Source organism: Callospermophilus lateralis, chromosome 9 (assembly GCF_048772815.1).
Source record: "Callospermophilus lateralis isolate mCalLat2 chromosome 9, mCalLat2.hap1, whole genome shotgun sequence".
Taxonomy (NCBI): domain Eukaryota; kingdom Metazoa; phylum Chordata; class Mammalia; order Rodentia; family Sciuridae; genus Callospermophilus; species Callospermophilus lateralis.
The window spans coordinates 59,402,204-59,474,292 of NC_135313.1; the positions used below are offsets into that span (position 1 = coordinate 59,402,204).

At 35.8% G+C, this 72,089-nt stretch overlaps 1 protein-coding gene and 1 pseudogene across 1 annotated transcript; both read left to right on the top strand.

Moving 5' to 3' along the window:
* Positions 1 to 775: 775 nt before the first annotated feature.
* Positions 776 to 49,838, top strand: Mettl8 (methyltransferase 8, tRNA N3-cytidine). The gene is given in 11 exon segments (XM_076865650.2): positions 776 to 849; positions 7,144 to 7,298; positions 25,024 to 25,115; positions 35,952 to 36,307; positions 37,294 to 37,343; positions 41,442 to 41,505; positions 43,286 to 43,425; positions 47,729 to 47,769; positions 47,772 to 47,834; positions 47,968 to 48,033; positions 48,779 to 49,838. Coding segments are annotated over 11 exon segments (1,221 nt in total). The 5' UTR covers positions 776 to 846; the 3' UTR covers positions 48,970 to 49,838.
* Positions 49,839 to 56,908: 7,070 nt separating this feature from the next.
* Positions 56,909 to 58,204, top strand: LOC143407356 (tyrosine-protein phosphatase non-receptor type 1 pseudogene; annotated as a pseudogene).
* The last annotated feature ends 13,885 nt before the right edge of the window (positions 58,205 to 72,089 follow it).

Genomic DNA, 72,089 nt, shown 5'->3' on the forward strand with positions numbered 1-72,089 from the left:
AAATATTTGACACAGAGTAAATATTTAACTTTTTTAAAAAAATTGAGATTTACATGAAAGGTAAATTGAAGTTGGTACTTAAATTCTAAAAATTTTTTTTTCAGTTTACAAAATATATGGTGGACTTTTACCAAAGTCCTCCTTTTTATGAAATAAAAGTATTGAAAACTGCTGCTATACAAAATTAAAAATTACAGTTATTTAAGATTTTTTTCATGTGTGTAATATATATTTTACCTATTCCAGTAATATATGTCATAGTTTGTTGATATGGTAATATGTTGATATGGTGTGTAGGTTATTGTGAAAAGGTCTCCATTTTAATAGAAGGCAAGGAAGGCATCAGCCCAAAATTTAGAGTTGGGTTGCAAAGATATGTTCCCCAAAAGTTGTCCTTTTGATCAAGATCTCATGAAGCTATTAAGCTTGTTGTCGTGGTGGTGGTGGTGGCAGCTGACCCTGAAAACTTGTGTTAAAACCATCTTCTCCTTGGCTTGTCATACTGTCTACAAACACCAAGTCATTTTATGCTTTTGTTCTTTTGTTGCATTCTAAAATAGACACATACCTCCTTAGACCCTCAGCTGGTGGGAAGTCTGTCAGTTCTTCACAGCATACCTCTGTATACTTGATAGCATAAGAATTGCTACTGATAATGATACTCTGTCAATATGATACTTGTATGAGATCAGTTCCTTTCTGGGTCTATTCCTAAAGGACTTCTTCAGCCAATTGACTATTCATAGCTGAGTCTTGGCCTTGATCTGAGAGAGCCATGGCCCTAAAGTTATTCTCATTCTTTTCATTTTGGACTTTACAGGATTCAAAGGACAGAACCATCATAGAATGGTAAGCTGAAAGTGGGAACCTGTAGGCAAAGGAAGTAAAAGAAATGCCACTTGATTACACAGACTAGAATTTGATATGGCAGAATTAGTTTGAGCTAAGCAAAAGGTCAAAATCGTATTTTCAGATGCTTCCTAAAGTAAATAAAAATTCAAGCACTGCAGGATTTGTGGAGATTTTTTTGCCTTCTTAATATTTTTCTGTTCTGAACTGAAGTACAAAAATATAGCATGTCACTTAATGATAGAGATAATGTTCTAAGAAATGTGTCATTAGGCAATTTTGTCATTGTGTGAACATCATAGAGTATACTTACACAAATCTAAATGGTATAACCTACTTTACACCTAAACTATATGGTGTAACCTATTGCTCCTAGGCTATAATCTTGTATAGCATATTACTATACTGATATCATAGGCAATTATAACACAATAGTATTTGTGTATCTAAGCACAGAAAAGCAATGATAAAAAATACTAGGCAACAGGAATCTTCAACTCCACTCTAATCTTATGGATCAATTTCACCTTTAACCAAAACATTGCTATGCAGTTTGTGACCCTCAGCCTTAGCAATTAAAACTACACGAAGGCACACTTAGAAAACGCTTGTCTATGTTTATCCTCTTTAGAAATTTTCAAGTTTTATTTCTCACAGACACTTTATAACTTGAAACGTGAAGCCCTAGGTCTATGGAAAAACTGAAATGTAAGAATATGGCCAGTGTTCAAACCTTTACTTTACACAAGCGTGCTCTCTGACAATTGGGCTGGTCTCTTAAGACGAGTGGGGAAGTGTTCTCTCTTCTGTTTTAAGATTGTGTAAGATTGATATTGTTTCTTCTTGAAATATTTGATGTTCATTAATGAGGACATTAGGCCTTCGGTTTTCTTTCTTTATTTTTATGTTTTTATGATGCTGAGGATTGAGCTTAAGGCCTTGAACGTGCTAGGCGAGCACTCTACCGCTGAGCCACAACCCCTGCCCTCTATAGTTTTCTTTTTGGGAAGGTGTTTGCTTGTTTTTTTTTTTTTTTCATTGTTGTTGTTGTAAAATATACATAACATAAAACTCACCATTTTAATAATTGTTAAGTGTACAGTTCAGTGGTATGTTGTACATACAATCCATCCATCTCCAGAACTTTTTCATCTTTCCCTTCTAAAACTGTACCCTCTTTTAAAAACTTCTTTCTTTTTTGGTCTAGCTTCTTTTTTAAAAATTTATATATTGAAGTTATAAAATAAGATGTTTTAATATCACTGCATATGAACAGTGAAATGATTACTGTAGTCAAGCAAATGAGCATATGCATCATCTCAGAGTTACCTCTTTTTCTATGTGTATGTCAAGATAACTTATTTTTTAGCAAAAATCCCAAATGCAGTACAATATTATTGACAGTATCCCTCATGTCGTACATTACCTCTCTATATTTGTCTATCCTGCATATCTGCAGTTTTATATCCTTCAACCTACATCTTCCCCATTTCCTCTCCCCTACCCCGTACTTATTAAACTCTTCAACTTCCCATTTTCCTTCACAGGCAACCATCACTCTATACTTTTTTTCTATTGACTTCCCTAGAAACTTCATAAAAAGGAATCATACAGTATTTGTACTTTTATGACAGAGTTAGTATTGTCTTTAAGATTCATCCATATTATAACCTGTGTCAAAAATGTCTTCTTGGGCTAGGGGTATAGAGTGCTTATCTACCATGCACGAGGTCCTTGGTTTAGTCCTCAGCACTAAAATAATAATAATAATAATCTTTTTTGCGGGGAGGGGTTACTTGGGATTTAACCCAGGGGCATCTATCTCTGAGCTACATCCCCAATATTTTTTATTTTTAATTTTGAGACAGGGTTTCATTAATTTGCTGAAGGTCTTGCTACACTTATGAGGCTGGCTTCGAACTTGCATCTTCTTGCCTCAGCCTCCCCAGTCACAGGGATTACTGGTGTGAGCCACTGAGCCCAGCTAAAATCATTCTTTTTTAAGGTTGAATAATACTCTGTCGTAAGTTTATATTGCTTCATTTCTTAGTCATTTATCTTTCAATGGCCTCTTGAGTTTTCCTTCCATCTTTTTCTTTTATGACCAATGCTGTTCTGAATATGGATGTAAAATTAGTCAGTGCCCTTGCTTTGACTTCTTTTGGATATATACTCAGAAGTGAAATTGCTGGATCATATGGTGTTTCTATGTTTAATGTTTTGAGGGTTCCCCATATTATTTTCTATAACAGGTACGTTATTTTCATTCCATCAGCATTGTTTGAGTTCCATTTTATCCATATCCTTGCCAATACTTGTTATTTTCTGTTTTGTTGTTGTTAATTTTTAATAGCCATCTTGATGGATATGATATTTATTTTGCTTTAAATTACAAATTGAACTTATTTAATAAACTTAGTGCTATTTAAATTTTCTCTCGTGTTGTTTCAGTAAGTTGTGTTTTTCAAAGTGTTTGTCATGAATAAAGTAAAAATTATCCATAACAACCTTTAGCTTTTCAGTATTGCTGAGTCATTCCTATTATTGGAAATTTGTGTTTTCTGAAATACACATTTGAAATTAATCTTGCTAGAAATTTGTCAGTTTTATTATTGTTTTCAAAGAACTAATTTTAGGTTTTCATTGTCCCTGTTTTGTCTATTTTCTATTTCCTTGATTTCCTCTTTTTTATGATTTCATTTCTTTTACTTTGGATCTAGTTTACTTTTTATTTTCCATTTTTAAAGAAGAAGCTGAGATCATTGATTGGGATCTTTCTTCTAATAGAGGCATTAAAAATGATACATTTTCCTCTAACTACTGCTTTACTTGCACCCCATATACTTTGATATTTTGTGATTATAATTCAGTTCAACATATTTTTTAAGATTTTTTAATATGGACACAATATCTTTATTTAATTTCTTCATTTTTATGTGATGCTAAAGATCAAACAACATTTTTTAAGATTTTTAAAATATGGACACAATATCTTTTCTTTATTTATTTTCTTTGTTTTTATGCGGTGCTGAAGATCGAATCCAGTGCCTCACAAGTGCAAGTCATGTGCTCTGCTGCTGAGCTGTAACCCCAGCCCCAGTTCAGCATAATTTTTAAATTTTCCCTTAAGAGTTTGTCTTAACCCATAGGTTATTTAAAAGCATGTTGGTTATTCCAAGTGTTTGGGAATTTTTCTAGATATTGTTTATTTCAAACATGTCGGTTTTTTGGAATTTAATGAGATTATCTTATAGCCCAGCAAAAAGGGCCTATTTTGGTGAATGTTGCAGGTTCATATGAAGAAGAGATTGAGCATTCTGCTGTCATTAGGTATACTGTTCTTTCGATTATTGTTAGTTAGAATCCATTTACATTTAATATTGTTGCCATTTTGGGGCTGGGGCTGTAGCTCAGTGGTAGAGCACTTGCTTAGCATGTACGCAGTCATGGGTCCAGTCCCTAGCACTGCAATAAATAAATAAACCTTGGTAATTTTAAAAATTCCATTTGTTTCTTTACTGCCTTTTTTTGGGTCAATGAAATATTTTAAACTGTACTATTGTGTATCATTTCAAATAAAAATACTATTTAGGCACACGGTTTCATTATGTGAATAATATCTTAAACTTGTATTCAAATTAGAGTATGCCAAGAGAGTTTAAGGGAGGCACATAAAGTGGTCACTGTGGTGCTGCAAACCAACTTTCACTACCAGAACTATTTGGTGCTAGTTCTGCCTTTCTTTTCCCATCCCAGCATGGAACCATGACCTGGTAAACCTTACGTTTAACATATCATAAAACATGTTTGTAGAATATTTTAGTCAATATAACATGATCATTGCCTGTATACTGTCACTCTTTTTATGAGTGAGAATATGAATTTCCTTCCAATTAAATGTCAGACAAGTATCATTTTTATGTAATCACTCAAACATTTAATTCATGAGCAGCTTTGTGTTGCCTCCAGAAGCTTTCGATTTAGATGAGAAGGCATTTTCATGATTTTATTATGTATTAATCTATGTTGTATTTTATATTATATAAATTTATTGTATATTTGTATAATTTAAAAGATAAATAGCAACACAATACTGTGTGTGACTGTTACAGATAAATGAAGTAGATAAAGATGTTTGGTTAATGAGAGAAACAGTTGCCTAAGCAAGGAAATTACCATGTTAGGCCCTGGCCACAAAGGATTCTCTCTACAGACTAGCAGCCTGCAAGGCATACATTTCTCTGACATTTTCTTGAATTTCCTAATAAACAGTATGGTTTTATTTACTTATCTATTTAGCCTCTGACTGTCTACAGAGGTTCTTGATCATTTATAATGAGGAAAAACTCTTATCTTTTTTTCTTCTCTTTTCTTTTTCTATATATAGTTATAGATAAGTATCACATGATTATTTGGATTAAAATTTCATTTCAGTTTGACTTTCCTGGTGAGAAACATTTACATCATTTTAGCCTTGTGAGCATGAATTGCCTCTCTTTCTAGGTGTAATCAGTTTCTACTCTTCAGCATACACAACATTTTGTGAATAATATTCAGTGCAGAAAGAGATCTAAAAATAATTTTGTAGGCAGCGTTTTGTGAGTAGAACACTGGCTAGCAAAAAGAACAAAGGCGCTTCAGGGTAAAGGTATAGTAGGTGGAGCATTTTATTTCATTTGCTCCACCAGAGAACTTGCATTTAGTGGAGAAGAAAAATAAACAAGAAACAGACTTCTGCACCAGCTGAATGCTTCATTTCTCATCACTGTTAGTCACATGTGAACAGAACTATTGCAGTCCTTTTGGTGTGTATGACTAAGCTTACTCCCTCCTTTCCCCCCCCCCCCAAAAGGCAAAATCCTGAATTTTATGTTTAAAAGCACAATGAAATGTTTTTTTATTTTTTTTTTTTATTTTCTGCAGTTCATTTTAGAATTCACAGTCTTAAATTCCATTCATTTTCAGTAAGGTGGCAAAGGATGTATAATACATTGCATTTTTAAGCCTAATAGCACTTCCAGTAGCCCTTAATGCATATTATGTATACACACCTTTCAGCATCTGTTTCTACTTGACAGCTTACAGCACCAGGCTGAATCTTGTGATGAACAACTTGAAATGCTGAACAGCATTACAATAGATTCTTATTGGGAAAAGAAAGCTCTTCTAGAGTTCCTTACTACCATCATCTGCTTGCTGGGGATTGAACCCAGGAATGCTATACCACTGAGCTACATCTCCAGCTTTTTTTTTTTTTTTTTTTTTGCTTTTTTTGGAGACAGAGTCTTGGAAAGTTGTCCATGCCTGCCTCAAACTTGCCATCCTGCTGCTTCAGCCTCCAGAGTCATTGTGCCACTGTGCCACGCTCTTTATAATGTCTTTATTTTCCTTAAAAACAAAACACTTTTCCATAAAGATTTTAAAGTGATATATTTGCCAGTACATAAAAGATGTCATGCTATTTTTAAAAAATATATTTTTAGTTACAGATGGATACAATACCTTTATTTATTTACTTATTTTTATGTGGTCCTAAGGATCAAGCCCATTACCTTACACATGGTAGGCAAGCGCTGTACCACTAAGCTAACCCCAGCCCAAGTTGTCATACTCTTTCAATTAGTCTTCCAAAATAGGGATCAATTTGGGCTAATCAACTAAGCAGTTCTCTTGGGCAAGGATTAAAGCTTGTATTTTATATAGGGCAATCCATTATGCAACCATATTACTGACTATTCTTCAAAAAATATATGTATATAGAATTGTTAATATTAAGAATTGCTAGGATCCTGTCTTAATATGGTATTTATTTATTTGAATAATTTTTTGTATTAGTTCAGTATGAAGAACGAGATTTAATAAAGGCTTGTTTTCTTATTTTGCCACTACTCTTGGGGTTTTTGGTCTTGAACTATCTCCTAGAAATATATTTCCTAGAATTCCCAAAACAAAATAATAGAATCTTTTTTAAAAAACTGTCTTTTGTATGCAAAATTCAGATTTTGGGCTTGTGTAATTTGGCCACATGCTAAAAATTAAGTAAGCACATACCCAACAAAGCACAGTTGGTGGAGGCTGTAGTTTATGAAAAATTCCAGCCAATGTTACCCACCCTAAACTTTCCTTTCTTTTGGCCTGAGAATAATTCAGAAGAGGCACTATCATATCCATCTTTCATTTTTAAATGTTTGGTTTCCATGTCCTTTCTGAGCTTGTAAACCTGTAGGAACCAGTTTTGACTATTAAGCAATATACCATTTAGTCCATACTGACTAATTATTTGTGACTTTGCAGGTACTGCTGAGGATGAATGTGATTTGGAGAAATTATATTTGCTGCCTAAGACTAAGAAAGGTGCCACACAGATGCCACAGTGGTTCCCACCCAGTGGCCCCTCTGGGATCAAGAATTTTAACTGACCCAACCAAAGTTTTTGAGCACAATATGTGGTGAGTTCTCTTTTTTAGGTCTGATATTATGTATGTTTATTAAGTATCGCCAGTGATATTATTTAAATTTAGTACCAAGAAAGGATTTTTAAAACTATTGTTTTTATTTAGGTTGTAGAGAAAAGCAAAGGTAACCAGTCCTGACTTAATGTGTTTCTAGTTCTAAATTGTTTTGCTAATGAAATTGGAAAAGTGGAACTTCCCTAGTGCTTTAAGCCAGCCCTCCCTCCTTGCCTCTGATCCTGACTTGCCAGTGTATTACTGAGTAGAGACTGGGTGGGAGGCTCTTTCCTAGGCAGGGTCCTCCTCTCACCCCACTGGCCCTTCATCTTTACAAATTGTTGTCAATCAGCAAATTGTATATATAGCACCTGCTGCTTCCTAAGCATCAGGGGAAGTCCCTGCTTTCAGAGAATCCAACACTATTTGGGAAGATAGGTAAATAGGTATGTATAGGAAAAGCTGATAATCAACAATACCAAACAGTAAATTATAAGGGCCCAGTGAGTGTTATAGAGGACATAAGCCTTATGAAGAACAAATAAGTAATGTAAAACAACTTGTGTATGGGCATAGTCAGGAAGGCTTCTTAGAGTGAGCAGAACTAAAATTAGGATTATTTATTCTGCCTCCTGTTCCTGGAACAAAGCCTGACACAGAAATATTTGTTGACTAATGATTTGGATAGGTAGAGCTGGATTAAGGGCATTCTGAATGAGAAGAAAGTCATAAAACAGAGATGAGGAAGTACAAGGCATTTTTAGGAGACAATAAACAGGGTAGTTTGGCTTAAAAAAAGAAAAAGCACATCTAGGAGACTATTGAGAGATAAGATTGGAATGATATAGGCCATAGATTATGCATGGTCCTAAATTCATAGCTGAAGTACAAGATGCTATAGAGCCACCAAGGAGAAATGATTATATACATATTTGGTAACAATATGCTGGACAGATCAGCAGGGATAACTTGAAGCAGGAGAGAGCTAGTGAGAGAGCTCGTGAAGGAAGAATAAATAGAACTTGGTACTTGTACAAAATAAAGGAGAAGGAAGAATTTGAAGTTTTGAACTTAGGTCACTGCTAAGAAAATTAAGAAGTTAACTGATTTTTTATTTTGGAAAAAAAGATGATGAATTTAGATGTAAACATTTAAATAGGCTTTGAGAAAAGGATAATCTGGTAAAAAATGTCCAGAATACAGAGACTGCTGCTGGGAAGAGGGAGACAAAGTATCTGGGCTAGAAATGTAAAGTGGGATTTGATAGCTCCAGACAAAACTTGTTATCAGACTACCTCTGGGGCTGGTCTATAAGACTGGGAAAGTGATTTGGGGACTTTTTTAATGTTTTTATTCCAACAGAATATCAGATTAAAAAGTAAGTTTACTGATCTTTTATTAATTAGTCGTATAGTGTGCAGTATGGTAGCCACTAACCACGTATGGGTTATAGAGCACTCTAAAATGTAGTTTGTCTGAGTTAAGGTGGGCTGAAAGATTTTGAAAATTTAGTATTAAAAAAAGGTAAATTATTCAATTTTTATATCGAATTTCATGTTGAAAAGAATGAAATTTTGGATACATTGAGTTAAATAAAATATATTATTAAAATCCATTTTACCTCTTTACTTTTTTAACATGGCTACTAGAAATTTAAATTATATATGTGGCTCGCATATATAATTTACTTTTTTGAAATTAAAAAGAGTAAATTAAATCATTTTGACTACCATTACCAGTATGGACAATTACTGTGAGAGAAAATAGGCCCTTTTCCAGGCAAAGAGATCTCCAGAGGAACTTCTAGTCCTAGACAAGATCCTCATTTACAAGGTTGGTTTTGTTTTTGTTTTTGTTTTTTCTCCATCATTAAACCCTAGTGATTTAGTTATCTATGTTCTATTTTCCTATCTGCTGCTACCTCCAGCTCTTTTGCCTGAAATTTTTGCTTACCTATTTAAATTTCTGTCTTGTCATCAACTCTTGGAAAAGCAAGGGTTCATTAGTTCAGTGCTTCTCAAACACTGAGGGTTAGTTTTGGGATGACTACACAAGAATCCCTGGGAGAGTACCTTTGTATTCGGCCTAGAGATGTGGCCTAGGGATTTTTAATTTGAAAAGCTTTTGGTAATTGTTGAGCAGCCAGGTTTAAGATTCCTTGATCCAGTCCAATGACTTTCAGATTTTTTCTCTCTGCCTTTCTTCCTTCCTTCCTTTCCTTTTTAGTGCTGGGATTGAACCCAGGGCCACTCACTGAGCTACATCCTCACCCCTTTTTATTTTTATTTCCATACATGGTTTTACCAAGTGGCCCAGATTGGCCTCAAACTTGTGATCCTCCTGTTTCAGCCTGAGTAACTGGGATGCACCACTGTGCCTGGCTCAGACTTTTCTTTAGCAGGAGAACTTTTTTCTAGTGAAGTTTTTATATGACATCTCAATATTTAAAAGGTAAAAATCAACCTGTTCTGAATGAAGCACATGGAGACCTGGGACATAAGCAGCTCCACTTTTTTCCTTTCCCACATTCCATTACTCTACCAGCCTGGAAGACCTTCAGAGCTCTGCTCTCACAGTTTGAAAACCTCAAACTAGTCCAGACAGCCATTCTTCTCCATAGCTTGCTCTCCAATGGGTTATCCAGCCTGCACTGGGATACCACTAGTAACCCCCTCCTCCAATAGATATATACTATAATAACAACAGTAAAAACTATTTCCTTCAAGAGAAAAGGAAGTAGCAGCTTCACTTCATCTCCCCATACATCCTTATTTCCACCTCCTATATTTTTTTTGCATGAAGATTTGTTATATATATTTGTTTGTTTTCTCCTTCCTTCAAGTCCAAAGTTCTGTCTAAGTTTTCATTTTCTTCCTTATTTTTTTTCTTCATATTTAAGAATATTTCCACTCTTGCTGAATTTGACTTTTTACGGAATGTTTCTATGAAAGTACATGTCAATTTTCTCTTACAGATGTTGCTCTGAATTATCTATAGTTCATTTTTTCCTCTAGCCTCTACTTTGTATGGATGAATTACTCTTTCTATGATCCTTTTAAAACTTTTTCTTAACAAAAATATATTCCATTTTATTCAGCTTCTAATATTCTGAGACAAATCTGTCTTCCAGATTTTAGATATTTGTATCACTATTTATGTCAGCCTATAGTCTTGATTTTAAATAATTTAGTGAAGTGAAATTCACATAACATAAAATTAACCATTTTAGAGTGAACAATTCCATGGTGTTAGTTACATTCACAACTTTATACAACCAGCGCCTCTATCTAGTTCCCAAACATTCCCGTAATTCCAAAGTGAAACCCCTTGTCCATAAAGCACTTATTCCCACCCCCTTACTCCCAGCTTTTGGCAACCACTAATCTATGTTCTATCTTTGTAGATTTGACCATTCTGTATAATGGAATCATACAATATGTGACCTTTTCTGTCTGGCTTTTTTCACATTGCATAATATGTTGGAGCTTCTTCTACCTTGTAGCATATTCTTTATTTTTTTAAGGCCAAACAATGTTTTATTATTTATATATACAACAATTGTCTTATTCATTCAACTTTTAAAGAACATTTATGCAGTTTCTACCTTTTGGATCTTGTGAATAGTACTATCCACACATGTATACAAGTTTGGATCCCTGCTTTCAATTTGAGGAGGTGTATACCTAGGTCTAGAATTGTGGGGGTCACATGGTAATTCTATGTTTAAGGTTTTGAGCCATTGTCAGGCTTTTTTTCCACAGCAGCTAGAAACAGCTGGACTATTTATTTTACATTCTATCTTTACTCTTTTAATTACACTTACTGTATCTAAATCATTACTGGGGAAATACTGACCAGAAATGATATTCAAAATGCTTTTGAGACATGACCCAAAGGTCTATCTTTATTAAGCAACTTACACTGTTACTTGGGAAAATCATTCCCCATTCCACATTATTCCTAGTTTTATTGTGTGGGAACTTTTCAAGAGATCCCTGAAATTTGTAAGGAAGCAAAAAGCATTTGTGTTTATCTTACGACTAAAGTAGCTAAGCCTGTGGGATGATCCAGGGTTAAAAAAAAATACAGCTTACTTCATGAACCAGTGTTTAGAGACATACTTCATTACACATTCATAAAATAGGAACAGAAGTTGCCTGTACAGTTTTTACCATGTGAGATGTGTACCTGGGTTCCCATTTGTTCTATTCTACTGTGTTTCCATTTCATTCTCTTTTTAAGTATTGGGTAGACTAAGTTGATTTCATGACTCATGGAAAGGTTATAACCTTTAGTTTAAAAAACACTGAGCTAAGCCATTCTCTGTAGACCCAAGGTAAGACCTGGATGTTGCAACATTATTTCTGTTGTATAAGCCATTTAAATAATAGGATGTTTTTCTGATCTCAATAAGGTTCAGATTCTAAGAATTCTTTAATATTACATAATTTTCCTTATATAATCATTGTATGATCATCTGACTGCTCTTGCCCTATTTCATTCATCGTAAATATTTTCTTTGACTTCCTCCATCATCACATTTATTTTGAGAGCCAGTAGAGTACAAATGTTGACAGTACAGACTTAATGGTTACCCAGCCTTGGGAAGCTACTTAATCTTTCTCTCTCTCTCTCTCTTTTCTTTTTTTATAATTCAGTGAAGTGAAATTCACATAACATAAAATGAACAATTCTGTGGTATTAATTACATTCCCAAAGTTAACCTAATTCTGGGAAGATACTCAATCCCTCTGTGACTTAGTTTCCTTTTTCTAAGATAGGATAATAATAGTAGTATCTACATCATAGCATGTTATTAGGTTTAAAATGATCACATTTAACATAAAGTATCTTTACATTGTAAATAAGCAACATACTATGTAATAATTAGCTATCTTATTATGATTACTATTTTCTAATGTGTTCTTTATTTATGTTTTTTCTTAATTATTTGACTGTATGATTATATAGAGAAGAGCTTAGCTTGCATTTATTTCTTAGCTATATTCTCCATAATATTAGCACACAATAAATATGTTTGAGTAAATTAATCTATATAGAGAAATATAAGAACTAGCTCCTGTCTACTGGAAGTTTACAATTAGACTGAAAATGAATACAGTGGCAAAACATGGACTTTAAATCCAAAATACCTGAATTTGAATCCTGCATCTATCCCTGTCCATCTATATGAACGAGCAAGTTCCTTCCTGGTGTGAGTATAAAGGAGATAATACATGTAAAGCTTGTCATAGTAATAAGTGCTTACTAAAAGTCATAATTCATATTATTATTAGATGAAGAACTGAGATATATACTTATGAATAAATAAACAGCATAGAGCAATATGCAGGATCATAATAAATGATAAAGACAGCAAAGACCCTAGGAATTCAAAATAGGAGATTCCTAAGATGGAAATGAAAGAGCAGGTAGAATTTAACCTGAGCCTTGAAGAATGAGGAATACTTAAAGAGTAAATCTTTTTTTTGTTGTTGCTGTTCAAGTGGTTGCATGAACATCTGGATTTGAGAATAAATACATGAGGTATATTGTAAAGCATGCAAATAGACCTGCTCAATTGGATAGTTGAGTTTAATGTTTTGAAACTAGATGAGTGATATGATGAAAGTATTTAGGAAAATTAATTAGCACTGTTGTTCAGGATACTTAAAGTTAGCTATTATGGAACATGTAGTGATATCCTTTATCTCCAGCATTTTCTGAATATTGATAGGTGCCCAGCCCTGGGCTAGGATATGTGGAGTATGCAAGAAAAGACTGAAAAATAATCACTGCTCTGATCTATTTAAAAAATAAGCCAGAGCCTTCCAGGTAAAGAAGATGGGATGAACTGAAAAGCAGAATATTCCTCCTCCAACAAAATGAAAAGAATTAGTAAAAGCAAGCAAAACAATGCCAACAGCAACCCCCTGAAAAAGACCATACACATGGAAACTAGTCACCAAGGAAAGAAATTATAGATTCTTATGTGGTTCCTAACCCCATCTGCATCCATCAGAAGTAGTAACTAGAGAAAGAGGGTCAGCAGGTAAATTATGAGACTCCTTCCTAAAACTCATTAGGCAGCCATGGCAAAAGTTGAAAATGAACTCTTGGAAATAAATACTCTTACCTATCGTCACAGAATTTGAAGTCTCAGCAAAGCAGGGAAAACTAGAGCATTCCTTATTTTCTAGGGCTCCATGTTGAATTGAGAGAACTATCTGAAGCCCAAGACAAACTTATTTAGGAATAGGACACATCCTAACTAGGTAAATGAAGCTTAGCACAGGACTTAATCATCCTTAGAAAAAAGAAGGGAAAAAAGGAAGACGTGAAAAAGAAAAAGCAGACTCAGCTTTTTGGCTCTCAGAAGGCCAAGGTGCAACTTTCTGCAGTTATCATGCATCCAGGCACAATTGACCTTAGCTGCATTTGCTGGGCCTTTCAAGTTTAATCCCAGAGATTAAAGTGGAATACCTAGGTGCACCTGTGGGAAGCTGGTGCCTCATTTGCCCTGGTTCTCCAGATCAAACCCCTTGTTTAAAAAAAAAAAAAAAAAGATATCACCAAGGCATCTGGTGACTTGAAGTATCTAAGGACTACAGTAAAACTGCCATTAAGGGGACAGGCCAACCCAGATTAAGGTGGTATCCTCTGCCTCTGCCCTGATCATCAAAACCCTCCACAAACCACTCAGAAACACAAAGGGGGAAAAAAAACAGAAAAACATTAAGCACAATGGAAATATCACTTCTAACGAGTTTGATAGTATTGCCTGCTAGATATGTCATTAGTTTTTAGCCAGAGAGCTCCCTGAAACCATTAAAGAGGTTCTAGAGACTGCCCGGTCTTGGGCTGCAGTGTTGAATGCTGCTGCCTTCATGACTTTATAAGTGGCATTAACAGTGGTGCAGTAGAATGTCCAGCTAGTGAAGAATTACAAAGAAAAATATTCCAATAAAGAATCATTTGGCAAAACAAGGTAAAATGCAGATTCAGACTCTCATAAAGGCTACCTATTACTCAGCAAAGTCCATCAGTAACCCCCATCCCCCATTAGGCTACAAAAACATGGATAAAATACATAATGCCCAGCCTTTGAAATAGAGCTTACAGGGACAAATAAAAAGTTATCTGGAAAAAGTAGAATGTCAAGCCAGGTGCAATGGTGCACGCCTGTAGTCCCAGAGGCTCAAGAGGCTGAGGCAGGAGGATCATGAGTTCAAAGCCAGCTTCAGCAACTTAGTGAGGCACTAAGCAACTCAGTGAGATCCTGTCTCTATATAAAATACAAAATAGGGCTGGGGATGTGGCTCAGTGGTTGAGTGCTCCTGAATTCAATTCCCAGTATCAAAAAAAAAAAAAAAGAAAGAAAGAAAAAAAAGTAGAATGTTGAGGGAAATTTACCTGTAAAACAAGAGAAAAGACAGAAGAAAGGAGGGAGAGGAACATATAGTGCCTTATGGAATATAGTGCCTTGTGTATTAGTTTGCATTTTTCTAATAGTCTTTATAAAGGGAATCATATAATATGTTCTCTTTTTGCCTAGCCTCTTTTACTCAGAATAATTATTTTGAGGTTTATTCATGTTGTAGCATGTATCAATATTTTTTTCCTTTTCATTGCTGATAAAAGATTCAGTCAGAATATATTTTAAAAAGCTCTCAAAAATCTTTGGGCACAATGGCGCACACCTGTAAATCCCAGTGGTTCTGGAGGCTGAGAGGAGGATTGCAAGCTCAAAGCCATCCTCAGCAACTTAGCAAGATCCTAAGCAACTCAGTGAGACCTTGTCTCTAAAAAAATACAAAAAAGGGCTAGGGATGATGCTCAGTGGTTAAGAGCCCTTGGGTTTAATCCCTGGTACAAAAAAAAAAAAAAAAAAAAAACAGAAAAACATTAATAATAAGAATTAATAATAAGAATTAATTATTAATTAATAATAAGAATCTGGGACATAGCTCAGTGGCAGAGCAATAGCCCAGCTTGTGCAAAGCTCTTAGTTCTCGTCCCCTAAAAAAAAAAAAAAAAAAATTCAGTAATAACAAAACAACCCAATAAAAATGAAAAAAAGATTTTAACAGACAGTTCACCAAAGAAGTTACACAGATGGTAAATAAGCACATGAAAAAATGCTCAACATCATTAGTCATTAGAGAAATGCAAATTAAAGTCACAATGATATACCACTTCACACTAATTGGAATACATAAAATTCAAAATACTGAGCATACCGGTGCGAGTGAGAATGTGGAGGAAATGGAATTTTATACATTGTTAGTGTATAAAATTGTTAGTGAGAATATAAAAATGGTATAACCACTTTGGAATACAGCTTGGAAGTTTCTTCTTTCCTTCCTTCCTTCCTTCCTTCTTTCATCGGAGTGCTGAACTCAGGCCTTGTACCCTGCCACTGAGCTACATCCCCAGTGCAGCTTGGCAGTTTCTTTAAAAGTTAATCATATACCTACTATTAATAGACACAAAAAGATGAATGAATTTCAAATTATTATGCTGAGTAAACAGAGCTAGGAATAAAGAGTATAGTAGTCTCCTCTTATCCACAATTTCAGTTACCCAAGGTTAACTGTCATCCATATGTGTGTGTGTGTGTGTGTGTGTGTGTGTGTGTTGTGTGTGTCCTTCACACAGGCTAGGCTCTACCATTTAGTTACATCCCCAGCCCTGGTCCAAAATATTAAATGGAAAATTTAAATATTGAAATTAAAATATTAAATGGAAAACTTCCGAAATTAACAATTCATAAGTTTTAAACACAGTGTATTGTTTATTATTCTGTTTTATTATTAGTTGTTGTTAATCTCCTATTTTGCCTAATTTATCAATTAAACTTTATTATATGTGTGCATATAGAAGAAAATACCCATAGTATATCTAGGGTTAGATTCTACCCACCATTGGAGACATCCACTGTGGGGCCTTAGACTATACCCTCCATAGGTAAGATGGGACTGTTATACATACTATGTTTTCTTGTATTGTTCTAGAAAATGCAAATCATTCTGGGCTGGGGTTGTAGCTCAGTGGTAGAGGGCTTGCCTGGCAAGTGTGAGGCCCTGGTTTGATCCTCAGCACCACATAAAAGATAAATAAATAAAATAAAGGTATTGTATCCATCTAAACTACAAAAAAATATTAAAAAAGAAAATGCAAATCATTCTTTACAGACAGAAGGTGGAACAGAGGACTGCTGAGAAGGAAAGAAGTAGAAGGGAGGAAGAGAGGAATTACCAAGGGCACAAGGAATCTTTTTTTTTTTTTTTTTTTTTTTTTTGCAGTACTGGGGATTGAATCCAGGGCTTCACACATACTGGACAAGTGCTCTCCCACTGAGCTACATCCCCAGCTCTCCAGGAAACTTGAAGTTTGGGGCATATGTTTGTTATCTTCACTGTAGTGATGATTTTACCAGAGTTTACATATATCAAAACTTATCAAGTTATACAACTTAAATATGTGCATTTTAGTATATTTCAGTTATACCTCAAAAACTATAATCATATAAAGTGTGGTTATAGCCATGCATTGGAAAATAATGTAGCAGTTAGTAAAAATAAGAGATCTTTGTATACTGATACAAAGAGATAGTTACAATGCATCATTAAATAAAAAGACCAAGTTTAGAAGAGGTATCTCTAGTATAGCCTCATTTTTTAAATGAATTTCTGTGCTACAAATATTTATATATCTTTGTTTTTATTATTTTTAAAAAAATATTTATTTTTTAGTTGTAACTGGACACAATATCTTTATTGTATTTATTTTATTTTTTTGTGGTGCTGAGGATCGAACCCAGGGCTTCACATGTGCTAGACGAGTGATCTATTGCTGAGCCACAATCCCAGCCCCAATATATTTTTGTTTTTAAATACATAGAAAAATTCTGAAAAAGTCCACATTATCCTGAAAACAGTGCTTATCTCATGGATAGGAATAATAATAGAGATGAAAAACTATTTTAAAATGCATCAGTATTGTTTAAAGTTTAATTAAAAGAAAAAGAATGACTTCCTTCAAGAGATGAATGGATAAAGAAAATGTGATACACACACACACACACACACACACACAATGGAATATTACTCAGCCACAAAGAAGAGTAACTTTATGACATTTGCAAATAAACAGTTGGATCTGAAGACTATCACACTAAGTGAAATAAGCCAGTCCCAAAAAGTCAAAGGTCAAGTATTTTCACTAATATGTGGAAGTTAACCCACAATAAGGAGGGTGAGGGGAGGTATAGGTATTCAGTAGATTAGACAAAGGGGAATGAAGGGAAGGGGGATTGGAAAAGGAAAGACAGTGGAATGAATCTGAAATAATTTTCCTATGTACATATATGAATACACCATAGTGAAAATCATTCTGGGGTGGGGTTGTAGCTCAGTGGTAGAGCGTACATCCATAAGAATGGGGTCTTAATTAGAATAAGATACATTTCATGCTTGTATAATTATAGCAGAATGAATTCTACTGTCATGTATAACTAAAAAAGAACCAAAAAAAAGTGCCCCTTTTACTCATCCAATCCCTATCTTGTTATCTAACTGATGATAAAGTGTGTATTCTTTAGTATAGATTACAATTCCTCAAAAATTTTGAATTCTACCAAATCTTCTTCATCTTTGTGTCCCCAATTGACAGCTCGGTGCCTGATATATATTATAGGTTCCCAATAAATATTTAATGAGGGAAGTGGACATTGGTTTCTCCCAGCAGCTGTGACACCCATTGCATTGTATGTAGAAGTGGGAAGGCATTATTTTCAGTATTTATGTCTTCTCCTTCCTAAGTAAGAAACTTATTGCTAACAGCAACAGTCAACTGAAATATTCATTATTGCCAAAGAGAAAAGTAGGTAGCCAGAGTCAAAGTATACCTTAGAATAAATAGAGGAAAAGAAGGTTTAACTGGAGCTAGTTCAGTTATTAGCTGATAGGCCTATAATAGCTATATTTTATCCATTCTGAGACTCACAATTTCTCACCAATTAACATCTCTGAAATCATGACACTTCTTGTAATTGATGACATCTTAAAATTGTACTTGGAAATGGCTTTTTTTTCCTTACTAGTACAGAAAATTATGCCATTGTAGATTTGATGAAATCGGATAATTATAACCCCAGAGTACTTAAGCTTAACTTGAACACTGTTTTGAGAACTATTACTCTTATTTGACTAATACAAAAGCAGAGAGAGACATAAAATTTAAATGATTTTTTCCATTGCCATACATCAAGGCTAAGAAAGTGTTTGTTATATTCTTAGAAAAACATTAAAACCTTTTGCTCTATGGATAAGTGTGCCATGGATATAGATATAAGTTCAACCAGGAGGAAGTATGTGTGAATATAGGGGGAAACACTCAGTAATAAAAGCAATAAAAATTAAAACTATGAAGTAACCTTTTAGATCTATTAAATTAACACCAGAAAAGAAAGGGAGGGAGGGAGTCAGGAAAAGAGGAAAGAAGGAAGGAGGAAAGAGAAGGGAAGGGAAAAGGAAGAGAAGGGAAAGAAAGATAGATAATATCCAGCCCTATCCTGACAATGTTGTAAATTCATAGAACTTTATTTAGGTATCTTTTTTTTTTCAGTCTCATCTTTTCCTTATGTTCCCTTTTTTCCTGTCTTCTTTTGGATAAATTGAATACTTTTTTTCTTTTACTCTGTTCTATTTTTTCTACTGGCTTTTTGACTATGTATCTTTGCATTATTTTTTAGGGGTTATTCTAGGATTATAGTTTCAAATATCTTTGCCTCAGGACCCCTTTATACTCTTAAATCACTAAGGACCCCAAAGGTCTTTTATTTATATGGATTAGGTCTGTTGATATTTTCTATATTAGAAATTAAAACTGAGACATTAAAAATATTCATTATTTTAAAGATAAAAATAAAACTATTATGTATTAATATAAATGACATTTTAATGAAAATATCTTTATGTTCCCAAAAATGTAGTGCAAAGAGTGGCATTATTTTAAATGTCCGTAAGTCTCTATAATGTCTGGCTCAATGGATGATGCTGGATTCTCATAATTGCTTCTGCATCCAATTTTTATAACATGTTTATGTTGAATTACATGAAGGAAATTTGGCCTTACACAGATATGTACTTGTAAAGGAATTTTTAACAACCTTTATCAGTTAATTGTGGAAAAATTTTTTGATATTACATTAAATATCAATAGTGGCAGTTTCTTTGTTGTAATTTCTAATATAAAACCATAAGAATGAGCTTTTCATATTCTGCTACATTATAATCCCTTGGTGCACCTTGCATTTTGGGTGGATTCTTTACCTATGTAGCATCACGCATGGGTAATTTGGAAAAGACTGGCTCTGTTTTGTGTAGATCTTCCAAATATTGACACGTTTTATTATGCAATATTTAAAAATCAATTTATTAATACCACCATCAATCTTATCAGGAAGATTTGATAGCTATGATTAATATTATTTATTATTAATAATATTTTAATGTATGATTAATATTATTGATAATATCTTGTACAGAGTCTAAGATTATGTTGTCTTCCTTTAAAGATGTTGAGTTTTTGTTTTGTATTGTTTGATTTTTTTCCTGGTAAATGACTAATTTACTGACTGATTTGTTTGGGGTTATGTTGATTTTAGGTTGTTAGGATGGGATATTTTGATGTCCCAGAGTCTATAATGGTTCCTAATCCTGTGGCTGAGATTTCTAGGGTTTTAACTGAATACCTGAGGTGTTCAAAGAGGTCTCTCCATTCTAACTTAGCTGGAAGTCCAGAGAAGCACAGTACTTCCTATCTCCAGTGATTTTCTTCGCCCCCACCCCCATAGGTTTTTCTGGAGCCTCACCTTGTGGATGAGCAGCTAGCAATAGCTAAAAACTCTGGGGAAATTCTCTTGTAGGCTTAGGGGCCTCCTCTGAATCTACTACTCTCTCAGTATTCTGCTACACAAACCCTTACTACCTCAGCCACTCTGAGCCCTGATCTCTCCCTTTTTAGCTCATGAAACTATCATTCAGTAAAACAACTACTCTCTTCTTGGGGAGCTTCACCTATTTATACCAGTCTAGAATTGTCTCCCCAAACAGAATGTCTGGTTAACTGGGGGGACTCACCTTTTGTGTTTTTCCTATCTTATGGATCATAGTATTGTCTGATGTAGTCCAATGCCTGAAAAAAGTTGCTTCATATATTTTATCCAGGTTTATATTTTATAGAAGGAGACTGAGCCCATTACCAGATATTCCATCATGGCCCAAACTAAGTCCTATACAATATTAGTCATAATTATGATGAAGATTTTGGAGCTGTATAGAAAAATATGTATATAATAAATATGAATTTGTTATAGAAGTAAGAATTATTCAAATACTTTTAGGCTGAAACTAGTAAACCCTGTTTTTTTTTAACTTAAAAATAAATATTTTATTTAAAATTCCCTAGCCACCTCATATTTGTCTTTAAATTATGTTCTGGACTAGAGGTATACCTCAGTGGGAAGGTGCTTGCCCAGCATGCACAAGGCCTTACCTAGGTTCAATCCCCAGCACTGAAGAAATAAATAAGTAAGTAAGTAAATAAATAAATACTATACTATACTGAGACCTTTATATAGACGGTAAATAACAAAGACAGGAAAACAGTCTTATTTATGTAGTTTATACTGGGTGCTTTCTTCATTAATATCTGAATATTAAGAGTTACAATATGAAGCATCCCCACATTTATAAGAATTTTCTATAGGTATAATCTTCAAAAACTTTAGTATACAAGCTAAACAAGTATGGTATGAATGTGTGTCTTTTAACTTCTTCAAACCAAAACAAATGCAATTATTTAGACTGCTGCCACCATCAGCTTAAAGTTAAAACAGAGAATCATCATGTAATTATACCATAGATATAAAAGGAATGGGAAATGTATATATGTATAATATATATGTATATATTAACTGAGATCACAGGACAGATAAATACTACAAAATCCTGAGGCCAATTTTACCAGTTATATTATGAATATTTGTCTTACTAAAAAAAAAATTTAAAAAAAAATTTCCCTTTTATTTTCTTTTTTGAGTGTTCTTTTTTCTAAATTTTCATGAAAAGTATTGAGTATATTTTGCATTTTCTGCTCAATTCCTTTTTTTTAGTTTTTTTCTTTTTCTAAGGAAACATAAGTTCCCTTTTATAATAAGAATTACTGTTCCCCCATGAACAGTGATATAAAAGTCTTAATGACCATCATTATATGTCTTAAACATATAGTATAGTATTTATATAAATATAGCTTTTAAAAATTATTTTTAGTTGAAATAGCTTTACAATATTAGGGAAATTTTAAGATAGTTCTCTCTTAATCCTGCTACTCTAATGTAATTGTTATTATTTCACCATTTAGCATCTTTATTCAATGTGTATATAATTTTAAACAGTTTTAATTTTAACACAAACACAATTTGGAATCTGCCTTTTTAACCTAGTTTAATTTCACAAATACTTTTTGACATTATCACATGGTAGTGAAATTTTTTTTGGAAATGTCTGTATAATATTCCTTTTAGTTAACTTATTTTTTCATTCCCCTATGACTGAGTTTGTTTCCAATTTTTTGCTATTTTATTTAATGTTCAATGAACGTCTTTGTGCAGATATTTTCTCTATAGAACTTTATTATTCTTTTGTTACAATAAATCCCAAGTTGTACATTTCATAAGCCAAAACAGTGTAACCATTTCTGTCTTTGGTTTTCGTTTTAGTTGTTAGCCTAATTATTTCAGTTTTATTATTAGTTATTTGTCTCTGTGCTTAAATTCTATTGTTGTATTTATTACTTGTAAAAATATTTGAGTGATTCTTATTGCTGGCTGTTGGATTTTGGTTTGTATGAATCAGACTTACAATATAAAGAACTGCCATAAAGCAGCAGGTCTGGAGGAAGTCCCCATAAATAGAGTGGGAACATTTTGTAGGTTTCTGAGCGGATTCTGTAACTATATAGTGGGAAAATCTGTTCTGCAGGAACTTGGGGTATAATATTCCCTTAACAGTTAAGAAAATGAAACAACATAAAAAACAGTATAAGGATGTTAGGACAATTTAAGAAATAACCAAATCTATTAAATACTTAAGAAGTAGGAAGTTAAACCTGCAGATTAAAACACGTGCTTAATCAAGCTGAAGACTCCATATACTCTTGTTAGCTCACCACTTGGTTCTCTATAGAGAAAGCAATTGTTCTGTTTTCTTCCTATGTTTTATAAAAATTTATAGGTGAGAAACTCATCCCCAGCCTTAGTAACACTATTTTTTAAGCAGATGACTTGTTGCCTTTAATGTCATAACAGTCATGCTATAGCCTCTAAGTTTACATATACAAAATGTATAGTTCCCAGCCTCAATTCATTTATAATTACTTACATTTATTAAAAGGAATCATAACAAAAATCCATTCTAATTTCATTTATTAAAGCAAGTGACAAGCTTCTTAATGATTGGTTTATAACTGGGTTTTTTTAAAAAAAAATACTGGTGGTTATCTGTGAAACTCTGATTTTTACATTCTCACTCGCTTTTCCTAGAGATCCAGTGTACCATTTTTGATCCTTTTAAAAAGATAATAGATTCTTATCTTTCCATAGTGGATTTTAGTTTGGTCACCTGACTCTATCCTCTGATATCTGATTGCATAAACATGAGTTAAAATAGAACCAAGCTTCTCATCATTCTACCCAAAGCAACTCTACTCTGTCATCATTATTCCTGCTTTCCTAGATACTAAGGGTTAAAACCTTGGAATCATTCCTGACTCTTACTCTTCTTCTCCTTTAATATTGAGTTCATCTTTAGGTCATAACTATGATTTTTTTCAGTGTCTCCCACTCCACTGTCTTTTTGTGTTTTCCGTTATCTCCACCTTAGTCCTGGTACTCATTACTCCTAGACCACTGCAACAGTCTAATTGGTCTGCCTCCAGTTCCCCACTCCATTGCATCTTGCACATAACTTAAAATCCTCTGAAATCTGACCATTACTCAGATCTCAACTTCATCTGCAGTTGCCCAAGAGAACCAATCAAAATGGAATTTTTCATTATTTCCTGTAATATTCTGTCCATATTGCCAGCTTCTTAATGGCAAAAGTAATTGCCCCACTGCCCAATACCCAGCCTGATCCCAAACCAACCTTCCCCTTAAGCCTTCCTCTTTGCCCTAGCCAGCATTAATTGACTATACTCCCATTCATTAGGTGCTAACCATGTCTGTTCCATTGTAGTATTTACGTTTTGTTTGTCTGCCTGCAATAGGAGAGTATATGCCTTTGATGGACAAGATTAAGTCTTAAAATCTCTCAGTATCCCCTACTGTGTTGGCAGATAATAATAGATGAATGAATGAGAAGGTGGACTTTGATATGACATAAAGCTGGGTTTGAATTCTGGTTTTGCCACCTTTTGACTATAGGACCTTGAGTGAGTTACTACACTTTTATTTCTTCATATGCAAAATGAACATGATTAAAACCCTGTCACAGGATTTTTGAAAGCATTAGATAGGACAAATATGTATGAAATGTGCTTAACAGTGCCTGACATATAATAAATAATAAATGGTTGCAATTATGATTATTCTAACTGCTTAGTTACTGTTTGTCAGTCACCATTAATGATGCATCTTCAAGAACTTTATAATTTTTCCTTTTTCATCAGATGACTACAAATATATAGTTACAGTGTGAAGGTATAGATATCAGTAGGCTATATGGACTTGAATGTAGGGTGTGTTGTTGTTTTGTTTTTCTTATGTAGAAAAATGATTTGTTTCAAGAAATTGTTTCACTCACTTATAAACTAACCTCTTGTAAAAAAAGAAACACAGCTTTGTAAAAAATGAAACCAAAACCAAATCATCTTTTTTGTATATAGATATTGCTTCTGTTCTACGAAAGACCCCACCTCCACCACTACCTCTGTGGTGCTGGGGATTAAATCAGGGTCTCACACATGGTAGGCGACAAGAGACATTTTTACAGCACAAAGGAGTATTTTCTCATATAGAGAAAATAATTATGAAACTAAAATATACTTATAAAAAAGGGCTAGATCTTAGAAAAATGACCCTTTTATATGCTGTATCAGTTTACTTTTACCATTTAAATGTTAAATGAATTCATTTTCAGAAACTAAGGTAGCTAATAAAAAAATCTAAAGTTACTTTTTAAATTGCAGGGTAAGTACCAAACATTTTAAAACTTGAATCTGATGGTAAAGTAACAAAATGCAAGTGTTATAAAAATAATGCTAAAATATTATTAAAGAATGCTCTGCTCATAAATAAACAAAAAGTCGAATAAATTAGCCTTGCAGTAAAAAAATAGCAAACTGTACCAGTATACAGGTAATAATTCACCAGAGTGTTCTGGGGACATTACTTTAGCAGCCATTTCTCACAAGTTTCTGGGGGGGACTGGCAGCATGGCCAGATAAAAATAGAAGAACCATAGGAGTTGCAGGGTCACTCCAACACCATTAGGAGGGATATCTGATACAAAGTATATTCATTCAACATGGAATTTGTTATCACTTGTGTTTGCCTAATCTAGAATAAAAGATGGAATCCCTGGTCACTTTTTTTCTGCCTTCTTCAATTATAAAGCACATTTTACAATCTTTTTATTTCTTTTTTTTTTTTACCCCCTAGGGATCACATGCAGTGGTCTAAAGAAGAAGAAGCAGCAGCCAGAAAAAAAGTAGAAGAAAATTCAGCTGTGCAAGTCATTCCAGAAGAGCAAGGTAACCAATGACATTGTGGCTCCTAGAGCCAGACTTCTCTTACCTTCCACTGGTTCAGTTCATAGCTAGCTGGTGTCATTGCTTCTGAGAGTTCATAGCTTCTTTCTAAGCCAGTCAGTCCACTTGTTCCCTTTGGTAGAATTCCTAGTTCTTCCAGGGTAGTAGGACCAAAATTAATGAAATAAATTATGTATTCACCCTATAATTGGTCTTTTGGTAGTCATAGTGCTTTTTCTGGAAGATACACATATGGATGGCATTTTAAACAAGATATGAAAATATAACTTTAAATTTTTCTTCTTGCTATGCTACTTTCAGTATGCTATTGTGCGTTTCACTTGCTAGGAACTTTGAACATATTCATGAACTTTGAGTGAAGAAGATAAAGTCATATCAAAGTTTCAATAAAGATCAAAAGTATTTTTCTTGGAGGCCTATGTATTTAGAGTTTAATTTAGGTAAAGTCTTGTCAGCCTTCACAAATGGCTTTTTAAAAAATTGGCCTGTGCTACTGTCAAAAAAATAGAAAATGAAAAGTGTTGACAAGGATATAGAGAAATAGGAGCCCTTGTGCACTATTGGTGGGATTGTAAAATGGTGCAGCCACTATGGAAACCAGTAAAGAAGTTTCTCAAAAAATTAAAAATAGAATTCCTATTATGATCCAGCAAATCATTTCGGGGTTACATAAAAAAAATTAAAAGCAGGATCTCAAAGTGAGATTGCATTCCCATGTTCATAGCTGCACTATTTATGATGGCCTGCTGTGAAGACACAGAACAAAAGATACCATTTCAAAATGACTCAAAGAGGTAGAAATTTCCACTACATCCCTTCTGCATCCTCCCTGCAACACTACTCAGTGCAGTGGGCTTCATGTGTATGTCAAAGGACCACAGCAGTGAGAGGAATACATTATGAAGTGACCATCTTATCACACTTTAAAGCAAGGTTGCACAGAGCAGTAGCTAAAGCTGCTAGGAGGCTGCCAAAGGAAGAAGACTAGTGTTCTAAGGACAAAAGGTGGAAGCAACAAAACCATGTTGGATGAATGTTATAAACAAAATGTAGTATATACATAAGATGGATGTTATCCCACCTTAGAAAGAAAGAAATCCTGTCACATACCACTGAATAAGCCTTTAGGATATCATGCTAAGTGAAATAAGCCAATCACAAAACAGAAAAATACTGTATGATCCACTTACATGATGTATCTAAAGTAGTCAAATTCATAGAAACAGCTGAATGGTTGTTGCCAAGGGTTGGGGGGGGGGAGGGGGAAAAGGACAGTTATTTGGTAGATTGAGAGTTAATGTTTGGCAAGATGGAGACATTCCAGAGATCTGTTTCCCAACAATGTGAATATACTTAACACTACTGAACTTAAAAATGGTGAAGATGTTAAGTTTTATCTTGTGCATGCTTTTCACAATGTTTTTTAAAAAGCACAGGAAGGAAAGGATGGAGGGATGAAGAAAAGAGAAGAGAAAAGAAAAGAAGTTGGCCTATGTCCTCACTGCATAACTGGGAACCCACAGATCCTCTGCCCAACTCCTACCCTGTCCATATGGGATTTTCCACCTTATTTTTCTTAAAATGATATCTTCTTTAGAACACGTTGGTTCTTTTTTTCTTTCTTTTTTAAAAAATAGTTTATTGAAGTATCAAATAGATACAGAAATTTATGCAATTTATAAATGGATTTTCACAAAGTTCAGTGAATTTTCAGAAAATGAATATATCTATGTAAAAAGTACCCACATCAAGAAATAGAATATTACCAGTAACCTAGCAGCTTTCTCATGCTCCTTCCCAATTATAGTACTCCCACAGACCTCTCACACATAAAAGAATAGCCCCCATTCTGGCCTCTAATACTATGGATTAGTTGCCAGAACACTTGGTTCTGGTCATCATATTCTGATCACTCTTATAGCAACGTAAGTATAACCTAATGATAAAGTGAGAGTCAGCAAACTATTGCTTATGGGCCGTATCCAGCCTGCTTCCTATTTTTATAAATTTTTATTAGAAAACAGACTTACTCATCTCTTGACATACTGTCTATGGCTGCTTTTGAGCTATAAGTACAGAGTTAAATAACAACAGAAACTGAATGTGTTCAACAAAGACCAAAGAACTTACTACCTGGTCCTTACAGAAAATATTCTACAAGTTCTAAGGTAATTTTTTTTTTCATAGATTGATAGCTGTCCTGAAACTCCCAGAGAAAAGTGTTTGCTTCCTGTGTAAGCCAAACAGCAAAAATCATCAATTCCATTGGTGGTTAACTATTATTCTAGTAACTTTAGTCTACAGTTGAGGCTGAAGTTCTTTGAAACAAAGGTAGTTGTAGAGACTGAACTAGTGAGACAGCCCTCATTAGCTCTGCCCTTAATCAGTGAAGATATAGCAATGCTAACCTAGCCTCTCTTGGTATCATGGATAACCTATCTTAACCTCTGTCATTGTTTGCTATGCCTTATAGGTAGTTCTTCTTCCTCCTCCTAGACATTAATGTGTCTTTGGGGATGGACAGTAAAGAAGAGCACCTGATTCACGGTGGAATCATTCTGTTTTTATAAGTTCCAACCGTGCAGTCCCACGATGGAATATGGCCAGGGAGTGTTGGGGCTGGATTTGAGGGTGCATACCAGTGGCGACACTGCCTACAGATCAGCCAACATTGCATTCCTTTGCAGGACTCTGTCACACTGTTTTTGAGGAAGTATAACTTTGCTTCTTTTCCAGCAGCTGCACAGACATATTTTCCACATTACTCAAACTTCTGCTAGTGGCCACCTGGATTTGACAGAGAGAGTCAAGCCTAAACTGAATTAAAAGTTATCAGTCATTTTAATTCACTTCCAGGAAGCTGAAAATGATCCACAGTGTATTTCCTGATAATGCAAAAAAAAAAAAAAAAAACAAGTTTTTTTTTTTTAACCCTCTTTTGAATATATCTGTTCAGATCATAGATAGATGAGCATGGCTGATACTGTTCCTTTAAAGTGCTCTGTACACGGCTGCCTATTTTGTCCTATTTATGTTAACAATGAACTTGAGTGAAGCTAATGAGAAGGTTATTTTAGGGCCTCGGAAACCGCAGTAAAGGAAAATGACAGTTCCCACAGAACCATAGTGTGACCAAAATAGAAAGGTGGTGACTGGCCTTTCTCTATAGAAACAGGAAAAGCAGGCAAGAGAAGGCTTATGGTGCCACGTTGAGGCATTTGATTTGCTTATTAGTATGTCCATTCTTTTCTGTGGAAGTTTTCTAGCTGCTCCGAAGAAGCGGAGCAAAAGATTCCATTTCAAAATGACTCAAAGGTGTACAGGTTTCTGCTGGGTCCCCTCTGTTTTCCCCCATAACACAATTTGGTGCAGTGGGCTTCTTGTGTGTCAGGGAACCACTGTAGGGGAAGGAGTGCGTTATGAAGTGGCCATCTTATCACACTTAAAGCAAGGTGGCACAGAGAAGTAGCTGAGGCTGCAGGGAGACTTGTGTTCTGAGGAACTATGTCAAATGATAGGACATTGTAATGAGAGCCATATAGTGCAGTTTCTGCTAGTGCTCATAAACCTACCACTCTGCCGAAACCATGGGTGAGGCTTCCAATTTGATATTCTCTGATGAATATGGGTCAGGGTGAATAGACTGTTGAAAAGCTTTGCTCCCAAATTTTGTGAGAACCCCAAGGAAGCCTTGATCTGGCTCTTTCACCACTGCCTCTGTTAACCATCTTTTCTTACCTAGAAGAGTTTTTAAAGTTTTTAAAGAGCCAAGCTCTCCCATCACAAAGTATTCTGTGTACAGATCATTATACAGTAGGTGTTGGGAGTCGCCCCAGTTCCAAAGACTAACTTCCCCATCCCCGGAGAAGAGCTGTTCAATGTTGAGCCCTGCTGGCTCACATGATCCTTACCCATCAATCAGACTAGCCCTGCTGGCTCACATGATCCTTACCCACCAATCAGACTAGCCCTGCTGACTCACATGATCCTTACCCACAATCAGAAAACACCCCATGCCAACTGTCAAACCCTTCAACTGTTTAACTGTCAAACCACCCCCAGCTCTATAAATATGCAGAGCTGTTCCTCAACGATGAGCCTTGTTCGTTCTTTCAGTAGGAGCACTGTTTATTGATCTTATCTCACTTTATTAATGCCACTGGGAGGAAATACTGGTTGTTCTCCCATGCTGGCTATTCTGGCCCATTTCTCTTAGTCTCTCTCTGTTATACTCTCCTGTCACTCCCGTCTCCCACTTCTCACCTATTGTCTCATCTGTTGGTGAGAACCAATGCCAGGAAACACCCCCGTAACCTGAAAATAAGAAGTTATGCGTCACAAATAATAATCTTTTATTATTATTGACAATCTTGTTTCTATGGTTAAAATGCATAGCATTCAGGCTCTCCTTAGTAATATTTCATTCAATTAGATTGCCAGATTAAAGATTTTTGATTCCACATTTACTTTTTGTAATTACTTTTAAATTTTATTATAGCTCATATTTCTTTTAAATGAAGGTTAACTCAGAAATGAGAAAGATATATTTGGCAGTTTTGATTTTACATGGTTATATTTTATAGTTTTCTAAGAAGATCTCCAGTGTGTTATATCTCAGCTGGTTACATAGCTAATATAATAGGTATTTTAAACTTTTTTTAAAAAAGTATTTTTAGTTGTAGATAGACACAATACCTTTATTTTGTTTATTATTTTATGTGGTGCTGAGGATTGAACCCAGGGCCTCACATGTGCTAGGCAAGTGGTCTACCACTGAGCCATAACCGCAGCCCAGGCTTTTTAAACTTAATAACAAAAGCAGATGCTATTTCCACTTTAAAATATCTTTGTAAATAACTACCTACCTAGGATGGGTCATCTCTATCAAGTAAAATAATAAGAGTCTTATTGTACCCTGCCTTGTGAATACCTTACCACTTAAGAGAATGTTCTATATGAAAAAAAGAAAATGAATGGCAAAGTTCTTTGAAGCAAAGGTAGTTGCAGAGACTGAACTCGTGAGATAGCCCTCATTAGCTTCCCTTAATCAGTGAAGGTGGCAATGCTAACCTAGCCTGTCTTGCTATCATGGATAACCTATCTTAAAAGTTGTGTGCTGATAAATATAGACTACTTGTTTCTAAGATGGCTTTGACTGTTTAAAGTTTCATGCAGCACTCTCAGAAATACACTTCTAATTTAGAAAATTTAAAAGTTCTCTTTTATTAGACAATGAACTTCATCAGTGACATGTGGAAATTTCCAACTTTGAGAGCTCAGGTATTTGCGTAATTGATGTGCAAAAATAACTTCAAATTGCTTTTTGTTACATGGCAACTTAGAATAAATTTTCATAATTCATATTAATCATATCATATATGCCAGATACATAAATGGTTTAATTCAGTTTTTTAGTTATGATGTTCGGGGTGATTCAGAATGAATCTGAATATTTAAGTATAGTTAGTATGCCATATTCCTTCTTCAGCAGTATTGAATTTAGTAAGTGAATAATTGAGAAGTTGCTTCATCTGGCTTTGTTAAAAAGATCACTACACCCGTTTTACTGCCACTGGCACGGAGCAGTTACCCCTGAATTGGCAACTTAGGAATGCAAAAAGAAAAAAAAAATGTTTCTCCAAGAAAAATTAATGATTCATACACCTGTTAGGAGGTCACTTAGACAAGATCAAATTGATATAAATTTTTCAAAACTATACTCTTTTTTTTATCATTATTGACCTGAACTTGTGGCGGGGTTAACAGCAGGTTGAAACCATTTTTCACTCATGGTCAGAGAGTAACTCCTCCACTTCTACTGTTATCACAGATACTCATGCAGTTCAGGAAATTAAATCATGCATCAAAGGTGTTTGTTGTCTCGTGCTCATCATTATGATGAGTTTGATTAAGCTTCCGTGGGGCCTCAAAAGCTGTCACACATCACTGGGAACTATGGATTTGCCAGCATTGATTTGAAATATTGCTTAAAGCACAGCTGTAAGAGACCCATTGGTGCCGCTTCTTTTTTTTCTTTCTGTCTCACACTTCTATTCTTACAGAGTATTTTATATTACTGTTGTTCATCATAATTTCATCATATAACCTAGCACAGTTTATATTTCATACAATATGAAAATAAGATTTAATTAATTCTGTACATCTGATCTATTTAAGGAAGGTTAAATATAATCAATGTTATTTTTTACAATTTACTTATACTGACTAGAAGTCATACTGAAGTTTTAATTTTCATCTTTATGTTTCATAATTGAGAGGAAAGAAAAACATCATTTTCAGAGATATTTTGGGGGTTGATCATGACTTTGTGTTAGGAAGATGGAGTTAATATAATGGTTAAGAGCACAATTTTCAGAATTTGACAGACTTAGGATCTAAGTTGTAACTCTGCTCCTTCTAGCAAGGTGACCTTAGGGAATTTTTTTATCCCCTCTGACCTTGGATTTTTTTATGAATTGGAATAGCAATGTCTATATAGGAGATATTATTAGGATTAAATGGGGAGGGGGTAGTCCAAGTAAAGCATTTGACATACTACTTGACATACCATAAATATCTAATATGTGATTATTGTAATTTTTTGTATATTCATCTTTATTTCAGTTCATAAATGTATTAGTTTGACCCCAGAGATTTAAGGTACATTACAGATATCTACAGTAGAAAGCCCAAACTAACACAGATATCTCTAAGGACATCTAGCTAGGTGCATCTGTAATCCATTCAAAAACATGACTGGTTGTTTGAATACTCCACTGTCTACTTAGGAATAGTGGGGAAAGCAAGTAATTTGTTAGTGTCATATGGTAAATTTTTATTCCATAGACTTCCTGGCAATCTATGGTATATCTTTGGGTAGGGGGTGGTACCAGTTAAACCCAGTGGCCTCTGAGTTACACCCCTAGCCCTTATTTGTTTTAATACTTACCCATATTCAGGGCCTTCCTGAATTCCTTATAAGTTTAAATGGGCACCTGGCCAGGTGAGTAGTCTGATACATCATGGGTTAAGGTGTGAATACAGGGATCATGTAAGAATTTGCATTCCTAACCAATTCTCAGGTGAGTCCAAAATTTCTAATACTGAAATAGATTTTTCTGTTTAAATGACCATTTTTTAAAAGGAGACAAATATGCCCAAATAATTACCAGAGATTTTCAAACCCTTTGTTTAAAAAAAAATTTTTTTTTGATCACTTTACTGGCCAGGCATAATGGCATACACCTATAATCTCAGTGACATGAGAAGCTGAGGCAGGAGGATCACACGTTCAAGGCCAGTCTTAGCAATTTAGTGAGGCCCTAATCAACTTAGGGAGACCCTTTCTCAAAATTAAAAGAAAAAGAGGCTTGGAATGCCTGGGTTCAATTCTCAGTACCAAAAAGAGAAAGGAAAAAGAAAAAGAATCACTTTACCAATTCTTTCTAATTAAAGGACCCCAAGTCAAGTATTAGGCCAGTAGCTAACTCTTCTCTCCTCAAATAAACATTATTTGGAATTGAGTGTGATTTCAAAATGAAGTAGAGATGAGTGGCAGTCTTTCTCTAAAAGCTATTGATATTTTTAATTGTTGTTATTGGTATAATGGTTCATGTAATTGTTTGATTTTTTTCTCGTAATTTTTGAGAGGAAAAGACTTGAAAAACAGCTTGAAAGTATAGATATATTAGCAAACATTAACCATTGTTTTCTAATAGTAATTGAGTTCTTTTTAAAAATTGCATACACTGGGGTTCAATTTAGATTCCTCAGATATTTGTTATCTAAAACAGATTGCAATCACATTATTACAGGTTAATTTTCTTTATAAACTTTAAAAAACAAAAGCAACAGGCTCGTGTTTAGACCAGCAGTCCAATTCAAGATTGTGCTGTTTGTAAAACTAAAAATGTTTGTTTTTTTAAGAATTCATGGGGCTTAATAGAAAAATACACAGAATTGTTAGAGCCTAAGCAGACTAATTTGGAGAACTGTAATTCAACTTTCTCATTAAATGAGGAAACTGTAGGCTAGGTGAATGAAGAATTCAGCTAAGATTCTTCATCTTTGTGTCAGATGTAGAGATACTATTTTACAAAAGATAGAACAGTATACCTAATAATTATGAAATTCTTATCATTGCTTCAAATTTTCATCTGTGATGAATGAATATAAATTTTAAACTTACCATCAGTGTGCTTACTGTGATGTGATTTTTTTCTCTTAGTAAATTATCCTTTATTTTTGAATTACTATGTAAAAAGTTGCCCTGTTTGACTTGCATGGTTTATTTGCTCCCATGTTGTTGGGCACTTGAATTCTTTCCCACTTTTTTCTATTACAAACAGGACTGCTATGCACATACGTTTGCCAGGATATTCCCCTGTACTCTCTACTTCACCGCCATTAATTCCTAGGGGAATATATGCAAACTTAATCAAGGTATAGTATTCTAGTTACTGGTAATTAGGCTCAAATTTACCTCTCAAGTAACTTGACTTTGGAAACCTAAATACTAGAGCTATGACTAAATGTAGGTCTTCTTATCTTTAAATATAGGTCTTCTAGCTGCTTTTTATTAGGCAGAAAATCTTCCTGCGTGGAATGAGTTACAAAGAGAGTGTTTCTAAGGCAAAGGAAGAGAAAGAGGTTCAAAAAGACCCTTGGGAAATTTGGCAGTTTTTTAATTTCTCCTGAGTCTAATTTTTAGAAGGTTGTTTTGTTTCTTACACAGTATATCAAGTACCCTCCAGTTGTTGAAAGTGGAGATAGAACTATTTTCAAGATAAATATACATTTTTAGATAAACCATACATAGACTTGCTTCTATTTGTGCAGATGTGAGCATGTTTTGGACTTAACATCCCATAATTCTTTTGTTATAAAGATTCACTTTCATTTCTCAGATCTTAAGTACAAATTGGAGTTCCTGACTTCATAGCAGTGTTGCTGCTGCTGGATACAATTGTCTTGATGAGAAGGAAGTCTTGTGGTTAGATGGGTGGAGATCTATAATGGGAGGCCATAAAGATAAAAAAAGAAAGAAAGAAAAGGAAAACTGTAAGCTTCAGGACAGGGCTATATAACAATGATGAGCCTGACCATAGGCAACTGCTTGTTCTGAGAACAGGGGCTTCTTTATAATGATGAAGAATATGAATCTTTTAGTTTTAATTTATTTTTTTAATTAGGAAATTCACATGGATCAAATTCAAATGAAAATTCTCCACATCATGATCCCTACTAGCTCCTCCATTCATATCCTGAGAGAGATCCAAGGTTACTAATATGTGCTTACCCTTCCAGAGGTATTTGGTACCTATACAAGTAAATGTGTATATACACACACATGAATGGTTCTGTGTGTACATGCACATTTATTTTTCCTCCTCCTTTGCCCCCCCTCTCTCTTAATGAATGGTTGCATAATATATATGATGTTTTACAACTTGCTTTTCCCCACCAAAACTAAATCTTGGAAATACTCCATATCCATTAAAAAGCTTTTGTATCATCTGCATCCATTTTTAAAATGTTATGTGTCTATATTGGGTGAAAGTAATTATTTTTTTAATTATTTTTTTAATTTTTTGTAGTTGTGTATGGACAGAATGCCTTTATTTTGTTTATTTATTTTTTTAATGTGGTGCTGAAGATCGAACCCAGTGCCCAGGCAAGTGCTCTGCCACTGAGCTACAGCCCCAGCCCTGAAAGTAATTCTTAATTCATGGATTAAGTCTGGGGATTGATTAGCCTGTTATCTCATAGGAGTCAAGAAATGTTTGTTGGATGAATAAGATTGGGAGTAAATTTTAATGTAAGGTACATATTGGAAGAATCAGGAGGCTAAGAATTGCCTGAAGCTTTGAGACATTTGACCTAACCCTGGCCCCATGGCCCCTTTGTATTTTTTTTTTTATTTTGAGAGAGGGTCTTGCTAGGTTGCTTAGGGCCTTGAAAGTTGCAGAGGCTGGCCTTGAACTTGCCATCCTCTTGCCTCAGCCTCCCCAGTTGCAGGGATTACAGCATGTACTACCATACCTAATTTATCATTTGAATTATGCAATTTCTGTTTTGATCATGAATTTTCACATTTGTCAAATGGAAACTTATAAAACAAGGTATTCTGCCGCAGTCCGGCTGCAGCAAACTAGGGGGTGACGAACAACTTGTGTACCTTGATACAGCAGGAATGGGAGCCGTTTATTGTAGGACAGGAGTGATATTTATACATTCCACACAGCTTATCTTAATTAGCATAAAATAGATACAGCAGTCAACCAATAAGGAATCTCCACACTTAATGGCTTGCTGGCATTACTTCACAAACCACTCCCTCTGGCATTTTGCCAGGCGCCATCCAGACTTGTTTACAGACTCTAACATTTCTCTGGCAAAATGCCAGCGCCATCCTGACTTGTTTATAGACTCTTAACAGTATCCTTTCTGTAAGATAGTAAAAATCCACAAAGATTATTAGTAAAATATGTGATTGTTAAGATTCCAATATTAGACTATAGAAAGTAATTCTCAATGATTATACTCATAAAACTGACCATACTGTTAAAGATAAAAGCAGAATTATGGGGGTAGAACTACTAATTCACTTATTGATAATTTGAGGAGAAGTAAGCAAACCTCTAATTTTAATTTTTTATCAGATAAATAAATTATTATAAGACTAAAGATATTCAATCATAAATGTAATTATTGACAATGTATATTTTTAACAGTATTTATTAAAAATAGTCACCAAAACAGTAGCTAATAGTAAATATGATTCATAGTTAAATAACTTTCTTTTTTCCTCTCTTTTAGATAAGTATGAAAGTGAAGCTAGTAAATACTGGGATGTATTTTACAAGATTCATAAGAATAAGTTTTTCAAGAATCGTAATTGGCTATTAAGGGAATTTCCTGAAATTCTTCCAATTGATCTAAAAACTAAAGAGAATGCAAGAGAATCATCATGGGATCATATAAAACCTAATGCCACAAATTGTTTCTCAAGAATACAAGAAGAAAAAAACCATTTTAAGAAAAGTTCTGGCTCATCAGATGACCCAAGCAAAGCAGGATCTGATTTTTCCAACCTAGACCCTAAAAAACTTGGAAAAGGACCCCTGAAGACTGAATTGTTTCCTGGTAGCAGGGCCAATTTCAGAATACTAGAGGTACTATTCTTAAGGGACAATAATGGGAAGTGACAACATTTTCAAATTCATGTTTCATATGTTTTATTAATGTTCCAGATGTTTTAGGTGGAAAATGATCAAATCTAAGTGCTCAGTGTACTTTTATGCATAAATAATACTTAAGGGACTCACATCTTTAATCAGTCAAGTTTTAATTTGTGACTTTCAGTTTCATTTCTATTACCCCCTTTTTAAAAAAATTTGACTGTTTTCATTTCTACTGTGAGTGCAGTTTTGCCTATTTATAACGTTTTGGTCTTCATATTTACTCTCTCTGTTGTTACTTCTTTAGGTGAAATAGAAATAAGTGAAATATGTAATATGCTCTATCTAGTGTAGACCTTTGTTTTCTATTTTTTAAAACTAAGACCTGTCTTTCTGATTAAAAGAGTAATATATGTTGATTACAGAGAATTTGCTAAGAAGCATATAAGAGAAATTATCTATAGTCCCCAAAGGATTTAAACACTGTTAAAATTTTATTGATTTTTTTCTCCTTTTGCTTATATTGTACACACATTTTGGGGTTCTGCTTTGGTTTTGTTTAACATAAGCAGTTTTACCTATCTTTAAAAGTTCTCTCTAAACATTTTCCTCAATGCAAATTATTTTACTATGTGGAAAACTATAATTTTTACATATCTATTTATATACTACTGGACATTTAAATTGTTTTCTGTAGCAGAATGTCTTTGGGTATAGGTTTAATTAGCCCTAGCCTTTATCATATTTATTGCAAAAGTTTTAATGTGGTTTATTTTGGGGGTTGGTGTATACAAATTTAAGATATTTTCATAGTCAAATTTTCAGTGTTATTCTTGTGATTTATTTCATTGTTTTTGAATATAGAAAGCCCTACTATATCCAGAGATCTAGTAAACTTCTTGTTTTTAAAAAACAGAAAATTTGACATTGTGTGGAAAATGTAATGCATTCATGGTATTTGTTTATTCTCTTCATTTTAGGTTGGCTGTGGTGCTGGAAATAGTGTTTTTCCAATACTGAACACCTTGCAGTGAGTTTTATTTAGAGTTTTCTCCTACAGAAGTTTGCATATTTATGAGATGTTGAGAAATTTTGAAAAAATGTTGTCATGTATATGCCAGTGGTGTTCTTAATTCCCACATAAACAATAACTAAAACATCTTCCAAAAGAATCTCAGTGACTAATTTACATGAAGTTGGAATCACTCTGAAAATGGTATTTCACAGACACGGGTTATCCACCATGTGTTTGAAGCCTGCGTTTATGAGGATAAGAAGACAAGAAAAGAGCAAGAGGTTTTTTTTGTTTTGTTTTGTTTTGTTTTGTTTTGTTTTGTTTTGTTTTTGTGTGTGTGTGTGTGTGTTTTAACTGTTATGAATTGTTCAACTTCAGAGATAGCTTGTTCCTCCTGAATACTTAGATGTCATTTTACACATAGAAAATTGAGTTTAAAGTTTACACCTTAGTCCTCATTTTATTTTGTTGTATTTTCTGAAGCAACACCCTATATAAGACTTTTGCACATCAGATCATTGTGTCTAGGCTTGAGATTGTTTGGAAGTGGCAGCAACTAATCATAAATCTTAAAAAAGAAGAGCAGCTGATGGAGACAGTGATATTCTCCTGACCTTCCACCTTGTTCACCATCTCACCTCTGTGTGTTAGTATTTCCATAAAGAAGAAGATATACCTTATAAAACTCGCCATACATCTTTTACTATGCTGCTTTGTCAAGTTGTTTTCTTTTTCAAAGTTTATACAATAGTTTTCACATAATTTTTTCTCTATAAAACCAGCCATAAGCACATTACAGTACATTTCCATTAGAGGAAAGAGGATGGAAATCACCCATCATCCTAACATAACCACTGATATAATTTTCATTTATTGTGCATAATTTTTAATTTAACAATGTGATCTTTTAAACTTTCTATTATGAAAATTTAAAAGCACTGGAAAATCAAAGACAAGGACCGTGAATTTCCATAAACCCATTGCCTCGTTCAATAATTATTAACATAATGCCAACATCATGACACTTTATGTTGATTATTCAGATGTGTCACCAAAAAAATCAGAACATTCTCCAACACTTCTATAAACCAAACATAATGAATAGTAATTCCCTAGTGTTATCTAATTCATGACTAGTTAAAAGTGGCCAGGCACAGGTGAATCTGGTAAATTTACAGTTTTGAATGGCCTTTCTTTTTTTTTTTTGTAATTTTTTACCTTTTTTTTTTTGTATTCTCTTTTCCATTTTCCAGTTTCAGGGCTGAAACATTGCCAGGTTCCTTCACCCCAATAATATCTGAACTTTTAATACACTTAAATTCACTTTATTGGCAATTAGATTGCATTTTATTTTACGGCTGTTCTCAAGGTATTATTTGTCATCTCATTTCTTTATTCCTTATCGTTCCAGCTACTCTTTTTATATTTCTTGAGGTAAAGAGCATATTTTGTCCCAATATGATTTTTCAGGTTGTCCCACAGTACGATATAGAGCTCAGTGTGTATTGACTGCTCAATCTCCAATTCCCCACGTGTTAGTTGTAATAATTCCCTGCTTGTTAGTTGCATTTTTCCCTCTGTACTTCTCCCTCCAGCTAATAATTACAAGTTCTTTTCCCCTCACTTCTGACTCTTAGCTTCTTGGCTGTGTCTTTCTTTCTTCATATGTTTTAGAAATCATGGTAGCTCAATAATTTGAGATAATTCATTCATCTTTAAAAGACAACCAGTGACTAGTTTTCCAAAAGATGGACTTAGTCATCCCCCAAAATCAACTAAGAAATTATATTCGTCACTTTTGGAGAGTATAGGATTAATATTTTACCCTTTCAGAATACCTTACCATAATTAGACCTCTGGAATTGGAGGTTAGGTCATTCTCCAAGGATCATTTGATTCTTAAACCCCCTGCCAAGAGAATGCTTGGTGGTGTGGTAGTAGTAGTGATATTTGCACCTGCTTGCTTGGATAAGGGCCAGGGCAGTCAACTGATTTTACAGAAAGTCATTGGGTGGTCACAAGACTTCAACTTGGGCTGCTGATGTAGTGGGAATTCTGTCTCAGAGGTCATGCTGCCGTCCTAGTAGGATATGTGCAAGTAGCACATGCTTTCTTTTAGTTCCTAGACTGTTCTATATCTTGTGGGTATTCAGTAAATATTCAAAGGTAGATTGCAGAACTTTTATTAATAAGCTAAGTAAACCAGGGTTCAAAAAAGCATTTTTAGTTATTTTGAAGTTTTTAGAGGACCATGTTAGTTTTTTAGTTCCTGAAAGGCCAAGGCAGATATCCTTTAATAATAGTGGAAATGGTAATATTAGCAACAACAATATAATAATGACTAACATTTATTGGGTGCTTACTCTGTACCTTTCCAGAAACTTTACTATGTAAGTTCATTCAGTCCTCATAACCACTTTAGATGACATATTTATCTCTCTTTTAAAGATGAGGGGACAGAGCTACTGCAAATTTAAGTCACATCCTCAGTCATACAATTATCCCTTAAGTCACTAACTATCCCTTGGTCACACAATTAAATGGTAGAATCAAGACTCAAACCTTCAGCTGTCTGGTTCCATAATCCTCATCCTTAGTCATTATACCACATGTGCAGTTTGTATCTGAGTGGTAATTGAGACCATTTCAAACACATGTGACCGCCTAGAAAATTACAAATCACATTTATATGTATTTCACAGGAAACAACAGGGGTAAATGGTGGAATGAAGTATATTGATGAGATGGATGAAAAAAAATCAAGCAGTTCAGGTTTTACCTTTGGTTCAGTACCAGTTAACTTTTCAAAACCAAGTCTTATTTATTATACTTCAACTTTGACAGATTTTAAATTGAATGCAAATTCCTAGTGCCACAGAATAAATGAATTATATGTGAACATAGTATTCATCAGTGAGTAGCATTTAAGAGTATAATCTGAGCCTGGATGAGATTTTGCTAAATTCATATTTGTGCTTATGAATTGCCTCTTGAATCAAATTAGAGGTTCTAATTTTGTGCTTCCAGGCCTGCCTTTATGTCTTGCCACATACCAGCTTGGGCTCTCCAGGATCAGCTCTGCTTCTAATTCCTGACATGTGATTTCCACCTCTAAACTGTCATACCATTGCTTCTTCTCCTTACTTAGCAATGCTATCATCCCCCTTCAGAACTTTAATGCTGGCCCTCTCTGCATATCCCAGCTAGACCATCAATGCACAAGAGCCAGGACCATACATATATACACAGTATTTAAAAAGTGTGTGGGTCAGTGCAATGGCACATTCCTGTAGTACCAGCTCCTTGGGAGGCTAAAGAGGATCGCTTGAGCCCAGGTTTCAAGGCCAGCATAGGCAACATAGTAAGGCCCTGTCTAAAATAAAATAAATGTGCATATGTGTTTCTGCCCATTCGAGCTTCTGTGAGAAGCCCAAGAGACAAATGAGTAATACAGAAAGGAAGAGGAATGAAGGAAGAGTCTGGGAGTCTTTGGAAAAGCGTAGGACTGACCAAGCTAAGGAACTACAGTACATGCTGGGGGGAAAAAGGAGGAAGATGGAGCAATGTTGGATGTTGGCCTTGGAGATTTCCCATGTTGGGAATATGATGACTGCCAGGACCATACTTAAAATTACTCTCTAAAGACATGGTGACCTCCTTCTGTGATTCAGACATGTTTCTGTATAACATGACTCAAGAATTATTTGATACCAGCCTGCAGAGGCTGATCATGAAGGGTACTGGCCCACAAACTTCATAGTACATTCCTGCCCATGATTAACCAGTCATTGCTACTATATTTAAAATTAAAATCAAACAGAATGTATTTAGATCCAAAAGAAGACAATTGAAATGAGTTAAGACTTTTTATGAAGCAAATAGGCCCAACTAATGGGTGGCCTTAAAACCGGAACAGGAGCTTGAAAGTTACCCTGTAATTAATAAGTCTCAATCAGTACAGGAAGTGATATTCAAAAAGGAGAAATGACAAGCCAAGTGTCATCCAAAATTTTATTAAAGAAGTAGTTACCAATAAATCAAATCTATAGTTTGTTTTCTTCTAACCTGACCATGTTTGGACTCTAGATTTAAATCCTTCTTCCTTTTTCATAGGAACACCCCAGAATCCTTTCTTTATTGTTGTGATTTTGCCTCTGGAGCTATAGAGCTTGTAAAGGTACACTTTATATTTTCTTTAAGGAGTCCATTTAATAAGGTCAAATTTATTTGCTTTTGAGGAATTCTTTTGAAATGTTTCTAAATCAAATATTATCTGTAACCATTTTTAACTGAATTTTTATGACTTCTGAGAATCATGTCATGACTGCCTAAGATATTAATTATCCTAAAGCAATAAAACTTGTCTTAAATTTTTTTAATAACTTTTTTAAAAATTTATGATTTCTTTTATGTGGTGCTGAGGATCGAACCCAGGGCCTCACACATGCTAGGCAAGTGCTCTACCATTGAGCCACAATCCCAGCCCCAAACTTGTCTTAAATTTAAGATAGATTTCAAGGAACTGGTAGACCTAGAAAAGCCAACAGCACACAGAGATGACCAAAATGGTACTGACCTACAAAATTCATGTCTATGAATGTGACTGTACTCCAAACAACTTGTTTAAGTTCAAAGGAGATCAGTTAAAATTAGTTATAATTTTCATATGGATAAACAAGTTCCCACCCCCAAAATTGAAATTTTCTGTTAAATCCTACAAGATCATCTTATTCATATCTGTCTCTAAAGCTATAAGACTGTCCTAGACTATAAGAAAAACAGTGGAAAACCTAAGATTATTGCACAAATCCCTGAATGGTAGTGAGTACTACCTTAGAATGAAGAGACAATTTTAACAAAAAGGAAAGGAAATTTTACTAACAAAAATGTACAGTAAACACATAGTTGAGTAAAACTTTTAAAAAGTAAGTAAAAGCCAAGTGCAGTGGCCCATATAATCCTAGCTACTCTGGATGCTCAGACAGGAGAATCACAAATTTGAAGCTAGCTTAAGCAACCTTGTCTCAAAAAATTAAATACTGTAGCTAGGTGGCACACCACTTGCCTAGCAAGCATGAGGTCGTGGGTTCAATCCTCAGTATTGCAGAAAAAAAGAAAATTAAGTAAAAATTAGATTTCTGATAATAAGAGTAATTCTTATTCATTGCAAACATTTTCCATAGTAAAAAAATAAAAAACAGGGGCTGGGGTTATGTGAGGCACTGGGTTTGATCCTCAGCACCACATAAAAATAAGTAAAGATAAGATATTGTGTCCATCTTTAAAAAAAATCTTAAAAAAAAAAAAAGCCTAATGGAAAAGAAATAAATACACCAGAATCACTTCCTAGGGTGAATCAACATGATGTGTTCCTGTATTTACATCTGGTGATATTTCTGTAGACAAATTGTGTGTGTGTGTGTGTGTGTGTGTGTGTGTGTGTGTGTGACTAATGCATTTTTTTTAAATTATAGCTTTATTGAAATATAGTTCACATACTATTCCCATTTTGAAGTATACAATTCAATGGCTTTTAGTGTATTTAGAAATGTGCAACCATTACCATTATCTAATTTTTATTATGTGCTATAGGATATTTGTATTTTAAGCCAAAAGAGATATGGAAAAAGCAGTAGGAGAGTTGAGGAACATCTTAGTGCCTCTAAACAACACAGGTTAGGCCTCTAACAACTGCCTACTGACTCATAAGACCTGCCCTACTCCTAAATTCAAAGAGGGATTACAAAAAATATTTGTTATTAGATCTAGGTACTAGACTTGATTTTTTAGGGCAGCCTGAACTAAGCTAATAGAAAAATGAACTGGCAATAAAGTGTATTCAAATTTACAGAGAGAAGACTCTTGGGAGAAAAAGTAAAAATTTGACCTTTTTATTTTTTAAAAATCAGCTAACTCCTTTTTTTTTTCTTTTTCTTTTTATTCCTTTATCATGACAGTCACACTCATCCTACAGAGCAGCCCAGTGTTCTGCCTTTGTTCATGATGTGTGCAATGATGGCTTACCCTACCCTTTTCCAGATGGGATCCTGGATGTCATTCTCCTTGTCTTTGTGCTCTCTTCTATTCATCCTGACAGGTAAATGAAGACGAAAGGGCAAATCAAATGTGTAAAGCTTCTTTATCACTAGTGGTTTTTGAAACTATCAAAGCAAAAATGACAATTCTTGAGTTTATCATTTAGTGAACTACATTATGTATAATATGCAGCCTTTTAAATGCAGTTTTTTCTTTTTTCAGACTTTAAGAAAGAAACTGGTCAAACTACTTCATTAGCGAGCTTTCTGTCACTGTCAGAATGAAGTGAACATATTCTGGCAAGACACATACCTATTAAAAGTGACAGTGCTTCAAGGAAATTACAAATTCAGAACAGCCTAATAGACTCCCAAGAGGGAAATTGTACTTGGTGATCAGAAACAAACATCTTTGATTTAGCATCCTCCTAAATGTTTGTGAAGAGGTGGGCTGTGGATCTGTTTGGCTTAACACAGGTCTGTTGATGGGCTTTTGAACTTTTGTTTTAAAGAAGCCCACTAAGAAATTAGAGGTCATAGCAATTTGTTGGATTATCCGTAGACCTTTATGATTTAAGGTGAGCCCAGTGCCATTATTCAACTATATCTGCATATATAAATATAGATAAAGTTGTTTTGTTTTTGTTTGTTTGTTTTTTCCACAGTGCTAGGGATTGAACCCAGGGCCTTGTGCATGCTGGGCAAGCACTCTACCACTGAGCTATATCCCCAGCCCCCTAAATATTTATGACTGAGATTTTATGTTTGCACAATATTTTAAAGCTGTAAATGCAGCTTTTCTCTGGAAACATAAAGAGAATATTATTACCAATTATAATGATCACCTCTTTTAAAATTGTGCCACCTTCTGTGTATTAAATCATATGTGTGGCTGGTGGCAGGACTTGTTCTTATATAAGGTTTCTTAAAACTGTTTTTTTTTTTTTTTGCAGTATACAGGCCCAGATCACATCAAGCACTTTATGTTTGATGACTGTGACCCTCTCCCAAAGAATCTGAGTTACTGCGTGCTTCTTTCTGTGCAATTATGAGATCACTAGGATGCTTTAAAGTTGTTTTACTTCCCAGAGATAAGCACTTTGATTATTTTGGAGAATGAATTAGATTTCCAAATAAATCTGAAAGAAGATTCTACCTGATATATGTACCTGGTTCCATGAAGCTAACTTTTCTTCAGTTTCTATACCTTATTTCATTTCTGCTAATTTGTTAATCTGTTGGCATTGTTCAGGAACTAGTAGAAAATGTCATATATGTTTTTTGTTTCTTTATATGAATAGTTAAAAGTATGGTGTAGGTGGGTAAAAAATAATATTTCCTATTTGGTACCTATAACAGGAAATGTATAAATTCAAAATAAGACTACATAAAAACTATTTGAAATTAGTTTAGATCAAGTATTTTCTCATTATTTGAATTGAATGTTAAAGAAAAGGGGAAGTAGATGTCTTAGGAATGATTGTTTTTATAGTACAGTATTTCATTATGTTTTTTTTTTAGAAAATAAATTCAGATATATCATGTCAGTACCACTTTCTAACCTACATGGAAATGATCTAAAAATTAAGTGGATGAGCTGAGTGTGATGGCACATACCTGTAGTCCCAGTTATTTGGGAGGCTGAGGTGGAAGGAATACTTGAGCCAGGAATTCAAGAATAGCCTTGGCAACATAGTAAGACTGTGTCTCAAAATAAATCAAATCAAAGTAAATTTATTAAAAGAGGGACAATGGTACGTGAAAAGGCAAGGCAGTATCTTTAGAATCATTTAGGATCATAATCATGGATTTGCCCCTAGGAAAGTTCTAAAAGAGTAGTTTGGCAGCTTGGAAAATTCAGACACAAATAAATAGCCAGCAGTTCAGCTAGACCCTGAGTCTGGAGGTTCCAGCTGAAATGAAAAAAAAAAAAAAAAAAAAAAAAACGTAGGATGCTACAGGGGGGAAAAAAAAAAGCTAGTTGTCCTGGTTTATTGAAATGAAAGTATAAGATACTTCCTGTAGATCCAAGCATAGAGCAGATAATCTACAAATACTCATGTTTTAAATCTCTTCTTTTCAATTGTCCTGTCCCATCCTTCCCTCTCATCATCTCCCTCCAGCAGAGAAGAAGATAGCAGAGTCAGCCCAAGCAGGAAAAAGAAAGAAAAAGGGCTTTCTCCCATTTTTGTCTTGTTCACCTCTTCTCCAGCCTGGTCCCATCTGCGGTTCTCAGGAAGCAGCTCTGGAACTGCAGTCTGACCCAAAACCAGGATGCTCAAGAAGAACAGTGCCCTGCTCCTTACCTTTATCCATGAGCCCAGACATTAGAGGATAGTTGGAGGAAAGGATGTGCAGACGGAGGTGGCTGTATTTTGAAGTCCATGGTTTTTATTTTTTTGCATTTTAGTTTCATCTTTGTTTTATTAACAATTACAGAACTTTTGCTATATACATAAAACATTTATCCTGAAAGCGAATATTTTAAGGGTTAGGTATGGTTTTCTTTCATTGACAAAGCCCAAGGATATAAGCACAATATGAAAATGATTTATAATAAACAAGGAAAAAATATATTTCTTTTTCCATTTTGTGTACTTATGTTCCCATTTTTTTAAAGGACTTTTCACCTAATCTACAATCTCTGTCATATTTTTCTTGTTTTCATAGTAGCTTTCATTTTCTCATCATCTACTTCCTTCATAACATGATATAATATGGCTTACACCCCTCTATTCCACTGAACAGTGTTTTAATTTACATATTAAAGTAATTGGAAGTAATTTACATATTAACAAATCTAAACTCCTCGTTTTCAAAGTAGAAAACCTCAGCAACTTTAAGTAGCTTGGATAAAGCAGAGACAACAAGGACAACACAGGCTGCCATTTACCATTCTCTGCCCATGGCAGACATTGATAATCAGTTTTGTACTTTGATTGTCATTCCCAGTGGGCTCTGTGAGTCCTGAACAGAACTCCATAGGCAACTAATGCCACTCACTCAATATTGACATGAGATATGAATCTGCCATCCCTGGCGCATAACACATGCACCATGAACAAGTAACCCCAAACACAAAGTTAAGCAATTGTAAGGAGTCATATTTGACTGCAAGTCATAGGAGTAGAATAAAAGGAAGAAAGCATAAGGCTTTCCAGTATTGAGGTAGGAATTGGGATTAAGGAGAAAAGATTTTTTTTGAGAGAGAAAACCATTTAAGCATTGGTTTCAATGAGGAATAGGTGCTCAGAACCAAGCATGTAACAGTGTGGCTAGAGGAGGGGCTTCAGATTGGGAATAGTAGAAAGGATGTTGGAGGGATTCATTGGGGTCATTAGTAAGAGATCTTAAGAACTCTGCTAAGAAATAAAAATTTGCCCTATGGGTTAAAAATCACAAAAATTTGTAAACAAGGAGATTGATGGTCAAAACAACCATTTTAAGCAGAATAATTCACTAATAATGTGCAGAGAGAATTGATGGGAGAATAAAAAGCATGTTAGGAAGTGAGGGGTCTGTACTAAGGGAGTTCCAATGGGGGGGGGGAAAGAGAGAAAACAACAAAGATGTCATTAAAAAAAGAAAAAAGAAAAAGCACAAGAGAGAGAGGATGTAGAATTTAATGCCCACATAGATAGGATAGAAGAAGAGAAAAATTACCTCTCCTTCATGAAGTGAATGAGAGTACCTTTGAACAAAAAATTAATCAGAAGAATGAACTAATTTTAGGGAAAGATAATCCCTGTCTGGATAATGTACAATTTGGAATGACTGTGGCGTAGTTTTTATTTTGCAAGGAAAATGAAGTATCTTCACTTTTTGTCTCCCTCAGAACAACCTTGCTTTGCTTAAATATTAAGAGACATCTAAACATTTTGTAGTTCAGCTTTCGGCATCATATATCAAACTGTATGAAGGGTCATTTGGGTGATTTCTTGAAACTGTAGGGCTTTTGAATCTGGTCATTTAGCAAGTCAATGGTGCTTTTTTTGGGGTGGCGAAGGGTACCAGGGATTGAACTCAGGGGCACTCAACCACTGAGCACACATCCCCAGTCCTATTTTATATTTCATTTAGAGACAGGGTATTGCTGAGTTACTTAGTGCCTCACCAATACTGAGGCTGGCTTTGAACTTGGGAATCCTCCTGCCTCAGCCTCCTGATCCCCTAGGCCTGTGTCACCACACCTGGCTCTTTTTTTTTTTTTTAATTCCTTCTTCACACAATATGTTTGTTTTTGTTGCCTTTACACTGATGATTTAAATTTCTTTGGCATTATTGAGCTTCTCTGACTTTGTTTTTAAGAAGGTTAAATCTGGCAGAAGATTTCCACAAACAGGGTATCTTGCTTTGTTTTCAAAGGATGCAAGGTGTTGTCAACCGGCTGTCGAAGTTGCTGAAGCCTGGGGAATGCTGTTATTTCGGGACTATGGGAGATACGATAATACCCAGCTTCGTTTTAAAAAGGGTAATGATATATTCAGTTTGGGGTTATTTGTATGTGTTTTAAAGAATGTTCTGTTTATCTATTTCATGTCAGGTTGTTTGAGGTTTTTGTTTTTTAAGAAATACCAAGTGTTTCTTTTCTTTTCTTTTTTTAGGGCATTGTTTATCTGAAAATTTTTATGTTCGAGGAGATGGTACCAGAGCGTATTTCTTTACAAAAGGTATGCTAACCTACAAGAGGAAATAATTATCTTGAAAAACTCTTTTTGGTTATTATTTGCATGGAGAAACTCAAAAGCTATAAATTTGAGGCTTTAGTCATGATTAAATATTGGATAGCTTCATAGTTTGGTGCTTGTAATCTACATAAAAACTTGAAAATGGCCTTTTTGCCTCTTAATCTTCTTCCAGTTAAAACTACTTTAAAGAATCACCTGCTATACTCTCAACTCAAGTAAAGGTGCAATATGTAATTTTGGAGATATTGTTAGCCTGGATATGAAAAATTGATAATATTCCACAGCCAAAAGAGGGAATTTTATAAGTCTATAGAAAATTACTTACCTCTAGTCAATTTCTCATTTTAAAAAAGCATTTCTGACAGTACCAAATGAATTCTGCATTTAAAGACTTCCCCAAACTTATGTAAGTACTCTTATAACGTATCATTTAGGGTCTCTGTAAACCAACAAAAAAGCTCAGAAAGGTAGCACTTTTCAAATATTGAAAGAAGCAACCAATAGTTTTGTGTATCCATTTATGCCTGCTGTGTTAGTCTGTTCATGCTTGGTATATTTTTCTAAGGTAGAAGAAACCTGTTTGGTTTCACAGATTCTTTTACCTAGTTGTATTGGACAGTGTTTCTTGGTATAAATTAATTTGAATGTCAAACATTTCACTAATATTCCATTGTTCATTACCTCCTCCTTAGTCATATGTCCTGTCTTTGCCATTTTTGTCTCACAGGGGAAGTCCACCGTTTGTTCTGCAAGGCTGGGCTAGATGAAAAGCAAAATCTGGTTGATCATCGCTTACAAGTTAATAGGAAAAAACAAGTGAAAATGCACCGTGTGTGGGTTCAAGGAAAATTCCAGAAACCATTACACCCAAGCCAAAATAACTCCAAATTGATATTTTCATTCTTTTCTCACCACTGAACTATGTACCATGATGAAGTACAAAGCCAGAAGACTACACTATCCAAAGGCTCCTGCAAATCTTTCATTTCTCAAAAGACAATAAGAAGAAGAGAATTTGTTTCCTTCTGTCTTATCATGGGTGAGCTCTTCGCGCATTTGAAGCACAATTAAGTGATTTGGAAGAGTGTACCACTTTCTGTGTTTTCAAAACTTGATACCCAAGCTTGTTTGGGTTTATTACATCTAACAATTTTGCTTTTCCCTGAGTTTTAAAAACATTCAATTAAATTACTAAAATAAATCAGATAATTTTGAGAAACCATAACCTGCCATTTTTTAAGAAGCAGAAAAATCATCTTCTATATTTATGTATATAGGCTTAGTAAAGCATTTTTCCCAGTCAAGCCCTCCTCTGTTGTCATCTCGTGGCAGATAGGCAGTATGTCATGTTTCTAGGGAAAGCTACAAGCCCAAGATCAAGATATATTATTATTTTTCCCCCAAAGCTTTCTTTGTTTGTATGTTTGGTTTGGTTTGGTATTTTTGTTTTTTGATTCAAAAACTATTATGTCTGAAATGCAATTTTAGTTTCTCTTTCTTTTCTAAAATTGGGGAAGTATGGCCAAGCTAACATTACTTTTAGGCTATTCTTAGATGTACAAGTTGTTGTAGATTCTCTTTAGGACAACTGTCATAACCAAGAAAATTCCTATAGCAATTAAAGATTTATTTACTCCACTGCCTCAAAGGACACATGTTGGTTTACAAACTTCACTTTGTAAAAATGGAGTTTCTAAGATTGGTCTTTCATTACATAATATTTACTGAGTACTTTATGTTGTGCTGAATTATGTAAAATAATATAATCAATAAAGATCCAGCCCTGTCTTTGGGAAGCATAAGTAGAATCTAGCTGGCAAAGCAAAATGTGCATATCCTAAACCTCTAAATCATGTATAAGATAATATATGAACAAATACTCACATGGAGAACTCATTAGCTAGTGAACTTTGATTGTGAGTCCCAGCATCTGGAAGAAATGGGCAATTTCTTGAAAGGGCCATCATTGGAATAATTAAGTTCCATCTGTTTTTCCTTTTCAAATTATTTGAAATTCAGTTTTCTAGAGGAATAGAATCGGTCCAGCTTAGGTCTTGGGTTCATCTCTTATTGAACTGGGGCAGGGCAGCTTAATTGATTTACCACCAGAATGTATGAGTGGAAGAAAGTTCCTCAAAGGAAAATCAAAACCCTGTTATCAAAAAGAGGAGGATGGATGTTGGTCGGTCACCATCAACACATCACCTAGTAGTGGTAATACTTGTCATAGTTTTAAAAAGAATCAGGCTTCTGTGAGGAGGTGGGCTTCAGGCTAGTCCTTGGACTTTCTGTCCTCAGAATAAGACAAGTCTTTTGGTGTGAAATGTTAATGATGAGGAATAGCAGAGAGAAGATGGGCAAGAACGAGTCAGTTCGGAAACAGAATATCAGTATGTTGACTTCTAGTTTCAACTGGAGCCATCTGAAGTTGATTTCTGTTTCATACTTGCTATAGTGTTTTATAAAAGTGTTAGAGAGATTTGTTGAAGAGTTGTCTATACAGTGGAATGGAGTGAGTCAGAAATCAGTGGCAAAGAAGACCACAGAAAAGTTTTTGCATAAACTTGCCTTGGTGGGAAGTCCTTAGAAGTATAGTTATCAATTTCTGTTTAAATGTGCATACATCAGTAAATGTAAGAGTAAAAATTTACCTGAGACTCTTAACTCATGTATTTCATAATTAAAGTGTACATTTAAAAGCCAAACTAGTCAGGAAAGTATTACATACAACAAGGGCAGTTTAGATAAGTTAATGTTGCTATGGGAACCCCAGCAGATCTTCTCTTGTCTCCGTTTAAAAATCATGGCCCAAGGTGGTTTTAAAAACAACAGAAGGTAAAATTATTCTCACATTCTCACACATGTAAATTGTACTGTCTCTCTCAGTTCTAAATAGCAGATTCAAGCCAGGCTCTTGACTGGCACAGTAAAATTCAGCTTCGTGTCTTTCTATAATGTATTACAGCATGTAAGTTAACCTTTAGAAGCTTCAAAAATACATCAACCAAATTTGGACTGTGAGACACAAACCAGGCTGTCTTGGGCTTTGTCCAGCATAGACCTCCTATTCCACATGGCCGTACAGCAGGCCTTTCCCGGTGTCTTCTGCTTGTCCACTTAGTCTTTTTCTTTCCTAACTTACCTGCATCAACCTCCTCCTCAGGGTTTGCTGAAGGCAAAAATTCAGATTTGGGCAGAAAAAGAAAAGGGCAAGGCCTATTTGAAATTTTGCTTATAGATATGGAAAATTCATAAAGTGTTAAAAATGTATCTGCTTGGGTATTAGCTTAAAATATTTGATAACTACTTGAAATTCTAATTTTCCCCTCACCTCCATAAAGCGGGGACCAATTGGTTTATGCATAGTCTGAGATCTAAAAATTCATCCTCTGAGGGAATACCATATTCTTTTTAACAGAAAAAGGTGTATTTATCCTCTAATACCACAGCAACAATGAAATATATTTAAAATGTACCCTTCGTTTCTCTCTATTTCTAAAAATTCACTTTTGAGCATTGTCCAAATGTAAAAATTCTCACATGAAGAACTACTTTAGAAGGTTGTGAGAAAGTCAAGATAACAGTTTCTATTATTGCAAGTTTTGCTAGTTATAAATGTCACATTTGTCTACATTGAAACACCCAGTTAACATTGACTTCTGAGAACTTATTTGCTTTGCTTGTTTCAGTTCCATATGCTTTGTCTCCAAATTGTGAACACATCCGGGTTTCTACCATTATGTAATTCTAAATCATTGCAGTATTCTAGTTTGTATGTAAAAATTTCCCCATATGCAAATAGCTGCCCTCCTGTAGGCCAAACTTAAAGCCATCTGAACCATCTAGATTCAGGTAAGTTGAATTCTTGCCCCAAAACTCCATGTGTAGTATCCCGGTTGTCTTTCCATCTCATCAAAGTTCTGAAGCCTGAATATATCACACATTGTTACTTTTAATTGGTTCTAATGTTTATTATGCTCCTCACAAGTGCAGATGACTTCACATTTGCATCGCTAATCGACTTCTTTCAAAGCCTCTGTTCCTCCTTCCCCCCCTCTATTAGTCACCAGTAGACTACGTTGTTGTGGGTATTTTCCCACTTGTGAAAGCACACTTTAAATTCTAGAGCACTGAATATATATATATGTGAGGTATTGTTAGTAATAACAGCATTTACAATCTACAAGGCAGCACACACAGTACTCAACAGATACTTTTTCAAAGGTTTTATGAGACATTGTGTAAGAGAAACAGTATCATGCTGTGGAAAAAGTATTGCCTGGCAGTCAGAAAGCATGGGTCCTAGTTCCTATTGAACCACTTAGCTACTCTCCATTTAGCTCTGAGTGCTAAATTTTGTATACACTGTACACGGTCCTTCCTTTAATCCTCAAGCTTCTATGAATTAGCTTTTATTACAGCCGTTTAACAGATGAGACTGGTGCTTTGAGGTGTTAGGTAACTTGCTGAGGAAATCAGAGCTATTAAGTGTCAGAGCCAGAATGTGGACTCAGAACTATCTGATTCCAAAACCTCCCCTTCATCCTGCACTTTTAATTGATGGGCACAAGTGCTGCTGGAAAAGGTGCTGGAGAAGAGAGGGCTCCTGAATCTAGTGACGAGCTATGTAGCAATGGGCAGGAGTTTGGATCAGACTGTCTTCAAGGTTATAGCTCATTCTAGATCCAGTCATTCTAGGAAATAAGTAGGCTGCCCTTGTCCACAGTTAAAATTGGAAAAGAAAGGAACAGAGAGGAATGACAAAGCAAAAAGCTTTCAATCAGTTCTTTTCAGCATTCAGCTTGGGCTCATTTCTGCTCTTGCCCCACCCCCTTCAGGCTTCAGCCTTGTGTTTGGCATCCCTCCTAGCAGAGCACTCCTCACTTGCCTGTTCCTCACTTAAAGGAAAAAAACATTCTGTGCTATAAGGGAGGAAAAGCCCTTATAATGTCTTCAAAGAGATTCAGCTCTATCGTAATCTAAAATTTGTGAAATCAGGAAGTGTCAATAATAAAACATGAGTAAAAACATCTTTATTTAAAACCTTGTATGTACATTAATGCCACATTAATGCCAATTCAAGCATGAAATGTTGAGCATTTCTTAGAATATGGTCTGGGATTTGAGAGGCACAAAGGTACCTGCAAGATGGCTTTGGTGTAGTTATAAATATAAATAGAAGTAAAATAACAGTTGTAACTTCATTTATAATGAATCGGTATTGTGGTCTCAGAGCTATAGAGGAGAGTAGATGCCAAAATCTGTCTTTCATTAACATATGCCTTAAATGACAGGGAAGAGGTGTTGAAGACAAAATTAATTTTTCCTATGAGTATGAATCAGCAACATGCAGTAACAAGCAAGTAATAATAGTTCTGTGGTGAATGCCTACAGAGAGTAAGAAAAATAGCATCAAACCGAAAAAGCAAGTGCACCTGCAGGAGGGGCCCAGGAGGCCACAGAACACAGCTCCCTTGAGCATCATGATCTCAAAGGATCTCAGAGCACAGTGATCCTAACTTAGCAAATTGGGTTGGCATGAGATGGATGGAACACATTAAAAACTCCAGATGGTCAAAGACAACCCACCCTCAGCTGCCGCTAGAGCTCTTGAAAGGCAACCTACAAGGCACAACTACTTGGCTAAGAGCTTAAAACAACAGCCTTTGATTCTCCAGTGCCTGTGGTTTCACAACCACTTAACCTTTAGTAGGGGACAGCCAGAGGCAGGTGAATGAATAAATACATGTTAACATTTCATAAAGACGGGGGAAAAATCAATACTTTAGGAGCACATTGATACCAAGCAGTCACAAATAGTGTCCAGGTAGCTGTGTCTTTGGCATCCCAGTGATCTATGTCTTTAACTTTGATTTTTTCCAGCAGGTAGGCACTAAGTTGAGCCTGGAACCCCAGGAAAAAAAAGAATGATTTTCTATCAGATGTTACCTGCCAAATAAAATAAGCCATTGATTGCTTCCTAAAAAGCTCCAAGCATCATCACTCCTACTTGGGCTATTGAGGTTTGGTTAAGGAAGGTAGAAATTTTGTTATGTTTAGAAAAGTTCTTTGGCAATCTTTCCTTTCCTTTCCTCTTTATTTTTTATTTATTTATTTATTTTTTTTGTTGTTGTTGTTGTTAAGACAGGGTCCCTCTGTGTGGTTGCCCAGGCTAGTCCTGAACTAGTGAGCTCAGTTGAGCCTCCCACCTCAACCTTCTCTGGCCATGTTTTCCATCCATTGCTCCTTTTTGTGACTCTTTCTAATTCATTGAAGAAATTAATTTTTCCTAAGTTAATCATTATATATCATCTGTTGTTTTCCCCAAAAATATTGGGGAAGGGCAGTCACCTTTCATTGGGAAAAAGCACTAACACTATATGACTTCCTAAAATTAGCGATGAGCCATTGTGGGGCTGGGGTTGTGGCTCAGTACTAGAGCCTAGTACGTGTGAGGCACTGGGTTCTAGCCTCAGTGGCACATAAAAATAAATAAATAAAATAAAAGTATTATGTCCATCTATAACTAAAAAAAAAAAATAGCGATGAGCCACTGTTGAGTCAATTACATTAGTTTTTAATTTTTTATTATTTTTTTATGCTATGTGCTTAGCACAAGCAACATCATGCAATTACTGCCTCATTTTTCTCAGTTCCTGCCTCCCAAGAGTAACCTCTCTTTCTCCTAAGGCTTGTGCCCAGCTCCCTCAGATTCAGCCTAGATAGTGGCCCCCCAAGCAGTATTTGGAACTGAAAATCACCTGAAAGAAAATGACTAAAATTGCTAGCATCACATGCTGCACTGAAGCAAGAAGGAAATTTCTGCCTCCAAGGATAATTGCTTTTTCTCATTGCTAGTATTTCTTCCTCACAGCCCTCATTTATTTTAACACATATATTCCATTTTGACTTTCCAGAAGATGTGTTTAAAGTTCTTTCTTTCGAAAGAATCCAAATGAAAGATAAAATTCAGGATCCAGAAAAGTATTTATCTACTCATCCTTTCCATGAATATATCTGTAATCAACCAGTCTCTATGAGTGTCTCTTCATTTGCAGCTTTGTTTCCTATTAGAACACTTGGGCTCTGGAGATTAGTGAGACAAAGCTTCATTATAACCATCCTTGTTTTACTCCATTTCTTATGTGCTTTGCCTTCCTAACTCACTCTCCAGGTGCTTCTTTCTCTTGCCAAATAGTGCAAGGAAATACTTTTGCAGATCTTTTATTTACTTTAGAAAAAACATTGATCCAGGCTTTCCCATTCGGGAGTGCTGCTCATTTCCTGACTGGCCTTTCAAGTATGGCTCAGCAGCAACTTAGGGATTTGTTTGCTATCCAGAGAGAAGGGAGCTGGGTGCCCAGCAGCCCTGTGCTGAAATGAAAATTAAGTTCTGTTGATTTCCTGGATAAGCAAGCTGATGTTTTCCAAACATAGATTTTCCCCCCATTCCTCAAAGCTTTTTATTACATTTGACTTTTTAAAAAAATAATATCTGTTCACATGTATTTATTTCTAATTGACACAGTAATATGGCAATAGTGCATATTTATGGAGTATAGCTTTGTTTTTTGTTTGTTTGTTTGTTTGTCATGCTAGAAGTCTAACCCAATGCCTTCTGCGTGCTAGACAAGCACTCTACCACTAAGCTACATCCCAAGGCCAAAACTTAGATGTTTTTACAAAACATTTTGGTTTTATTTTTTTTATTAGTGCATAATAATATATAGAATAGTAGGTTTCACTGTGACATGTACATAACATGAAAAAGACATTTTAGTAGCATTGTTTCTCTTCCAAGTACACACAGACATTGATCATGTGTACAAGAAAATTCTCAAGAATAAAGAACTACCTCTTTGCTGCTTTTCACTTACTATGTGACATGCTGCATAACACCTGCAGGGTTTACCTCTACTCCAATTTCATTGCCAATTGCCTAGCCTGTTATAATAGGAGGCACTGTAATACTGAAGCCATTTGGCTAAGGCTACCTCACATTCTAGGTCTCCAAGGTTGTGGAGTTAATGAAGCCTTGGCTCTTACATGGTTCAACATTTTTGTACTTCACATAGGGTTGGAGGGAGATCTTTTTCTTGGAGAGGGAGTCATGCTGGGGATGAAACCCAGGGCCTTGAGCATGCTAGGTAAATACTCTATACTGAGCTACATCCCCAATCCCTTCATGTAAGTTTTTAAAGTTTTGTGTGCTTCCTTCTTCCTGGTATATTCACAATTGCTTTATTCTAGTTATGCAACTGTATACTATAATTATGCTTACATATGAATATAAATTACTCTTGGTTCATCCTACTTTAGGGAATTTACTCATAGTTTGTTACAAGGTCAATAACTTTCCAAAGAGACAGACTAGAGCCTATACTTTTATACAATAATGCTTTTTTTAAAATGTTTATTTTTTAGTTGTAGTTGGACACAATATCTTTGCTTCATTCATCTATTTTTATGTAGTGCTGAGGCTTGAACCCAGGGCCTCGCACACACTAGATGAGCGAGCGCTCTACCACTGAGCCACAACCCCAGCCCTACATTAATGCTTTTTTAACATTAAAAAAAAAAAAAAAAAGTTTGGTCTAGGAAAGTTGAATGATAAATTGAATATAGAAACACTGACAAATCAGAGATACTGTCAAGTGTGAGTATTGTCGTTTTGAAGGGCTTAATCTATAATGTACAGTAATATGACAAATGAAATACCATATTCAAAAAGGTAAGTAGCAGCTGCGGCTAGGGTGGCGGTGGCGTTGGCGGGCTTCAGGCTCAAAGCGCGAGGCAACTTAGAGCAGCCGATGCCAGGCAGTGGGCGGAGCGGGAGCCGCCCTGGCCAGTTGTGGAGATGGAGAAAGAGTTTGAGCAGATCGAAAAGGCCGGGAGCTGGGAGGACATTTACCAGGACATCGAACGCGAAGCCAGTGACTTCCCCTGTAGAGTGGCAAACCTTCCTAAGAACAGAAGCCGAAACAGGTACCGAGATGTCAGTCCCTTTGACCACAGTCGGATTAAGCTACAGCAGGAGGATAACGACTATATCAATGCTAGTTTGATAAAAATGGAAGAAGCCGAGAGGAGTTACATTCTCACCCAGGGCCCTTTACCTAATACGTGTGGGCACTTCTGGGCGATGGTGTGGGAGCAGAAAAGCAGGGCCGTGGTCATGCTGAACCGATTGATGGAGAGAGGCTTATTAAAATGTGCCCAGTATTGGCCACCAAAAGAAAAAACAGAGATGATTTTTGAGGACACAAATTTGAAATTAACATTGATCTCAGAAGACATCAAGTCATACTATACAGTGCGACAGTTGGAGCTAGAGAACCTTGCGAATCAAGAAACTCGAGAGATCTTACATTTCCACTATACCACGTGGCCTGACTTTGGAGTCCCTGAATCACCAGCCTCGTTCCTGAACTTTCTTTTCAAAGTTCGCGAGTCGGGGTCACTTAGTCCAGAGCATGGCCCCTTAGTGGTGCACTGCAGTGCTGGCATTGGCAGGTCGGGGACCTTCTGCCTGGCTGACACCTGCCTCTTACTGATGGAAAAAAGGAAAGACCCTTCTTCCGTGGATATCAAGAAAGTGCTGCTGGAAATGAGGAAGTTCCGGATGGGACTGATCCAGACAGCTGAACAGCTGCGCTTCTCCTACCTGGTCGTGATCGAAGGTGCCAAGTTCATCATGGGAGACTCTTCAGTGCAGGAACAGTGGAAGGAGCTGTCCCACGAGGACCTGGTGCCCCTACCCAGGCATGTGCCCCCACCTTTCCAGAGGCCCAGGGAAATCCTGGAGCCACACAATGAAAAACGAAAGGAGTTCTCAAAACATCAGCGGGTGAAGGATGGGGCTGAGGCGGATGAAGATGGCCCTATCAGTGAGGAAACCAAGACACCCTTGAGGCACCCCCACAGCATGGACAGCATGAGGCAAGTCACTGAATTTAGAAGTCGGAAGCGTGGCAGAAGCCTGCGCTGGCAGGTGGCCCTCTCTGCTAAGAAGAAGCAGTCCAGGAAGAAGAAAGAGGAGCCAGCACTCGAGCTGACCAGCTGGAAGCTCTTCCTGGTCAAAATGTGCGTGGCCTCAGTGGTCACTTTGGGTGCGTATCTCTGGTACAGTTTTCTGTACGACAGCAGCACCTAACCTAACCTTCCTCCACCCACCTCCGCCCACTGTCCGCTTAGCTCTCAGAGCCCGCCAAACTAGCAGGCTGCCATGATAGGTAGTATTGGGAACTCAAGACTATGCCATGAGCCTGCTGTGTCGACCTGTTCTGGCAAGGAGGACGGTTGTGAGCAGTCATATGTAGTGACTGTGGGTCACGTGAGGAGGTGGAGCGCTGTTGTAATATATGATGAACACTTGGTATTTAATAAGACTCTCAATGGGACATTACTTTGTCCTGAGTCTTCTCCCCTGTTACCTAGTAGAACCTTGTTCTGGGTCACTGCTTTCCCTGGGTGTATTAAAATTGTAAGTGCTTCTGTGTCCCCCATGAAATACCATGTGCTTGAAACAAGAAAGAAAGAAAAAAAAAAGGTAAAAGTCAAAGCTCTTGACATAGACAAGGTTCACTTGAGGAAACATGGTATCAGTAGAGAGACAGGGAATCCAGGGTTGGCCATTCATTCTTCTGAAGCACATTCAGGTATGGTCAGTCACCAGTAAGACAGGATACCAGCAGAAGCAAGTGGGACTCTAGACTTAGAGTAGGCAATGTTTGCAGGCAGCTTAGCAAAATACTGTTCCAGTGACCCAAAGAGAAATGCAAGGTTAAGGAAGACTGTAGCAAGAGTGACTTGTAACTAAGTCTCAGCAAACCAGACTGTATGCTTAAACACTGAGCTCAGGGGGGAAAAAAAAAAAAGCCTTTACTGAGCCATGAAAACAGGAAGGCCAAACGCAGCTCTTTTCTGCTTGCCTGAACTATAGTTCTGCCCAAAAAATTGTTAGTAAAGCATTTTGTCTTGATATATTTTAGAAGAGCAAACTCTGATCTCTGATTCTTCTTTTGATTCCAGAGCCCTTGGGATTTTTGTGTTTGTTTTCCATCATGAATGTCACATGAACTTATTGACCCTCCAGAAACCTGGAAAGATAGGGGCACAACTCAAGGAGAAATATACTCAGAGAGGTGTGGGAAGAAGGACTCTTTGGCCCAGCCAGATCCTTCCCCAGAGTGAAGGAGGAAAGTCTGGCTCCTACTCTGCAGAAGGGAAATCAGGTATAATAGAGTAACCACATGATTCAAAATTTCAGTTCCTCTATTAGGAAATAAATAGGAGGCAAGTGAAGAATACAGACTAAAATAGCCCATTAGATAAGACCACCATGTGAAATCACCATGCTCTGGTGAGGTCTGTGAGAGGCACCCCCCCCCCAAATATTCTTTGTTTCCTACCCAAATTTTAAACCAAGAAGAGACACATAATATGTCAATAGATGAAGATTAAAATGCAGATCAATTACCAATGACACTGATACTGGAAGGAAAAAAAAAAAACCTTCTTAGGGTGTATTGAAACAATTGCCTCCCTAATATTGAACCCCAGAGTCAGAACCCACAACCAGACAGCCACGGGACTCATGTGAAGCCCATTAGAGCACTTTCCTCCACTAAAAAGAGTGAAGAAGAGCTAAATTCATCTTCTGTATGGACTTACTAGGTAAGTCACTCCAACCCTCCGGGGATTAAGGAAAGATACAGAGATCAGGAGTCTTGGATCAGTTTTTGCCCTTCCACATGGCAGGAAATAACAGACATGGGAATTACTCAAACCTTTTAAGTGCTGAGTAAAGTATACCCCACATACACTGAGGCTAGAGCAGTGTTGAGTGTTGACTTCATTTTGTCCCTTTGTTACTTGCTGAACAGTCTGCTCAGAGAGATGCACCGTCACTTTCTTCAGCATTTACCTACAAGCCTTCGGCAGCTCATCTAGCCTATAAACATTTGACTTAGTGATGGATGGGATCTGCAGGGTGTGGGCCAACACAGTGCATGATTAGAATACTGGGAACTGCAAACAAAATGAATTTCCGAAGTTATAACCAGTGACTCATTCTGGGAACCCTACTACACTTTAATCTTTACTAGGCTGCTAAATAAATGGCTAGGAGGTCTAGCAACTCTATTTTGCACCATTTCCACATGACTCTAAATGAATAGCTGGCTCTATATCAGTTTCTCGAACTATCTGAGTTGAAGGACAGTTGTTGCTTTTTGTTTCATTTGATTAATTTCCAGTTTCACAGACCAATTCTTTGTGTAAAGCACAGTAACCACAGTAAAAGTGAATTACCAGAAAATAAAAATAAAAACAAAGGTATACTCTAGTTCCTGCCACTTTGATTCTTGTTTTCTGCCCTCCCTGACAATCTTGCCACCTTATTACCATCCAGTCAGCCAGTAAATATCAGCAGAGTGTCAGGATCTCCTCTAGGTTTGGAGAATAAAGGGATAAACAAGAAAAAAGTAAAGATAGATGAAATACAAACCTGAGATCTTTATTAGATTCAACAAATAAAAATTATTCAGTTTCTGTGCTTACCAGAATTCACTGGCCAGAACCCACCCATAGTTTGAACTGATTTTCTCTAAGTCATAGGGATTAGACTAAAAATCTGTTATATCATGGTTCTTGTCCTGCTTAGCCTCCAGAGCTGTTATCTCTTTTTATCTCAGGATCTATAGTGCCAGGATCTGGGCTCTTGCACCTAGAAAATGTTTGATCAAAATGTTAAGTTGCTTTTCCCTGCTGTCTTTTTTTTTTTAAATTAGGTATTTATGACAGCAGAATGCTTTTTGACTCATTGTACACAATTGCAGCACAACTTTACATTTCTATGGTTGTACATGGTGTAGCACTGTACCATATGTACATGTACCTAGGGTCTTTTTTCACACAATGGTTATTAAGTATGCAAAACCATACCTCAGAGACTAGGGCTGTGGCTCATTGGAAGAGCACTTGCCTGGCATGTGTGAGGTACTGGGTTCCATCCTCAGCACCACATAAAAATAAAAAATAAAAAAGTATTGTGTCCACCTACAACTAAAAAAATACATATTTTTTTAAAATCCATACCTCACCACCTGGCACTTTGCCAATAGCTATTATTCCTTTCAGTTGTTCCACTTTTTAAAATTTTTGATATGTGCATGTGAGAATGTGCAAAATAGTTTCTATGCTGACTCAAAATGGAAAGAGAGATGGTTTTATTTTGTTGTAGTCAAAGATGTGTGTGTGTGTGTGTGTGTGTGTGTGTGTACAGTATTTTAAATGCTGGGTTGATAACAAACTCAAGGAACATGGAGAACTTGAGGAAAGGCCAGATACAAAAAATTATTAATAGTTTACTTTTAAGGGCTGTGATTAAAGGCTGAAGAAAATGTGTTTGTTTACCCTAAAAGGAAAGCATGCTGGAAGATGAGAATGATGGATCTCAAGTAGAAACAGGTAAAAAGAGTTCTCAGGAAAAGAAACACAGGACCCATTTTGGATATAAATCCTAATTTCACTACTGCTGATATATACTTTAAGCAGGAAACTTAATATCACCAAGCCACAATGTCCCCAACAATAAAATAAAGATAATGCTTACCTGAAGGCTAGAACCAGGCCTAAATATAATGCACAAGTGCTAGGCGTGATCCCAGAGATGACTGGTATTTAATAACTGATAATTTATGTTGTAAATAGATGTTTTTTTTGTTTTTGTAAAGCATGATCTGATGGTTCATTTCAGGTTTCAACTTGACTGTATGAAGGGATACCTAGAGAGCTGGCAAAAGCCTTATTTTGCGTATGTGTCTATGACAGTGTTTCTGGAGAGCCCAATAGAACAAAAAGGCAGAGGAGAAGCAAATTCTCACTCCTAGTACCAGAATACCTGACCTCCCTTATAAATCCTCGCGTGTGTGGCGGGCAGAGGTGGGGGGAGTAAGTGTGTGTCTGTCTGTCCCTCTATCTGTCTGCCTGTCTGTCTAGTATTGGTTCTGTCTCTCTGGTAAACGCTGACTAATACAGATGGTGATCAAGACATTGTCTCTTTTGAGTAAAGAAGAAGAAATAGATTCTTCCTAAATAGTTTAGATTAGCTATAAGAAACAGTTACTGTGAAAAGTTGAGTTTTCTTATTTCAGACAGTCATTTTAGTTTCCTTGGTTTATGTTCAATTAAAGTCAATAGACATTTATTAAATATCTACTGAGTGCCAGCAACTGTTCTGGCCATGACAATAGTGAAATGAATATGTCTTTGTCCTGCTCTAAAAGGCCTACAATTCAGGGTGGATGTCCTTTTATCTGAGATATGGTACACATCTCCTACTTAAATATTTGTTTTTATAAAGCAAGCACCAGCCTGTGACCACCACCATGTAGCCAACCCCATTATATTCATTGGTATCTTCATTTTTGAGACCTTTTCACGGCCCTCCAAGAAGAAATATGGTCATGTGCTACCCGGGAAAATTCAACAAATGTGGAAAGGTACTCAAGAAAAGCTCTGTATTTCCTACTCTTTGGCATCCAAGGTCACTTTTAATAATGTTGTCCATAACACCATATACATCACCTCCTGCCACAATGTCAGGGCATCCACTCACAATACCTTGCAGCACCATTCAGCATCACCACAATCCATCCAGTTGGTCACAGCTGAGATGAAATTGAACACTTTCAAGAGATCTGCAAGATCCCCCCACAATAGATGAAAAATTGCTACAAAGCCTCACCTATTCCATGTCACCATTCACCTGAAATGATTACCCAAGTATGGAACTTGATCTGATTCACCTGCTGCCATTATTATTACCTTATCCTCACATAAATTCAAAAACTAGCCCTTGTAGAGTCCAGAAACAAACTTTTGAAACTGTAGTCAAATGCTTTTTGATAAAGGTGACAAAAATCATTCAATGGGGGAAAGAATGGTTTTTTCAACTAACAGTGTTAGAAAAACTGGATACCCACATACAAAAGAAAGAAAGAAAGAAAGAAAGAAACATTGGATTCTTTTATATCAGATACAAGAATTCAATAAAAATGCATTAAAATGTAAATTTGAAATCTTAAACTTTAAAACTCTTAGGAGAAAACTTTATGACATTGGGATTGACAGTGATTTAACAGATATGACCATCATAAACACAGGTAATAAAATAAATACTAAATAAGTCAGACTATATCAAATTAAAACCTTCTGTGCTTTAGAGGACACATCAACAGAGAGGGCCTGAATCAACAGAGTAATAAGAAATGGTGGAAGAAGATACTTGCAAATCATATCTGTAAGGGCTAAGCCAGAATATATGAAGAACTCCTATAACTCAACAACAATAAAACATCCTAATTTTTAAATGGGCAAAAGACTTGAATAGACATTTCTTTAAATATATCTCCAATGATTTATGAAAAAATGTATAATGTCATTGATCATTAGGGAAATGAAATCAAAACCACAATGGGATACCACCTCATACCCATTAGGATGAATATTATTAAAAAAGAGAAAATAGGACTGGGGTATAGCTCAGTGGTAGAGCTCTTGCCTTTTATGCACAAAGCCCTGGGTTAGATCCCTAGCGCTAAAGAGAGAAGGATACAATAACAAGTATTGGCCAGGATATAGAAAAATTGGAACTTTAAAAAAATTGTTCTTTTTAGATATACATGACAGTAGAGTGTATTTTGACATTATACATACATGAAGTATAACTTCCCATTCTTGTAGTTGTACGTGATGTGGAGGAGTTACACTGGTGGTGTATTCATATATGAACATAGGAAAGCTCTGTCTGATTTATTCTACTGTCTTTCCTATTCCCATACCACCTCCCTTCCCTTCATTACCCTTTGTCTAATCTGAAAAATTGGAACTTTTGTGCACTGTTGGTGGGGATGTGAAATAGTGCAGCCACAGAAAATGATACAGTGGTTCCTCAAAAAAAACAAAAATAGAGTAACCATATAATGCAGTTGTTCAACTTCTGGACATATATTCCAAAGAATTGAAAGCAGGAACCTGAGGAGAGATTTGTACACCCAGGCTCATAACAGCATTAGTCATAATAGCCCAAAGGTAAAAGCAACTCAGGTGACTTTCCACAGACAAATGGATAAACAAAATGTGGCAGGTAGTACAATGGAATATTACTCAGTCTTAAAAAGGAGGGAAGTTCCAACACATGCTAGAAGATGAATGAACCTTGAAGACATCATCACAACACCTGCTAATAACCTCCACCTCTAAGAAGGCGCGGGGATCATCCTACCCATTCACTAAGCAAGCCTAGAAGAGTTCAGGCCTTCCACCACTCATCATGGTTGGGTGATGAGCCGGTGGAGAGAGCCTGAAGCCAGTGTGTTACACTTGGCCCTGGCTACACTTAGTGCTGGACACGACAGGAAAAGAACCCTGTGTTTGTTAAGGGCCCGAATGAGACATTTTAGGCACCATATTTCTTCCAATGCTTGCCTTCTGACCAAAGTACTCATTTCCCCTTTTCTGGTCTTGCATATCCCTTCAGAGCTCATGCTCATCTTACCCATTATTTCAGTTTCACTGCAATTGCAACTCAAATGTCATCTTTACCTGTATTGCCTAAAGCTTGGTCCTAGCTGGGCGCAGTAGTGCACACCTGTAATCCCAGCTATTCAGGAGGCTGAGTTGGAAGAATTACCAGTTCAGTCATTCTGAGCAACCTAGTGAGACATACTTTATATACTTTATATACAGAGTTATGAAAAATTGTGCTATAAATGGGTAATAATGAGTGTAAGGCATTCTACTATTGTCATGTAATAAATAAATAAATAAATAAATAAATGCCCCCCCCCAAAAAAACACATTTTTTTCAACATAATGAATGGTATTTTCAGCATATGAATTTGTTAATGGAGGATTTACACAAACATCTAGACCATAGCAGTGACCAAGTTAAAATTCTTGGTCATATTAAAGAGACCATGTATTTTTTGTTTTATTCATTTTTTTAAGTCATTATTTTGTTAGTTCTTGGCTCTGCCCACTGTATTCTGGAATTTACTATCTGTATTAATTTTTCTAAGTCCTTTCTACAGTTAAGTGGTTTGCAGACTGTGGCATCAGCATCACCAGGAGAGGTTGTTAGCAATTCATCCTCTTGGGCCCCAACCGGACCTACCATGTCAGGATCTGCACTTTAACAAGTTCCCCTGGTGACTCCTATGCACACTAAAATTAGAATTGTAGAAAGCTTCTAACTGCTCTTGTTGAAACAATGGATCTCTACCAGGTTGTTCATTAAAAGTAGCAAGGAAGCTTTTAAAACATACTGATTCCTGGATCCTCCCGTTGGGTTCTGAAGATGTGGGGCATAAGCATTGGTGTTTATTATTCTCTAGGAGCTTTTGATATTTAGTCAGGGTTGAAAACCACTCGATTGTGATTGAAAGGAAAATATGAGAGAATTTCATAGATTATTAACTGGTTCAGAATTTTGAAAAGAAGTAAGATAATTAAATTTGAGTAGGTCTTAACCTACATCTATAACTAGTAATGTGAAATTACAGATTGCCTATAGAAGTCTTCCTCTCTTATTCCTTATTTTTCTTTTATTTTGGATTTCCTGAGTTCCTAGAGTGTCTCAACAACTGTCTTAACCTCTATCAGTGGTATTCAGAGCCTCCCTCCTCACCCATTGAGATGGCCATGCTCCTGTCCCCGTGCTGGAACCTGGTGCTGCTTGCTGCTCTGCCAAAGGTGAGGTGCACAGTATTGGGGGGAATCAGCCATCACTAGCACTTTCTCTGATGGTGCTATTTGGTTGATGTCCTCAAAGACATCAAACTGTGCTAAAGCCATCACCAAGACATTATATGCTTACTATTGGAAAAGCAAATAATACTTTTACATAGTCCTTGGAAATCAGCCATATGGACTTGATACCCCACTCCTCCAAAAAAGAAAACTTGGAACAACTTTGGTAGCCTCACCAATCTTTAACTTCCAAAATTTCTTTAGCCTCTCCCCATGGTTTTTCATTTTCATCTGGCCTTCTGAGAGCACAGTCAGAATCTGTCATTGTCTAAAATAATTTTCATAATAGAGAGCCTCATCTACCACATGGGCCTCACTTTTCCTGGGGACATGTTTTTCTTTTTATGGTCACAGGTGAGCAGAGGAGGGTCTTTCTACAAAAGTGTGAAAACACTTATATATTCTCTCATATCTTTCGTTTCTACCCCAGAATTTAGTCCTAAGATGTTTAAATTGATTGTTTTTTAGCCATTTGATATTAGAAATGGTTTTTTAAAAATGTTTGAAGGTAAAATTCAATTTAATTGATTTATCAAATCTTAATTGAATTCCTGCTGCTTCTGTCACTGGAAAATGACTAGCAGCTTCCTATTGTTATTGAAATATTCATCTTCTTTATAAATATTTTGACATTTTTTGAAATGCCAAAAATATGCATGATGTGTTCTATATAGTCAAGAATAAGACAGGACTCTTGTTTTGGCATAAAGTTTATTTCAGGTGGGGAAAGGAGGCAGTTGATATTGCAGAAAAAAGAAAGTAAAATTAGGCTAAAGTAGTTTTTATTAACATGATCTATTTCAAGATATGGTCCTAACAACCTAATTTCTCTGCAGGAAATGTACCCTAAATTATTGTGAGTCATTTTTGGAATTGTAAGTTCTGGCTCCTATTAAATATGTGTCATTGAGCAAGTCAATCTTTTTCTGCCTCAGTGTATTTATCAGTAAAATTAGGAAGTTGCAACCAAAGTCTGATAAAGTCTCTTACTGCTTTAAAAGCCAATGATTTATGAATTCTCAGTGAATTTATGTATTACTAAAAGGCAGAAACAATCTTTTTTTTCCCAACTCTTGATTTTGCCATCACATGAAAATAAACAAAAATAAAGGAAATAGGGGGGAATGGACTGATTAGCATTATGCCACCCGACATCCCAAGTGTTTTCATTTGTATTCCATTCTGTTCCCTTGAACATATGTATACATAATTTTACATAATTGGAATCATAAAATAGGTAAAATCTTATAATTGGTCTATTCACATGACTTTATATGACTTTTTAAAATTACAATTATCACTCATAATGATAGTTTCCATAATTCCATTTCATTAAGGAACCATGTTTATTTCCATATTCCCTATATTTGGAAATTTTGATTACTTCCAATATTTGATAACATAAAGAATACAGCAACAAAATTTTTATTTGTATGGTTTTTGTTTTGTTTTGGCTTGGTTTGGGTTTGGTACTGGGATTGAACCCACAGGCACTTAACTACTGAGCCACATCCCCAGCACTTTTTTAAGTTTATATTTTGAGACAGGGTCTCCCTAAGTTGCTTAAGACCTCACTAAGTTGCTGAGGCTGGCCTTGAATTTGGGATCCTCCTACTTCAGCAGCCTCCTGAGCCACTGGGAGCTCTTTTTTTTTTTTTTTAAATAACTTTCTACTGATAAATTTCTAAGAGTGTGATGACTGAGTTGAAAGAGGTTCTTTACCATTATTTTTTTTAAATATTTTTTTAGTTGTTGATGGACCTTCTATTTTACTTATTTACATGTAGTGCTGAGAATCAAACTCAGCACCTCACATATGCTAAACAGGCGCTCTACCACTGAGCTACAACCCCAGCCCCTCTTTAACATTATTTGTAAGTAATAACAAATGGCTTTCCTGAAGGCTTACACTGATTGACATTGTTGCTACCATATGTGAGAATAACAGTGTAACTAAACCTCCCCAAAGATGTGGTATGAAATGATACTTAATGTCTTCATTTATATTTCTTTGATTACTGGAAATCTTTAACATTTTTTCCATTTGAGATTGCATTTTATCTCATGTGCCTTGTCTGGCTATGTACTTTTTCATTAATCTGGCTGTGGATGAGTCACTTAACCTCTCTGCAGTTCATTGTTCTCATCTGTAAACAACAGGATGATAGTAGTTCCTATTTCATAGAGGTGTTGTAAGAATTAAATGGATTTTTCAGCAAAATGCATGTAGAATAGTACCTGAATGATGGAGAACAATTTAAAAATGTTAGTACTCATAGTAGCATTAGGATATTAATGATTTTCATTACGAATTATTATTTCCTTTACTACTTATATAAATGCATAAATACTTTTGATTGACTTTTAAGAGAGCTCTTTATACAATATACATGTGACTTTTCTGGGCTGCTGTGCTTAGTAAAATCTTTCTCTGGGTGTATTATTTTTGCATGTGTGTGTCTAGGCATATACTCACAAACATATTGGGAATGTATTTTCTCACAAACCCAGAAACAGAGTGTCTATGCAAAAAAGGGCAACTCTTAAAACTGTTACTGCCTGACAGTGCTCTGAATGGCATGCCCAGCTCCATTGAAGACCTGTTCAACCAAGTCATCTAGAAACATAAATAAAACCAAGGCAAAATCAAATTGCATACATGCACACACTTACAAAACCCAAACCAACCAGTCAGGGTAGCACACACCTGTAATCCCAGTGGCTCAGGAGGCTGAGGCAGGAGGATCACTAGCTCAAAGCCAGCCTCAGCAACTTAATGAGTCCCTAAGCAACTCAGCAAGACCCTGTCTCTAAATAAAATATTTAAAAAGGGCTGAAGATGTGGCTCAGTGGTTAAGCACCACTGGGTTCAATGCCTGGTACCAAAAAAAAAAACAAAAAACAAAACAAAAAAAAAACCACCTAAACCAACATCAAAACACACACACACACACACACATTACAAAAAAAAAAAAAAAAAAATCCTGTTTCAAGCCAGAGAGATGAAAGAAACTGTAACCCATAGGAATTTTGCTTTAAGAGTAACTGATTGTTTTTCTACAAATGTTACTTAGACTACATGGGAAAAAAAAATGAAAAGGTGGCACCAATAAATTGCCTGTGAGAGTAAAAGAACCTCTCAGAGTCCATAGTATCTAGGATGGAAAGGATCCTTAGGGAGAGAATGACACATAGCTCAGAATGGCAAAAGTTAACAATGTTCAAGACCCAAGTTAATCATCTATCCAGTGAGTGAACTGAAAGCAAAGGATTAAAAGCAACAACAACAAAAATAATAATCATATGAGTAATGGGAAGAGCGGATGAAGCCCGCCGCCCAGATGAGAAACTATTTAAACTGGATAATACAGTATGCGTTTTGTCTCTAAGAAAACAGAAGTTGAACTTTTGAGTACTAATCAAGGACTTGGTCTCAAAGTATTTGCAAATAGTGCTGGTATGGAGAACAGATGCTGACATGATTGCCAATGGGAATCGCAACGTGATAGCTGGAGTGAGAGACTAAAAGAAACCACAGGGAATTTTTGTGGAAAGCTCAGCATTGAAAATGATTTATGGTTGATTTAAGAAGGAGACAAGAAAAATAAGGCTACAGTGTATAGCATCTGACTGCTGCAGACAAAGGATGTAAACAGTTAGCCACAGTTCTCCAACCTCCTGGATATCAGAATTCTACTCATACAGAAAGGCGCCAGAATGTTTGTCTGTATTAAGTGCATACTTCTTTTCTAGCATCTAAGAATAGTTATCCTCCTTTCCTCTCCCATTATTGCTTGTGAATCCTTAAAAATCCTCACCAGCTAATAAGTCCTATGGAGTCACCCAGAGAGATTTGCAAGGAACTTGATTATTTCCCAAAAAGGATCAGAGTAACCTCACATGCAGCCCTTGGGTCAAGAGCTGGGCCACTCCATTTTGTTATTATGTTATGTGTGATGTACTTTTATGTTAGAAAATGAAGTTTGGAAGATTCAGAACACTGAGTCTTCCAAAAATATTTAATGAAGTTTGTTGAGAAGGTAAGTTGAAAGAGGAGATTGACCATCCCTTGTCTTGGGGTTACTTAAGTCATATCCTCTCTTCAAAGCAGAGAGAACCAGCAGAACTGTCTGAACTTCTCGAGGTAGATTACGGGGTGTCCAATTTTTGAATGGGAAAAGAGAGACATTTGATGAAGAGTAGTAGGATTTTCATATGATAGAGACGTACCACAGGGATGTTGATATTGGTCCTTAAGTCCTCAGAATCATTAGAAGAATCAGGCTCATATAAAGGCAAAAGATAACAAAACAGGAAAGTGTCACCAGGGCTGGGGTTGTGGCTCAGTGGAGAGAGGGCTTGCCTAGTATGTGTGAGGCACTGGGTTCGATTCTCAGCACTACATATAAATAAATAAAATAAAGTTCATTGACAACTAAAAAATATTTAGAAAAGAAAGTGTCACCAAATGATAGGAAGAGTGGGCTTTAATACCTTACCAGTAACAATGCTTATTGAATAGCAAAGAAAACAAATGAGATAAGAAAAATAAGACCGGGCTTTGTGCCTAGGAACCTAAGCCAACTAAGCCAACCAGTGGTCAGAGTTATGTTACCTTAGGAAAATGAATCTAGGTTCTTTCAACCTAGATTCATTTTCTAGTTTCTGGTTCTAGGCATTCTCTCCATGCACACATTTCACCACCATCCTCCCCTTTATTTCCTAGTTGAGTCTTCTTTGGAAACTTCTACTCCAAAAGGTTGTGCTAAGACTGTAGAGGTCTACCCAAACCTAGGCCTAGAGCAGAATGACTAGGGAGGTCCTTGGTGAGCAGGATGTTCATCTCAGGTGTATGCTCAAAGAGCTGATATAGCTAGGGCAAGTGGAAAGGGGAAGAGTCTTACTGCTTGCTTTGTTTTCTAGAAAGATTCTTCAGTTTTCAGGATCCACTCAAGTGTTTCCTGTTACTTCCTCTCTCTAAAACCCATTGAAGGAAAGCTCAATTTCCATAGCATTTTGTGCATGGTACTAATTGTACATCTGCTGTATCATTTGCTTGTCCACTTTTCTTGCTGGACCATCAACTCCATCCATGATGGTATGGACAGCAGTTTTCATCTCTGTACCTCCATCCCTAACACAGTATCTAGAACTGCACTGTTCAATATGGTAACCACTAGCTACGTGTGGTTACTGAGTACTTGTAATGTGACTTCTTTGAAGTCACATTAGATGTGTTGCAAATAGATGTGTTGAGATGTGTTGCAAATATAAAATACACATCCAATTTTGATGACCTAGTATGAATAATGTAAAATAACTCAAAATTTTTATAATGACTACCATTAAAATGATAATATTTTAGACATGTAGAGTTGAATAAAAATATTAATAAGCCATGCAAAAAGTACTGGGATGTAGCTCTGTGGTAAACTGTTCCTGGGTTCAATCTCCAGTATCCCCCCAAAAATATTCACTGAATGTGTTTCTTTGTATTTTTACATTACTACTAAAAAGCTTCAAATTATACCTGTGGATCCTGCTTTATTTTTATTGAGCAGCACAAATGTAGAACACAAAAGCTTGTTCGGGTTAGGGTCTTAGTGGGAAAAGATTTGGATTTGAAGTGTTATGAATAAAAGGAAATTTTTCAGAGAAGTGTGGGCAAAGTTAAGGAAATCTACAAAGATTGAGGAAATCTACAAAGATTGCAGAGCTACCAAGAACCTAGTAGAAGGATGAGTTTTTAACACAAGCCTACAGAGAGGGGGAGGAAATGATGTTATTAGAGTTGGTAAGCGTAACCAGTTGTGGTGATGCACACCTGTAATCCCAGTAGCTCACAGGGCTGAGATAGGAGGATCGTAAGTTTAAAGCCAGTCTCAGCAACTTAATGGGACCCTGTCTCAAAATTTAAAATAAAAAAAGGGGGCTGGAGATGTGGTTCAGTGGTTAAGTGCCCTGGGGTTCAATCCCTGGTACTAAATAATAAAAATTAAAAAAATAAAATAGAATAATAAACTAATTAAAAAAACTAAATAATAAAATAAAATAGTGAGTATTTTTAGAGCTGGTGAACACAGGAGGTGCATTAGAAGAGAATCATCCTTCAGGACACTACCTGCCAAACCATGAAATCAAAGCAGGGAGAGAACCCACCCTTGATCTGCCTTGCTTTTGGGAACTGAAAGCCAGAATCCTGAATGATGCAGCCCTTAGGGGTC